General features: G+C 36.0%; 1 protein-coding gene and 1 long non-coding RNA gene across 2 annotated transcripts; both read right to left on the bottom strand.

Moving 5' to 3' along the window:
• Positions 1–31,837: 31,837 nt before the first annotated feature.
• Positions 31,838–33,799, bottom strand: LOC141481325 (uncharacterized). Its single transcript, XR_012464893.1, has 3 exons — positions 33,493–33,799; positions 33,302–33,404; positions 31,838–33,011 (listed from the first exon to the last, which is right to left on the bottom strand). It is a non-coding gene; the product is annotated as an uncharacterized lncRNA (long non-coding RNA).
• Positions 33,800–38,024: 4,225 nt separating this feature from the next.
• Positions 38,025–42,446, bottom strand: LOC141481324 (uncharacterized). Its single transcript, XM_074172722.1, has 3 exons — positions 41,165–42,446; positions 40,974–41,076; positions 38,025–40,683 (listed from the first exon to the last, which is right to left on the bottom strand). Exon 3 carries the CDS (start codon positions 39,372–39,374, stop codon positions 38,025–38,027), a length of 1,350 nt encoding a protein of 449 aa, XP_074028823.1. The 5' UTR covers positions 39,375–40,683; positions 40,974–41,076; positions 41,165–42,446.
• Positions 42,447–72,089: the final 29,643 nt, after the last annotated feature.

Below are 72,089 nucleotides of genomic sequence, written 5' to 3'. Positions count from 1 at the left end.
CAGGATTAATGATGACTTTCTGTGAAATTTGAAACCAAAGTGTTGGATGTAGTAATGATCATTCATTATAATATATAGCATCAGAATTAGATTGGTTTTCTTTATCGCAACTCCAGTCATGTGGAATAGGTGGATTGGTGAATATCACACTATACTGATTTTCTACCCATTGAGTAACATCGCTATTGAGATATTCAACCAAAGGCTCTCTGTTTTGTTTTTTTTTTTCGTCAGTCTGCAATTTTGGAGGTGTTATTTCCATCAAACTAAACATCTCTTGAACTAGGAGTAGATGAACAAGGCAGGAACGAGCGCAAAATCCCATGTATTTTTTTATGGAGCTGAACTTTTTGCAATTTTTGGTTCGAACAGGAGTGGGGGAAACGTGTGACGTCATCGACGCAGGATGGAAGAGCGATTCAAGCGTGGAACTCGGCCCCCTTGGTACTCCACCTAAAACCTATCAGCTCCCTTAGTACTCGGCCCCCTTGGGATTCCGCATCAGCGCTCAGGCCCCCTTGTCACGTGATTTTAATTAATAAAAGTTTATAGTAATGAGATTCAAACCTGGATCCTCCGTGCCGTAAACATTGTCCTTAGCCTCTACATCAACGTAAGATATTGAAGTTAACTGCCAATGTTGGGTATTTATAGCGTTAATTTTGTCGGGACCGAAATTGACTCATTCATTATACTTGACAGCATTTTTTTTTTATTTCCATAGAATGTAATCGTCATTATCATATTGAAGATAGGCAAATTTACTTAGATTTGGGAAATAATTAAAATTTCATATAAAGATCTGTATGTGTGTGTAAGAGAGAGACGCGAATGACGTAATCGATTCAAAAATTTACGTGGCTTTGCGTATAGGATATTGAGAGATTCATTTGAATAATTTATCATACAGAATTGTTTCATGTCCTGTTATCAGTAACCACACAAAGATAAGCGCTCGATTCATCGATACAAAAGTATATGAATGTTATATGCGAATTATCGTCTCACACGTATTAAATTACAAAGCGATAACAGCTTCCTGCTAAAAGCGCTTATTGTGCAGTATCAGCAAGATGAACACTTGTGCTCCAGATAAAGCAATTGCTGACACTGTTCAAATATTGTTTTTCATACCAAACGTATAAATAGACCCTGCGAGGTCAGAAAGTTGTTCATTAACGAGTTGTTCATTAACCAAGAAACCATTCTCCAGTACAGTTCATATACGATTCATATCAATTACTTATTCAGTTAATGTTCCAAGTTTTTCACGTTATATTCAAATTGTAATAAAGTGTTTATAAAGAAATAAACCAATTTTTAAAAAGTGAATTGTGAAAAACAAGATATAATAAATTGGCGCAGTCGTGCGGATTCCTGAACGTTGTTAGAACAAGAAAATTCTAACTGGCAGCGGTGGATTCCAATCCTTCAAGGAATCAAAGAACCAAGCCCTTCAAGGAAACAAAGGACCGAGCCCTTCGGGAAAGCGAGAACCAAGAGAACCAAGAGAACCCGAGGAGTCATCATTTGAAGAAAACCACGGAAGGAACACCTAGTGAAGCCCCTGGTGGAAAACTTCGAGAACAAGACGAATCACCCATGAAACAAATACTGTAAGTCAACAAAGATCCATCTCGTATATTGTATTGAATTTTATTTCATTGCAATAATCATACAGACTGATTATTGGCTTATTGTAAAACCAATTGTTGATAATTGCACAGATCAATTATCATCAAAATAATCGTACTGTTCGATTATCTCAGAGGTATTGAGTATTGCTATCATTGATTTATTATAGTCCAGTGAATCGATTATTTGAGCGATATGCCTGACAACGAAAATGCCCCTGAACCAATCCCTGAACCTATTCCCGAAATTGAACCATATAAATTGTCGGAAATATTTCCGATCGTCCCTGAGTTTGAAGGAGACCAAATATTTCTAACAACCTTTACAAATGCTTGCGATTGTGCATACCAAATGTCAACTCGCGACCAAAGAAATCTTTTGACGATACACATTAAAAACAAACTTCGCGGAAGAGCTGCCCAACTGATAAGCTCTCGAAACCCCAAAACAAATCAAGAGATCAGACACCTACTGAATTTAAACTTTGGTGATACCCGAGATCTCACCTCCTAAATACAAGACCTGCAAAGACTAAAATAGCTACCAAATGAAACCGCGTTGATATTTTTCAACAGATTACAAGTACATAACGTCAAAATGCACGCTTGTATTCAAAAATCTACACTCACTGCCGATCAAAAAAACAGCTCAATCGAGACTCATCGAAACCATGACACTGAATACACTACTTACCGGACTTGAACCCAGACTAGGACAAATCATACGCGCTGGAAACCCCAGAGACATGCTCGAAGCACATATGCGAATCAGGGGAGAACTCCAACTTTCGTATTTCGAAAATCAAAAGCATGACAAACACAACCAACCGAAAAACAACATTTCCAAAAGACCCCAACAACCTCAGTCTTCAAGAACGTGTAACTTTTGTGGACGCTTTGGTCATTTGTCGAACGAATGCCGCCAAAGACAACGACCACAACCAAATAACGCAAATTCCTTTCAAAACACGAACTTTCCAAAACCAAATTTTCTCCAACAAAACCGTCCTTAAACGAATTTTCGAAATAATCAACAAAGACCACAATTTCAAACCAATCAACAAAGGTTGCAATTCCAAAATACCCCACCTAGGCCAAATTTCCAAAACCAAAACCAGAATCGTCCCTCAGTAATTCAACGCAACCCCAACTCAAATCAACAAAGAACACATTGCGTTAAATATGAAGAATCACAACCTCTCCAAGATTATAACACAGAGTATGAGAACTACTATACAGCTAGTAGCCAAGAAAATGACTATTATACTGATAATGGTCAATGCCCGCAAGAACAACTTGAACGATACGATCAATACAACCAATATGATCAATACAACCAATACGATCAATATGACCAACACGACCAATATATAAACAATCCAAATATCTCAGAATACCAGGATTTTCTTTCACTTCGAACACAACATCAACCTCCAGATTTCAGTCAATCCCAAGACATAACATCGGACATTCAAACCCAAATCCAATCGATGAACCTAGAAGATTATCACCCCGATCTGAACTTCCCGGAACAACGCTTCATGTAAGTTCACTTCACTCCATGAATTCAAAAAACTTATACTATATCAAAGACCTTTCAAATACCTTCAAAATCTTAATAGATACTGGTGCAGGAATTTCGATATTCAAACAAAAAACTTGTGAAAAATACCTTCACCGATTCCCAGAAAATGTAATAGTCCAGGGAATCACGGACCAAAAAGTTTTAATCACTGAATCGACCCTGATCAATTTCAAAGATAATGATCCCCACAAAGTCTATGTTCACAACCTTGATATTGAATTCGATGGTTCATTAGGATCAGATTTTCTGGAACATTATAATTGTATTATTGATCTTAAAAACAAACAATTTATTACAAATTTCAAAACAGTTCCTTTGTTCAAAGTTATAGATAATGAAGTAACTGAGAATTCGAAACCAAATTAAATTTCAATTGAACCCAGAATAGAAACAATATTCAAACTCAAAAGTAACTTTGAAAATACCGACGCTATACTGTTAGCGCAAGAAAAAGAGAAAGTCAGAATACCAAACGCCCCAGTAAAAATTGACAAAAATGGTGAATTTATGACATCCATCATAAACGCCAACGCAATCCCCAAAACAATAGATTTTTCAGACCTTATTCTCGAACCAATAACAGACTTTGAATCAATTTTGAACTTTAACACCTCTCACGATGATTCAGAACAAATTGACAGAACTCAAGAGATAAAAAACCATCTCAGACTTGACCATTTAAACCATGAAGAAGAACAAATGATAACCGAATTATGCCTAGAATTTTCTGACATATTTTATCTTGAAGGCGACAATCTCACCTTCACCAATGAAATTAAACACACAATCGAAACTAACAATGCGAGACCCGTGTTTACAAAATCTTACAGATACCCTCATATTCACAAAAAAGAAGTCAAAACCCAAATCTCCAAAATGCTTAATCAAGGTATCATTCAACATTCGACACCCCCATGGTCATCCCCTGTTTGGGTACTACTGAAAAAGCTAGATGCTTCAGGAAAACCCAAATGGCGTGTTGTGATTGACTATCGAAAACTGAACGAACTGTCAGTAGCCGATAAATATCCGTTACCCAACATTTCCGACCTGCTAGATCAGCTTGGAAAATGTCAGTATTTTACCAACCTCGATCTTGCGTCAGGATTTCACCAGATCGAAATCGACCCAAAAGACGTTCCAAAAACAGCCTTCTCTGTTGAGAACGGTCACTATGAATTTGCCCGTTTGGATTAAAGAACGCACCATCCACATTCCAAAGAGTTATGGATAACATCCTCATTGGCATCCAAAACAGGCGCTGTCTTGTATATATGGATGATATCATTATATACTCACCAACGATCAACGAACATATTTCAAGACTGACAGAAGTGTTCAAAAGACCAAGGAAAGCCAACTTGAAAATTCAGCCTGACAAATGCGAATTTTTAAGGAAAGAAGTCGCCTATCTTGGACACGTCATCACGAAAAACGGCGTTAAACCAAACCCCTCTAAAGTTGAATGCATCCAAGAATTCCCCCAACCAAAAAACCCGAAAAAAATCATATCCTTTTTAGGTTTAGCTGGTTATTATCGACGCTTCATACCAAATTTTGCCAAAATTTCCATACCACTCACAAAATTACTACAAAAAGATACCCCATTTAAATTCGACTCAGAATGTTTGAAATCATTCAACGAATTAAAATTAGCCCTTACTTCTAGTCCAATTTTGATTTATCCCAACTTCGAAGAACCTTTTCTCTTAGCGACAGATGCTAGCGCATTTGCAATAGGAGCTGTTCTTTCACAAGGACCGATAGGAAAAGACCTTCCAATAGCATATGCCTCCAGAACACTATGCAACGCTGAATCAAAGTACTCCACGATTGACAGAGAACTTTTAGCGATTGTATGGGCTGTGAAACACTTTCGACCATACCTGTTCGGTAGAAAGTTCAAACTCATCACTGACCATAGACCCCTCACTTGGCTTTTTTCAATAAAAGACACAGGTAGTAGGCTAGCACGTTGGAGACTTAAATTAGAAGAGTACGACTACGAAATAGAGTATAAACCTGGTAAAATAAACAAAAATGCCGATGCCCTATCACGGATCAAAATTAATCACTTCAGAGAATGTGTAAATTTTCACGGAAAACTTACGATACTCGCTTCAAACGAAATTGATGAAACGAACAAACCAACAGACACAAAAACACAAGATACAGAAACACAAGACACAGAAACACGAGACACAGAAACACAAAACAAAGAAACACCAGAACACGAAGAAACCCCCTTCGAACAAATTTTACAAGAATACGAAAATTTCAGTCACTTATATGAAACTCGATCCCTGATCGACTACTCAAAAATCAAATTTGACAATTCGCAACTTTTAGACAAATCACATAAATACATCCTCACTTTTTTCTGCCAAAACAAATTAGAAGATCTTCATCATAAAATCGTAGATGACATATTCGAGGAAAATGCCGAATTTTACAACGATAGAATCAATATTCTTTCAAGTAAAACCGTCAAAGACAGAAAATATTTCATAATTGCTCTACCTTTCGATCATACCTCAGCAGTAGAAATTCAATTCTTTATCCTTTATAAATGGACAGATGAAATAGACGTTTCCAAAACGTACTTTGTCGAAAATAATTTGGATTTACCAATTTTGGAAATTCTTTCTTTCATTTTCGCTGAAAAAGAAATTAAGATAACAGTATGCCAAAATCTAACAAGAACTCCCGACGAAGACCAAATTCCCATCGTAATGGACCAATGCCATTCAGGAAAAAATAATTTACATCGAGGAATTAACGAAACGGTTAGACGCGTAAAAGAAAAATATAATTGGCCAAATTTAATCAAGGACGTAGAAAATTTTATAAAGAACTGCGAAACATGCAAAAAAGCAAAAATTTGCAGACAAAACCTTAAAAGCCCTTTAGTCATTACAGAAACTCCGAAAACACCATTCGAGAGAATAAACATTGACATTCTTGAAATTTACACAAAAAACTATATACTTACAATTCGAGACGAACTCACCAAATTTACCCAAGCTTACCCAATTGAAAATAAATCAGCAAAATCAGTAGTAAACACTTTACTGCTATACTTTCAGCACTACGGAACTCCACTCAGAATTCATTGTGACTTCGGTCGAGAATTCAACAACGCCCTACTGAAAAACCTTTGTACACTTTATGACATTAAACAATCATTTTCTAGTGTGGACCATCCGCAATCAAACGGTTCCTTAGAACGTTTTCACGCGACCCTTCTAGAAATGATAAATAAGAACAAATAAAATCGACAACCCTGATGAATACCCCTTAGGTATTTTACCATACGCAATAATTTGTTACAATAACACCAAAAACAAAACACACGGATTCACCCCTTACGAACTACTATTCGGACACACCTCTAGTAGACCACCCGAAACTCTTTACAACCAAAAAGAACTCATAACCAAGTACATACGAGATTTAAATAATAAAATCTCTTATTATTATAAAATTGCTCGTCAAAGGACACAAGACCAAAAAGAAAAATCTAAAATTCGATTCGATAGAAACGTTGCACAAAATATACCTGAGTATAAGGTAGGAGACAATGTTTACGTTAAAGAATCTCAAATTAAAAATAAACTAGAAAACAAATTTAATGGCCCATTTGAAATTATAGAAATCTACCAAAACTCAGCAATGCTAGTTAATTGGAAGACAAGACAAAAAACAAAAGTAAATTTTGACAGACTACGACCTTGTACTGAAAATTGATTTCATTTTCAGGATTCTCCTGCTGATTTCAGCAACACACACTACACATTCCCAATACTCCGTTCAACCCATTAATAACACAATAGGAATTTTTCTTCACGAAGAAAGCACTTTGAAAATTTCCAATGATAAATGGACTCTTCTTGTCTACAAAGACTTGGACTCCATAGAATTTGCCTTAAATAACAACAACAAAATTTTGGAAAACATGCTATATACTTTTGACCAATCAAACCCTAGAATGTTATCCTTCAAAACCGAAGTGAAAACACACATTAGTTTATTGACCCAAATATCTGACTCACTCGACTTGAAATATCGAGAAATATTTGCAGATACCCAAAATTATTATAAAAGATCCAAACGAGGATTCATTAATGGAATAGACCTTCTGGAAAGCCATTACTGGTAATCTAGACTCGTCAGATAGCGAATATTACACCAACTGTATTAATAAACTCACTCAAGACGAACACCAATTAGAAAACCTTTTGAAAAATCAAATATCGGTGACCACATCAGTAATTAGAAATTTCAACACAACTATTCAAAAACTTCAAATCGATGAAGAAACCTTCAATCGAGATATCAAGCAAATAGAACAATCAATCTATAATATTTCAGACGATCTTGCGTATTATGAAGCACAATTGAAAACATTGGAAATATGTGAAACATTAATGGAAAGTTATCTTTTCTTGGAATCAACTCTTGATGACATATTGAATTCAATAACATTCGCTAGATTGAAAATACTTCACAGTTCAATTATCACTCCTAATGACCTAATGAACTCACTTCAGTTAATTTCCCAATCACTCCATAAAAACAATCTACCTTTACCCACAATGCTCTCACATGTTGCTCAATATATCGAAATCATCGAACTTGAAGCATATCAAGTGGACAAAAGAATTGTTTTCATATTAAAAATTCCACTGGTCGAACCAGAAACATACACTCTCTTTTACCAATACCAATCCCAGATAACCGAACGGGACTTCATCACATATTATTAACTGTTCAAAAATATATTGCGAGAGATGACGAATCCTTGTTGTACATTTCAATTCAAAATTTAGAAAACTGTAAAACTCTGAATCATGGCGTAAGAATCTGTTCCGATCTACTACCCTACCCGATTGATAGCGAAGCTATATGCGAAGCCCAACTATTGAGAAGATTGACCGTCCTCCCGAAAACTTGCCAGTCTTCACTGATCTACGCTACGGAATACAATGTCCAGGAACTGAGTCTAAATTTGTGGCTCATAACAATATCTGAAGTCCTACCAATCACCATTAACTGCGAAAATATGGAACCAGTTACACGAGTGATCAAAACCAATTCCCTACTAAAACTCCAACCCGGATGCAGCTCATTCGTTGGAAGCACTAGAATTCACTCCAAATACTTCGTCGATAGATATAAGAACGTCACATACAAAAACCATGCCGTTCGAATACCATACAGCTGTTGCGATCATCTTCCTGAAAAACGACATCTCCCAGAACTGAAACCGCTGAAACTCAACAAAATCAACGTTGACGAGTTGAACATCGCTCAACATAAATTAAACCAATATTCCGAAGTATTGGATAAACTCATCAATGAGCCGTTTGTGAACAAGCACATATCATGGTTCACATATTGCACTATAACATTGATCATTGTATTAATCATACTTTACATCTTTTGCAAATGTAGACGAAAAGGACCAATACGAATCGGTATTACATCCACTTCGAATCAACCACCCCCGGATCATCCAAGATCAGACAGACAACCATCCCGTATCTTATCGAGATTCATCCCCAGGAGAAGACCAAGTATCAACCTCCAAGAACCTATAGAAGAGGAAATCCAACTCAACACCAGTTTTCACAAGGAAAATGTTTTGTGAAAAGTTGCAGCAAAAAGCAACAACTTTTTGTATAAAAGGGGAGTTGTTATATGCGAATTATCGTCTCACATATATTAAATTACAAAGCGATAACAGCTTCCTGCTAAAAGTGCTTATTGTGCAGTATCAGCAAGATGAACACTTGTGCTCCAGACAAAGCAATTGCTGACACTGTTCAAATATTGTTTTTCATACCAAACGTATAAATAGTCCCTGCGAGGTCAGAAAGTTGTTCATTAACGAGTTGTTCATTAACCAAGAAACCATTCTCTAGTACAGTTCATATATGATTCATATCAATTACTTATTCAGTTAATGTTCCAAGTTTTTCACGTTATATTCAAATTGTAATAAAGTGTTTATAAAGAAATAAACCAATTTTTAAAAAGTGAATTGTGAAAAACAAGATATAACATGAATACAACAAAAGTTATAGAACACACAGAGTCATCTATGAGTCACTAGCTGAACTATCTATTGGTTGAAGAAGGACACTGTAAACAATAGACTTATAAGACTGCATCTGTCAAATGTCAATACATGTCAGCATGGCAGGTTCGGCGTCGCCGGTTGTACAATAAATCGTTGTTTATGGGGCATTGTAGCGTTACCAGTTTTGAAATTATTCGTGAATGACTCGATGAAAATTGGTAGCGTGAAAGTTATATATTAGTAATGATGAATCCGATTTGAGAAAAAACATTACAGATTAATGAGGCTGTATCGTTTCAAAGTGCGATCTCTCAATGTTATAACAAACATGGCGTCGTACAGGGTGCGTCACAATACATCATTTGAGAAAAAACATAACAGTTCCACGAGGCTGTAAGTTTTCAACGTGCGATCCCTCATGTATACAAGGTATCTCAAAATACATCATTGAAAACCAAATATGACGTCGAAGTGTACAGGGTGCGTCAAAATATAAGAAAAAAACATGTCGATTTGAAATATGATATTATTGTGTATACAGGGCGTTTTAAAATACATCATTGAAAAAAAAAACATGTCGATTCAACAGAATTCCAGCGTTCCAACATGTCGGAAGTCTCGTATCTTTGTTAACCGAGTTAGCATCATCAGGAGAAGAAGGAAATGACACCAAGGGTGTCGTGCGTTTTCGACCGTTTTCCGTGCGTTTATTCGTTATCGTTTCATCGTTATTGTCGTAACGGTTCTTTGTGTTTCAATATGACAGTCATTTATCATTTAACGCGTTCCGCTAACCAAGTTAGCATCATCAGGAAATGACTAAAGTCCATGCTTTGTCATTTGAAGATTCATTTCGCGAATTCTCAGACTCTTCAACAGAAACTTGTGGAACATTCAACCTAACTTCTGTTAAAGAGTAGTGTCGGCCAGCTAATCACAATGGAGAAATCAAATATCGCTCGATTGATTGTGCTAGATGAAATTGAACTGGAGAATGTGGATCGAATAATAATAATAATAGTGATAAAACATTGAAACCTTGAAAGTGACGTAGTCACCGTGGGAGATGATGGCGTGTGTGATAATTTGTGGAAATTATTGAGTAATTACAAGAAATAATAGCACAACTGTCAGAAGGGCTCTAAGTTGTATATTCGCTAATAATGATCGGATCATCGCGTACAGCACGTCAAATGAAAGGATAAGAAATTCAGAAGTCAACGACGAATAGAAATCGAAGATGACGCAACATGTCATAAGGGTACTAAACCAAATATTTGTTAATGATAGTTGAATCTCAACGTGCAGTACATCAAATGGAAGGGAAACGAATACAGAGTGTACCGACAGAGAAAAAACAAAGATGGTGTAACGAATATAATATCCAACGCCCAATGTGAAATAGCATAGGAAAAATTGCAAATTCAACAAAAATCACTGAAAAAACTTGGAATTGAAAAATGTTGGGTTATGAACAACTATAAGTCTATTCCAATTGCAGACGCTTGATGCAAAACGCAGAATTTATTGACGAAGGAAATGAAAAAACCATTGTATACTGAAACATATGATATATTTGGATTCCTTAGGGTGAGAAGGATTCGAATCCATCAAAAAACGACCACTTTCGGTTTCCACTTCCGGTCGTCCGATTCCGATTATTTTGGCAGCATCCAAGGTGCATTTCAATTATTGCATATCATTAAAGAAAAAAAACTCTTTGTAATTCTGCGTGGATATTTTTAAAATTTTTTTGACAAAACATTTATCATACAATGTTGATAACGTGTTCTCCAGGAAGTTTGTAGATTCATCAGGATTGTTTATTTCGTGAAATATTTTCCAATTTACAGTATTCACGCATTCTATAAACTGTTGTTTACCATGTTCAGTCATATGTCTGCATGATATATACATATCTTTGAATGTGGAACGTGTTGCAATGGAGAATACAATTCCTTCATGGTCTGACATATATATCTATATATATATATATATATAATATATATATATATATATATATATATATATATATATATATATATATATATATATATATATATATATATATGTATATATATAACTCAGGTATTTCAGGTACTTAAGGTAAATTCGTCTGTATTTGTACTGCATCAGGTACTCTTCTTTGTGTTGGATCTTCTCTAGGAATCTGTATGGTTTTTTTCAATATATTGAATGCTAGGTCTTGTTGTGTTTTGATTTGTACTTGTTCCTTGATGAGTGATTTATGAATGTTAGATTTATGGACGTTCAAGTTTTCCCAAATGTCCATGCGGTTTCCCTAGTTGACTTGTTTTATGAGTTTTATGTTCTCTGGTGGGGGGAAATTATGTTCGTTTTGTATGGCGTGTGTTGCGAGGTTTGATTCATATACTATTGGATTTATGTATGCCTTTTTGTGCTCATTGTATCTTTGGATTAGTTTTTTCTTGGTTTGGCCGATATAGAATTTGTTGCAGTCCGAGCATTGTATACTGTATATACCGTTTTGGTCTTTGTCATCTTCTTTTTCATAGTTGTTTATTTTTTGTGTTATCTTCGTGTTCGGCTTGTATGTGATGTTGATGTTCAGTGATTTGAAGATGTTTATTAGTTTTTTGGTTTGGTGTCCTACGTACGTAAATGCTGTCCATCGTTGTGTTGTTCTGTCTGTTGGGGTGGCTTGATCCTTGTTCTGTATTTTTTGTTTGATTCTGTTTTCTAGTTTATAATAATAATAATAATATTTATTCGTAGTTCCATATAAATACAATAAATATACAATCTATAAAAATGATTAAAAAAATACAAATAAGGCTAGAAACAACATGTACCGGAAGGGTACTGTTGATCTTAGTTCTAGCCTTGAAAGAAAGAAAACTAAACGAGAGAAAAAACAATGAAACAGAGAAAGAAAAAAAAAGAGGAAGGAGAGAGAGGGAAGAGAGAGAGAGAGAAAACATGTCAAATTTATTACTGAAAATTTTTCAGAAGTATAAAATCTATGAAATCAATGGCTTTATAATTGAGCAGCGATGAGATATTTTTTGTAACAGCACTTAAATGAGAAAACTCTACTAACTTTATATTTTTGTGAAATATTTTTGTACAAACTATATATATTATAACTGAAGGATCGTCGATATAGAGTGGTTCGATGGGGCGGCGGAGAAAGTAACCCTTTAAACCTCAAATTTAGAGTGTGTACATCGCAACGAAATCTTATTTTGTTATAAAAATATGATGGACATTTGTTAATCAATATTTTATAAAAGAGGGTAGCCGAGTGTAAAACACGTGAATTTTCCATTGTCAACCAATTGGTTTCTTTAAGTTTATATGAAATTTTGTCATATTTTCTGATACCATATATATACCTAAGACATGATTTTTGAACTCTCTCAATTCTCAAAATATCTTTTTCATCCAGGCATGAACCATACACAACATCACAATATGCAAAATGACTCAACACAAGAGCAATTGTTGATTTTATTTTCAAACTTATTGATAATAAATGACGATGAGGATAAAGCATTCTCAAACTCATGTAACTTCTTTGAACACATTTTGTGACATGTTTTGTAAACCTTAAATTCACGTCCATTTCGATACCTTAATTTTTTTTCCACGTTCGTGGGGCATATTACTGTATCACCAATAAAAATATTAATATGTCTCTCCACCAAGCTACGATTAGTACCAAAAACAAGCAGATTAGTTTTGTTTGAAATGATTTTAAGTGTTTTTTGTTTTGTATTGTGTACAAAACGCAATAGATAAGCAACCACACATTTAAGTTCACGAAAAGAACTGAAACATTCAACTAATGGAAACCCTTTCAATGAAACGTAACAAGTAACGAGATTATTTGCTACGGCTTTAAGTTCAGGGATAGTAATTTCAGATAATGCGCCTTTTGGCCATTCGCCTTTGTCCTGTGATAACCAAGAGGGGCCGTTAGGCCATATAGAACTAGTAATAAATCCAGAAGGTAATTTTCCGCGTGACACTAGATCTGCGGGATTGTCTTTAGAGAATAGATGTTGCCAATGACAGATTTTTGTATATCAGCTATTATATTGGCTATGAAGGTTTCAAGCGATACGGAGCAGTTTGCACCCAATGTATTGCGATCGTGGAGTCGGACCACAAATAAATGTCAGTGACGTCTAATAGAAGAGATTTCTTGACCATGATAAGTGAATTGGAAAGTAATACTGCACTGCATAGCTCTAAGCGAGGCAAGCTAACTGGGCTCACAGGAGCCACTCTTGATTTGGAGCATATTAGTTGTGTGTGCACAACTCCGTTTGAATCTGTTGAGCGTAAGTATAGGCAAGCTCCATAGGCCTTGGTTTATAATTTAGTTATTGTAGATGATTCAAATGCTGGAGATTGGCATATTAGGGATATAAAACCCTATTTTGATTCTAACTCTGAAGAATCAGTAGGGTAATATTTTGTTACTGATCTCCTATTTCAACCTATGTTGGATTTGTTAGGTTTCCTACAGATATATTACTGTATTTTTCATTCTTGATGAAGGAACTTAGTGCACGATGTTCCTTATTCTGAGAGTACTATCAGTTTTTGTTTCTGATTGGTTTGTATGTGTTTTTGATATAATGGTTCTCTTGGAGAAAATTGTATCTAGTTTTTGTGTAGTCATTTCAAGTTGAGGCAGACATATTTGATTGTAACTTTTTCCCGACTCATGACAAATCCTGATTTAGACTTCCCGATATTACTTATTCTTACAGGATGTGTGGTACGCAGAGCTACCGTAGCCGAAACTTCAATGAATAGCACTTCGTGTTGTATAAAATATCCCTTTGGTGGTCTATTTTATTTTTTTGGGAGAGGGGTTGTGTAGCGTTTATAAAAACCTACTGTTCTCTTCATTTAATTTTTATTTCGCCGAAGGTAATTATAATTGATTTTAAAAAAAATTTCCTGAGGTGTAAGCAATCCAATTCACACCCATTTGCCTCGCAAAGATTTTCACTTCTCAATACACATATGATAATCAGTTTCTGGTACAGATTGATAAGTTTTTTTTTCCAATAGGACCGATTCACTCGGATCCCTTCGAAGTAGATTTTCTATTTTCATCAAACCGAAAGTCAGGAATGAGGTGTTGCCAAAATTATTTGGGTGAATTCCTCATAATAGATTTGCGCTGTAGGTGATCCTTGATCATGAGAACGGCAAAAAGTTGTGCCATTTTTTGAGAAAGGGAGTGATGAACGAGAATCTCAAGAAGGGATTTGTTCAGTGGTGAGCCGTGTGGTCAATTTTCAAGAATTGAACGATATCGTTTCGGATATAGTTTCATATATAGATTTTGAGAGTTCCACAAAAGGTTGCACTTCCTGAGGATTCTACTGGGTCACAACCACTTTTCCAGAACGAGCGACGCCATTTCCTTGAAAACGTTATTCGTGATTTTTTTGGTTAACGGACCCTTCGATTAAGGAAGTATGAAAATTCATTTCGATCCATTCATTTTCATATGAGATTCACCTTTTAGTGATTCGAACTTTTGAATGAATTTTCATTATGAAAATTGTTTTTTCAGGGTTTTAGTATTGGAGACTTTTTAGAATAGAGTTTCTGGAATCATTAAAGAGGGAAGAACAAGGACTTCTATCTCTGATTGCCTCACGGAATATATTTTCAGTCAATTCACCAAATGATGGAATTTTCATTCATCAAGTACGATAAATGTGATTATCCATGTCCCCACGATAGTCAAAGTCCATTTTGGAATTAGAAAAGTACGTGCTCCAAGTCTGTCCCGTTTCTGGTCGAAGAAAACTGCAGCTACAGCTCGACGATAATCTAACAGGCAAATATTATACTTACACTTGACTAATTTTTCCGAAAATAACTACTTTTTGCATTAGAAATACTGTTTTATTAACATGATACAATTATTGAATTTTGAGTTGATCCATTCATAATGTAAACCTGAACTGGGTATATTCTGGTGAGGTAATTTTCAACACCATTCCTATTGATTATTTTTTTATGACATGAATCTTATAAGTAATACTTTTCCTGACATTTTTACCTGGACTATCCTTAGGTAAATGAAAGCGTACTTTCACCTACGATCATTATTGAGTTATTACAATGTGTTTCACATATGATTAAATGGCAAACTTGGAGCTCATTCAGATTTTGATTTCTACCCTTATTCAATTCACCGGCCAGTATTTTGTGAATGTCAAGTATCTTCAGAATATCTGATTTATTATAGTTTCATTTCATTCCCGTGGCTTAAAGAACTGAATTTGATTAGATTTGGTTTCACAGTCGACCATATCAATGATCATTCATTTTATTGACTGTGAGGCGCTCAACTTAGATATCTATAAAACAAAATATTCAGTTGCTGAGATTTGAGAATACAAAAAAGTTTTTTTGAACGAAATCCATATAATTTTTGTATTACATGAAAGATAGGGTCACAATATTTGAATCAATCAAAGAATTTTTGTTGATTATCCCAAAATTCGAAAAAATGTTTCGTGTGGAGAATTTGAAGACGATTCGAACGGATTTCATAACAAATTTCGAAATTTTAATTTTTTCTTAAATAGACATCATTCAACTATTTCAACAATTATTAGAGAAATATACGAAATTTTTCATCAATATCAATTCTATTCAATAGATATTCTAATCAATTATGTTATTACTTTCTTATATGTCCTTTCGGCAACATTACTTTGCGACAGAATGATGGCTTTAGCAATAGTAGAATTCTGAATGTTTATCTTACTGGCAGTTGCTTTCTCATAAATTTTCATGGCCATTTCAAATGTGAACATTTTCACTCTGTATGTCTCAGGAAATTGAATACCTATTGCAGAAAGCTCTCTCAATAAACTATTATTGTGACACATTCAGAATTAGAAATATTGAAGCCAGAACCCCAATATATGCTTTGACATTTTCAACGATAGGTGACTTTTCAATTATAAAATTATTTTTAACTTTCCATCACAAAAGAAAATATAATTAACTCCAGATATATTTCAGATAATAATGTATTTTTGACAACCTCAAAATAATTTATATTGTATAGATTTCGTCGTATTTGTAGCCTATATCCGATATGCCATATAGATACATAACTTACCTATTAAAACTAGATAAAATAAAACATCATATAATGTCCTTGTATATGAGTTATATAATTATTCTGATGATATCAAATGAACATTGTCATTTCTAGAACTGGTCAAATGAGAAATCTTTACATTCTGTAAGTAAATTTTAAATTTCATGTACCTGCTTTCTGATCTCAATTACCAAGATATCATTATATTTACATGGTTCAATTAAAATGTTACCTATCTTATTAACGACATACAATGAATTCGATATGCGGAAGGACGACTATTTCAGAAAATGGGTATTTAAATTCTATGATATCCATCTGAGCATATCACATAGTTGGTGCTTAGCGACAGTTATGCTTTGAATAGCATAAAAACGTTTCTGTTCAGTATATCTAATAACAAATGACTACGAGAAACACCATACATTTTTGAACTGCTTGTGGACTAGTTTCTAGTATTTGATATAGTTTTCATTCTGAAAATCGCACAATCTTTCAATGGAGAATAACAATGAAAACATTCTAGATAATTTGGAAAATTACGTTTTCTTTGAGAATGGGTTCGCAACAAGTCCGGATGCAGTTGCATTTCTGAACAGTGATCCTTCTACTGGTTCTTTACTTTCTGAAGACAGGCAATCAGCAGCAGTAGAAAACAGTATGTCGGCGAAGGAACCAGAACAGTATGTGGAACAGGGAGCGAAATATACTGAAGGAGCGATATCAACGTTGGAGACGGTATTTGAAGAAACTCAAGTGAGTTATCAACCGAGGATCAATTCCCGTATCATGCAACCACCATCACAAATGCTACGTCTAGCGCCTTCGAGTGATTTCAGTGCTTTCTCTCCTATGATACCGCGAGAAAATACCGGCATATCCAGTACTATGGAGGGGCAGAATTTCTATAATTGCCATACTTCTCCTTATCCTTTCCTTTCTAACGTCTCGAACCTGTCAAACCAAGACAGGCAATCAGCAGCAGTAAAAAACGATATTTCACCGAAGGAACTCGAACAGTAAATGGAACAGGGAGCGAAATATACTGATGAAGCGACGTCAACGTCGGAGATTGTGTTTGAAAAAACCCAAGGGAATCATCAACCGGGGATCGATTTCCGTATAAGCCGAACACCATCACAATTGCTACATCTGGAGCCTTCAAATGATTTCAATGCTTCATCTCCTATGACATTGCGAAAATTCACCAGCATATCCATTACTATGGAGGGACAGATATCCTATAATTGTCTTGATTGTAAAAGGCATTTTGCCTATCTAGGCTTTTTGAAACGGCATTATAATTCTGCAATTCATAAAAATATGGTTTTGAAGAATAGTGCCAACTCACATCAGACGACAAATAGCAACGGAGCAACAAAGCACTCACATCTTAATGGAGATATGTGGGGAATATCATCTTCCATTGGAGATTCAGGTGGATCGCAGAGAGATATGCAGCTGACTCACCAGCGAGGCTTCGGCCTTGAAACAACTGGAAATAGACTCGAAGGAGACAGCGGTTCTGGAACGTGTAAACATGAATGCGATCAATGTAACATGTATTTCTCTAAGCAATGTTACCTCAGACAGCATAGAAAATCGATACATGATGGTGACAAACCCTTCAGGTGTGTTAAGTGCGGCAAAAGATTCAGCAGTGAGGAGGTCTTGCAGAAACATGTCGAAAGGCACTGGAGAGACAAACCCTTCACATGTGTGCATTGTTTTAAAACGTTCAATTACAAATGGGATCTTACCCGGCACATGTATCATCATACAGACCAAACCGCACTATTGCCCCATTTGCGGTAAAGGTTACAGTAGAGGGGACCATATGAGAAGACATACTTTGACGCATGGAAAATAATTTCAAGATATCGCACCCTGAGAATGAAAGTGATTGATTTCGAAAGATTCAGTTTGTGGTAACCGGGCAAGAAAGTCTTCAAAAAATTGTAGTATTGAATACATCTCAATATAACTCTTCTGTGTTCCGACGCATCAGATCAATTCTTAACAGATTTATAGATTAGCCTTTTGAGTGCACCGTGACCAAGTAACTTTGTATTTATAATATTTTCAATATATGTTGATATTAAATGTTGAGTAGTTTCAAATTAAGTCACTATTGCAAAATTATTTTTGAACTTTTCCAAATTTTCCATGAGTTACGTCTGTTTATGACGCAAAAGATTCAGCAGTGAGGGGGTCTTGCAGAAACATTTCGAAAGGCACTCGGGAGACAAACCCTTCAAATGTGTGCATTGTTATGGAACGTTCAATTACAAATGCGATGTCACCCGGCACATGTATCATCATACAGATACCAAACCGCACTATTGCCCCATTTGCGGTAAAGGTTACAGTAGAAGGGACCATGTGAGAAGACATACTTTGACGCATGGAAAATAATTTCAAGAAATCGCACCCTAAGAATGAAAGTGATTGATTTCAAAAAATACAGTTTGTGGTAAATGAGCAAGAAAGTCTTCAAAAAATTATAGTATTGAATACATCTCAATATAACTCTTCTGTGTTCCGACGCATTATATCGATTCTTAGCAGATTCATAGGTTAGCCTTTTGAGTACACCGTGACCAAGTAACGGCTGAATTGAATAAGGTTTGCAGCTCACGGTCAGCGCCGACAAAGTTAGTGCCGTTGTCAGAAAATAATTCAAGAGACTTTCCTTTCCTAGCAAAAAAGCGCTCAATACTAGTTTCAAATTAAGTCATCATTGCAAAATTATGTTATAAGTCTATTTATGACGCATATTGGAGAGCATTCTGTTGACATAATAAATAATAAGTCATTTTTGTACTGGAAGTTTTGTGAATGCGAGGTAGTAAATTAAAATGCAAAGTTTTAAAAATGTATCTATTTATTTTGAGTCTTTGCAACAGTCTCAATAGAGTTTCATCCAAGTGTTATCATTGATGAGGATGTAGTAACTAATTGCCACTTTTGACTAGCAAATAATAAATTATTTCAGAAACGTAGTCTTAGGTTACCCGTAATTCACATTACGCTTACAAACTGAAAAGTCTGATGTTTATTCAATTCAGCAAACAATCTTTGGATATCTAAGTAGAAAAATCAATATATTATAATAGTAACTAATTCCTCAGCCTAGACCATTTTACAAAATTCTCAATATTACGCTATTTTTTCGACTTTGAAAAGTTGGGAAATTTCGGGTCGTAAAGATAGAAAAAATAATAGTAGAAAACAATAAACATAATATAATTTGGGTGTTGTTTCCTTTCATTTGTATTGAATATTCCTATACATGGTGGATATGGTGGAATACCAACGACCTTGGTCCAAAATAGAATAATTCCCATTATTATTTTCATATTTACTAAAATTTATTTTTGTTTGTGCATAATGCATAAGCATTCAGCCAATCTTTGGATAGCTAAGTAAGAAAATTATTATATTATAGTAGTAACTTAACCCCTGGCATTCATTTTTTCGAAAGTTGGGAAATTTTGCTGATGAGGTTGGGAAAATATGGATTCCCTTCCCTCTGGTATTTCTTTTCGCTACGGCCCTGGTGACATGTTATTTTTAACAGAATTAATGATGGCTTTCTGTGAAATTTGAAACCGAAGTGTTGGATGTAGTAATGAGCATTCATTTTAATATATAGCATCAGAATTAGATTGGTTTTCTTTATCGCAACTCCAGCCATTTGGAATAGGTGAATTGGTGATTGTCACACGATACTGATTTTCTATCCATTGAGTAACATCGCTATTGAGGTATTCAACCAAAGGCTCCCTGTCTTGTTTTTTTTTTCGTCAGTCTGCAATTTTGGAGGTGTTATTTCCATCAAACTAAACATCTCTTGAACTAGGAGTAGATGAACATGGCGGGAACGAGCGCAAAATCGCATGTATTTTTTTATGGAGCTGAACTTTTTGCAATTTTTGGTTCGAACAGGAGTTGGGGAAACGTGAGACGACATCGACGCAGGATGGAACGAGCGATTCAAGCGTGGAACTCTGCCCCTCGGCCCCCTTGGTACTCCACCTAAAACCTATCAGCTCCCCTAGTACTCCGCCCTCGGCCCCCTTGGGATTCCGCATCAGCGCTCAGGCCCCCTTGTCACGTGATTTTAATTAAAAAAAGTTTATAGTTATGAGATTCGAACCTGGATCCTCCGTGCCGTAAACATTGTCCTTAGCCTCTACACCAACGTAAGATATTGAAGTTAACTGCGAATGTTGGGTATTATTCGTGAATGACTCGATGAAAATTGGAAGCGTGAAAGTTATATATTAGTAATGATGAATCCGATTTGAGAAAAAACATTACAGATTGATGAGGCTGTATCATTTCAAAGTGCGATCTCTCAATGTTGTTACAAACATGGCGTATGCACACAATGGAATTATTATCAAATTGAAAGTATAAATTAATACACTAATATATGCATATCATAGTGTTTGAAATTAAGAATGAATTAGAATTGAATACAGTAACAATAGAAACTGATTATTAGTTATTGACAAGATATCAATTGATTTTAATTTATAAAAATGAGTTTTCAATATTTTTTGGCCGTAAGCTACAATGTATTAAAAATATGGAAGTATTTTGCAAGAGTGTTACCTCATATTACTGGAGATTTCTCCCAACACTAAACCGTTCTAGACCCACTGTTAAGGTTTCCGACCGTATATTTTTTAATAGACGGATTTTCTGAAATAACTGAAACAAAACCAAACTAATCCAAACCAACCATTATCCCTTCTTTTACTAAACAGAAAATTATAAAAAAATATTTGTTACAAATAGAGTATTCGAACCCACCCCAAAACTTAATCATACGTCAATTAGTCAACATCCCAACATCAAAGCCACTTACACTAACGAATACTTATGGATACGAACACTGTTACGAATTAATTATATAAAGCGGATAGCGAACCTATACAATTGAATTTGAACGCGAACGCATACGCTCAAATCACAAAATTATCGGAAACCTAGATACTCCCAAATAAAGTAAATGCCGTGAATCACCTTGTATGGTTCAGCTGCTGAAACTGAACTCCCATCCAACCCTAACAAATCATTTCTATATGAAATATTTTTTCGAAACACAACTAAGCATCCAGTGGGTTTATAATGATGTATAAACTAAAACAAAGTCATTCGATAGTCATTGTTGTACTGGAAGTTTCGTGTATACAATGTAATAAATTGAAATGCAAAGTTTTAAAAATCAAATGTATCTATTTATTTGAAGTCTTTACACCAGTCTCAGTAACGTTTTTCTACCCATTGAACAACATGGCTTTTGAGATATTCAACCAAATGCTTGTTTTTTCTTCATCATTCTGCAATTTTGAAGGTGTTATTCCCATCAAACTGAACATTTCTTGAACTAGGCTTGTGAAGTAAACCTTTGGTGTAGTAATGAATATTACTGAGTTTTTTCTCAACATCAAATCATTATTTTCAACACCTCGACACGTGTTTCAATCACCAAGTGATCATCTTCAAAGAGGAAGATTAAAAAAACAGTTATTGAAAACGATTTGATGTTGGGAAAAAAATTCCAGTAATATTCGGTACATAACGTACAAAACTTTTATATTCAGGGGACGTATTCCAAGAAATAGCCAACTGATCCTCCTTATTTTTACTACTGATGGCTCAATATTCAGAATAACAAAAATAATCAGTCGGTATAATTTTAGTCAAAAATAGACCTATTCGCATAAGTGCCGTTCATTTTTAATTATAATTTTTTACCTCATAGACCTAATCTGTAAATGGTCAATGAACACTATTACATATTTTGTTCTATACAGACCTATTTCACAAATGGTCACTTTATTACAAAAAAATAGTTGTTACTTACCTTCACAGTATTTGCAATAAACAGACACACTTCGAGATCCGCCGATATTTTACACGTCCACTCGAAAGCACGTCTGACGTAATACTAGTTCTGCCTCTTTCACACAACATGCATAAATGAATAGCGGGAACAGTAAAACAGATCGAAACATGCGCTGTCCCTATTATACTTAACGTGTTTTGACCCATGATTGATTAATCGTGAGTATGAATGCTCAATGCACATAAGAATTACAATAACTCTTGTGAAAAGATAGGATGAGAAATTAATTATGGTTCCATTGCGTATGCATCTGCCTCAAAATCAGTCTTGAGACCGCTTGACACTATTCATAATACTGCTCTCAGAATCGCTATGGGTGCTTTTCGCACTACTCCGATAGATAGTATTTATTTTGAAACTGGTGAACCCGCCTTGCAACGGCGACGAATGTATTTAACCTTGTCACATGCCACATCCATAGCAGCAAATGAAAATAAGCCTTTGTACAATAATACGTTTACCAATAAATACCGGCACTATTTCAATGGGAAGACACGCACACCTAAGCCATACTATGAAAGAATTCGAACGTATCTTCAGCACCTAAACATTGAATTCCCGGATGTCTATCCATTAGATTTCGACCATCCACCTTCTTGGACTATAGCAATTCCTGAAATTAACACCAATTTACATTTCTATAATAAACACGATACAAACCCTTCTATTATCAGAACTGCCTTGGCCTCTATTTTGAATCAGCGTTACCATAGTTTCACGAAAGTATATACCGATGCCTCAAAAACCGACAATGGTGTTGGTGCAGCGGCGGTAACTCCTAACGACGATTTCAAATATAAACTGCCCTTTGACACTACCGTCTTTTCCGCAGAATTGTATACATTATACAAGGCAATCCAGTACATTAATCACTCCAATTCTTCGTTAGGCCTAATCCTCACAGACTCCTTCAGTTCAGAAGAAATATCACAACAAATATATCCTATCAATCCTATTGCCAAAATGATGAAATCAGAACTGTTGGAAGCAAAAAAGAACTCTCGGAAGATCAGCATTATGTAGATCCCTTTTTACAACGAGATAGACGGAAATGAAAAAGCAGACCAATGTGCGCGAAACGCAATAGTAAATGCTGAATCAGAAGTAGTATCTCGCAGTGTACAGAGTGATTTGAAAGTCTTTTTCAAAAATAAATTGTCATGTTTGTGGTATCAAGAGTAGTTAAATTCGCGATAAAAATTGCGTAACATTAAAAACAATATCTTGGGTTGGCAACCAACTTGTAAGAGCAGAATAGCACAAGTGACTCTCACGCGCCCCCGTCTTGGTCACACAAGATTTACACATGGCTACCTTCTGACGAATAGTGATCCACCTAGATGCGACGATTGTGATGCAGTTCAGAGTGTAAATAACATTTTAATTGAATGCCCTGAATAAAATATTCAACTATCTCTTCATCAGTTTCCGAATGACATTGGAGTTCTCCTCGGAACAGAATTCACCTCAAGAAATCTGATTGGTTATCTCAATGACATAGACTTATTGAACAAAATTCAAATATGTGTACACATTTACTGTTTCAGTATTTATTATTTGAGAGTATTGTACCTACTGATCCGTCAAAGAAAGACAAGACAAGATTTAATTTTAACCGTACTGTCACGAAGTTTGAAACGTAATGAAATGAATTTTACACAAATGCAATGTTTCATATCGGTAGGTATTTAAGAGAAGGGGTCAGATTGGTCTTTGGAGGGATAAACAAAGGTTTGGATTACCATAGGTAGGAGAGATCATAATGGCGGGTTATTCCCAAGATAAGGGATACAAGGAATAATTAAGTAATTATAAATGTACGGGTTGCTTGAGAAAAGATATTTGGGAATATTTAATTTTATGAGCATAAGTGGATTAGAAAGACCCGTTAATTTAAGATCAACTGGGAAACCCAGATTATGAATAATGAAAACTTAAATAACTTATACAAGATTAGTTAACAATACATCAAATAAAAATAATGCCATAATACATTCTGTTTTGTTGTACAAATTTTAGAGCTGGCAAATCTAGGCTAAATACTAAAAAATTAGGATTCACTTGAAAAACATAATAATTTCGATAGTAAAATTTTGAGACCGAACAAGCCGCCACGCTTGAACTGTCCAAGTTGAATAAAATGAAATAGAGCAGTTGATTGAAGGGTGGAGGGCAGAGTTTCTTAGTACAGCGTTTGTACTCACCACTTTTGGTTTTTAGAGTCACTACACGCACAATGCCGTCTTCTCCTGGATGGATTGCGGTGATTCTTTTCATGGACCAAACAAGTGGGGGTATATTGTCTTCATGGATCAGAACTATATCTTCAACTTGAATCCTGCTAGTTGATCAACAACGTTGATGCGAGCTAATAAGGTTATTTAGATATTTCTTATGCTAGCGATCCCAAAAGTGCTGCTTTAATTTCTGCGCATGTTGCCAGGCAGACAATCGGTTACATGGAGTGTTAGTGAAGTCAACCTCTGGACAGCTTGTCAATGGAGCACCAGTGGGAAAATGGTAGGCAGTCAAAGGCAAAAGGTCATTTGGATCCGAGGATGAAGGAGATAAAGGACGAGAGTTCAATAGTGTTGCGATCTCAATTATATATGTTTCTAATTGTTTATATGTAAGCAACGTATGTATGTGAATGTTTTTCAAATAATATGACTGCAGCTTACCAAAGTCCTTCAAAATGTGGAGCTCGGGGTGATATGAAATAGCAAGTGATTCTTTCATTATCAAAATGTTGTTTTATAGCGGTTTGATAATTAGCTGAATTGAATAAGGCTTGCAGCTCATGGTCAGCGCCGACAAAGTTAGTCCCGTTGTCAGAAAATGATTCAAGTGACTTTCCTCTCATAGAAAAAAAGCGCTCAATACTAGTTGAGAAAGCTTCCGTAGTAAGATCGGAAACAAGATCTAAATGGATAACTTTAGTGACCATGCAAGTATAAACTGCAACGTAGACCTTGAATTTATTCAGATTACGGAATCGCTTTTCTTTGATGTATAGTGGGCCACAGTAGCCGATACCCGTTTTCAAAAGAAGTCGCGAAGGCACAACGCGGTAATCAGGTAGAGGACCTGGCTCATGATCAGCTAGACGAGGTTTAGCACGAAAACAGGGAAGGCAACCGTGAATAACCTTTCTTACGCCATTTCGCCCGTCAAGCGGCCAATAATTTTGGCGAACTGAATACAAGGTTGTCTGAACCCCAGTATGCATGAGTCGCATATGTCCCTCGCGGATGATAAGCCGAGTGATATGGTGATTAGCAGGCAAAACTATGAAGTGAAACTGATCAAAAGGTTAGAAGGACCGATGAAGTCTACCGCTTACACTCAATATTCCTTGATCATCCAAATATGGACTTGAAGGGATTGATTTGCTAAAGTTCGGTAGAGATTCATTTTTCTTCAGGCAATTGATTTCTTTCAGAAAGAGTGACGATTGTGTGAGTCGCATAATGACGTTGTGAGCTGCAGAAATCTCTGTTGGACTCAAAGCTCCTGAGTATTTGAGGGTTTTATGTTTTGTATTGTGTACAAAACGCAATAGATAAGCAACCACACATTTAAGTTCACGAAAAGAACTGAAACATTCTACTAATGGAAACCCTTTCAATGAAACGTAACAAGTAACGGGATTATTTGCTACGGCTTTAAATTCAGGGATAGTAATTTCAGATAATGCGCCTTTTGGCCATTCGTCTTTGTCCTGTGATAACCAAGAGGTGCCGTTAGGACATATAGAACTAGTAATAAATCCAGAAGGTAATTTTCCGCGTGATACTAGATCTGCGGGATTGTCTTTACAGAAAAGATGTCGCCAATGTTATTGTTGCCAAAATTATTTGAGTGAATTCTTCATAATAGATTTGCGCTGTAGGTGATCCTTGATCATGAGAACGGCAAAGAGTTGTGGCATTTTTTGGAAAAGGGAGTGATGAACGAGAATCTCAAAAAGGGATTTGTGATCAATTTTCAAGAATTGAACGATATCGTTTCGGATATAGTTTCATATATAGATTTTGAGAGTTCCACAAAAGGTTGCACTTCCTGAGGATTCTACTGGGTCACAACCACTTTTCCAGAATGAGCGACGCCATTTCCTTGAAAACGTTATTCGTGATTTTTTTGGTTAACGGACCCTTCGATTAAGGAGGTATGAAAATTCATGTCGATCCTTTCATTTGCATATGAGATTCACCTTTTAGTGATTCGAACTTTTGAATGAATTTTCATTATGGAAATTGTTTTTTCAGGGTTTTAGTATTGGAGACTTTTTAGAATAGTGTTTCTGCAGAAGAGCTTCTACAGAATTTGTTTGGAATCATTAAAGAGGGAAGAACAAGGACTTCTATCTCTGATTGCCTCACGAAATATATTTTCAGTCAATTCACCAAATGATGGAATTTTCATTCATCAAGTTCGATGAATGTGATTATCCATATCCCCATGATAGTCAAAGTCCATTTTGAAATTAGAAAAGTACGTGCTCCAAGTCTGTCCCGTTTCTGGTCGAAGAAAACTGCAGCTACAGCTCGATGATAAACTAACAGGCAAATATTATACTTACACTTGACTAATTTTTCCGAAAATAACTACTGTTTGCATTAGAAATACTGTTTTATTAACATGATACAATTATTGAATTTTGAGTTGATCCATTCATAATGTGAACCTGAACTGGGTATATTCTGGTGAGGTAATTTTCAACACCATTCCTATTGATTATTATTTTATGACATGAATCTTATAAGTAATACTTTTCCTGATATTTTTACCTGGACTATCCATAGGTAAATGAAAGTGTACTTTCACCTACGATCATTATTGAGTTATTACAATGTGTTTCACATATGATTAAATGGCAAACTTGGAGCTCATTCAGATTTCGATTTCTACCCTTATTCAATTCATCGGCCAGTATTTTGTGAATGTCAAGTAGCTTCAGAATATCTGATTTTTTATAGTTTCATTTCATTCCCGTGGCTTAAAGAACTGAATTTGATTAGATTTGGTTTCACAGTCGACCATATCAATGATCATTCATTTTATGGACTGTGTGGCGCTCAAGTTAGATATCTATAAAACAAAATATTCACTTGCTGAGATTTGAGAATACAAAAAAGGTTTTTTTGAACGAAATCCATAGTGCATACCTACGAAGAGCTGCCGTACGCATTGTCCCTATCTTCCTACTGAATCTATTATAATTTTTGTATTACATGAAAGATAGGTTCACAAATTTGAATCAATCAAAGAATTTTTGTTGACTATCCCAAAATTCAAAAAAATGTTTCGTGTGGAGAATTTGAAGACGATTCGAACGGATTTCATAACAAATTTCGAAATTTTAATCTTTTCGCAAATAGACATTCAACTATTTCAACAATTATTAGAGAAATATACGAAATTTTTCATCAATATCAATTCAATAGATATTCTAATCAATTATGTTATTACTTTCTTATATGTCCTTTCGGCAACATTACTTTGCGACAGAAAGATGGCTTTAGCAATAGTCAAATTCTGAATGTTTAATTTACTGGCAGTTGCTTTCTCATGAATTTTCATTTCCATTTCATCTCGGAATTCTAACCATCATTGATATTTACATGTGTGAAACGATGACACAATTCAGTACCTCTCTGAGGTAGTAAATTAAAAGGATTATCTGAAAGTTCTCTCAGGGATTAGCTAAATGAAAGTTATCTTTGTTCACCATTATATTGAGCAATGTGAACATTTTCACTCTGTATGTCTCAGGAAATTGAATACCTATTGCAGAAAGCTCTCTCAATAAAATATTATTGTGACACATTCAGAATTAGAAATATTGAAGCCAGAACCCCAATATTAGCTTTGACATTTTCAACGATAGGTGACTTTTCAATTATAAAATTATTTTTAACTTTCCATCACAAAAGAAAATATAAATAACTTCAGATATATTTAAGATAATAATGTATTTTTGACAACCTCAAAATAATTTATATTGTATAGATATCGTCGTATTTGTAGCCTATATCCGATATGCCATATAGATACATAACTTACCTATTAAAACTAGATAAAATAAAACATATAATGTCATTGTATATGAGTTATATAATTATTCTGATAATATCAAATAAACATTGTCATTTCTAGAACTGGCCAAATGAGAAATCTTTACATTCTGTAAGTAAATTTTAAATTTCATGTACCTGCTTTCTGATCTGAATTACCAAGTTATCATTATATTTACATTATCATTATCTTATTAACGACATACAATGAATTCGATATGCGGACGGACGACTATTTCAGAAAATGGGTATTAAAATTCTATGATATCCATCTGAGCATATCACATAGTTGGTGCTTAGCGACAGTTATGCTTTGAATAGCATAAAAACGTTTCTATTCAGTATATCTAATAACGAATGACTACGAGAAACACCTTTCATTTTTGAACTGCTTGTGGACTAGTTTCTAGTATTTGATATAGTTTTCATTCTGAAAATCGCACAATCTTTCAATGGAGAATAACAATGAAAACATTCTAGATAATTTGGAAAATTACGTTTTCTTTGAGAATGGGTTCGCAACAAGTTCGGATGCAGTTGCATTTCTGAACAGTGATCCTTCTACTGGTTCTTTACTTTCTGAAGACTTGAACCTGTCAAACCAAGACAGGCAATCAGCAGCAGTAGAAAACGGTATTTCGGCGAAGGAACCAGAACAGTATGTGGAACAGGGAGCGAAATATACTGATGAAGCGATGTCAACGTCGGAGATTGTGTTTGAAAAAACCCAAGGGAGTCATCAACCGGGGATCGATTTCCGTATAAGCCAAACACCATCACAATCGCTACATCTGGAGCCTTCAAATGATTTCAATGCTTCATATCCTATGACATTGCGAGAATTTACCAACATATCCATTACTATGGAGGGACAGATATCCTATAATTGTCTTGATTGTAAAAGACATTTTGCCTCTCTAGGCTTTTTGAAACGGCATTATAATTCTGCAATTCATAAAAATATGGTTTTGAAGAATAGTACCAACTCACATCAGACGACAAATAGCAACGGAGCAGCAAAGCACTCACATCTTAATGGAGATATGCGGGGAATGTCATCTTCCATTGGAGATTCAGGTGGATCGCAGAGGGATATGCAGCTGACTCACCAGCGAGGCTTCGGCCTTGAAACAACTGGAAACAGACTCGAAGGGGACAGCGGTTCTGGAACGTGTAAACATGAATGCGATCAATGTAACATGTATTTCTCTTAGCAATGTTACCTCAGACAGCATAGATAATCGATACATGATGGTGTCAAACCCTTCAGGTGTGTTAAGTGCGGCAAAAGATTCAGCAGTGAGGAGGTCTTGCAGAAACATGTCGAAAGGCATTGGAGAAACAAACCCTTCAAATGTGTGCATTGTTTTAAAATTTTCAATTACAAATGGGATCTCACCCGGCACATGTATCATCATACGGATACCAAACCGCACTATTGCCCCATTTGCGGTAAAGGTTACAGTAGAGGGGACCATATGAGAAGACATACTTTGACGCATGGAAAATAATTTCAAGATATCGCACCCTGAGAATGGAAGTGATTGATTTCGAAAGATTCAATTTGTAGTAACCGGGCAAGAAAGTCTTCAAAAAATTGTAGTATTGAATACATCTCAATATAACTCTTCTGTGTTCTGACGCATTAGATCAATTCTTAGCAGATTTATAGATTAGCCTTCTGAGTGACCAAGTAACTTTGTATTTATAATATTTTCAATATATATTGATATTAAATGTAAAGTAGTTTCAAATTAAGTCACTATGCCAAAATTATTTTTGAACTTCTCTAAATGTTTCATGAGTTACGTCTGTTTATGACGCAAAAGATTCAGCAGTGAGGAGGTCTTGCAGAAACATTTCGAAAGGCACTGGGGAGACAAACCCTTCAAATGTGTGCATTGTTATGAAACGATTAATTACAAATGCGATGTCACCGGGCACTTGTATCATCATACAGATACCAAACCGCACTATTGCCCCATTTGCGGTAAAGGTTACAGCAGAAGGGACCATGTGAGAAGACATACTTTGACGCATGGAAAATAATTTCAAGAAATCGCACCCTAAGAATGGAAGTGATTGATTTCAAAAAATACAGTTTGTGGTAAATGAGCAAGAAAGTCTTCAAAAAATTATAGTATTGAATACATCTCAATATAACTCTTCTGTGTTCCGACACCATTATATCGAATTTTAGCAGATTTATAGGTTAGCCTTTTGAGTACACTGTGACCAAGTAACAGCTGAATTGAATAAGGTTTGCAGCTCACAGTCAGCGCCGACAAAATTAGTGCCGTTGTCAGAAAATAATTCAAGAGACTTTCCTCTCCTAGCAAAAAAGCGCTCAATACTAGTTTCAAATTAAGTCACTATTGCAAAATTATATTATAATTCTATTCATGACGCATATTGGAGAGCATTCTATTGACATAATAAATAATAAGTCATTTTTGTACTGGAAGTTCTGTGAATGCGAGGTAGTAAATTAAAATGCAAAGTTTTAAAAATTGAGTCTTCGCAACAGTCTCAATAACGTTTCATTTAAGTGTTATCATTAATGAGGTTGTAGTAACTAATTGCCACTTTTGACTAGCAAATAATAAATTATTTCAGAAACGTAGTCTTAGGTTACCCGTAATTCACATTACGCTTACAAACTGAAAAGTCTGATGTTTATTCAATTCAGCAAACAATCTTTGGATATCTGAGAAAAAAAAATCAATATATTATAGTAGTAACTATATATATTCCGCTCAATGTCTGCTACCATGTTTTTTTGTTAAATGATGTATTTTGAGATACCCTGTACACACATCAAGGGATCGCGCGTTGAAGTATAACATTCCCGTTAAAATGTCATGTTCCTTCAATTATATATATTCACGCACCCCTGTATACTCCACTCAACGCCCGTTACATTGCCGCCATGTTTTTTTCTTTAACGCTGGCAACCATGTTTTGTTTTCTTCAATACCTTGTATTTGTTCTCATTCCAAATGCACTCGAATCGTTATCTTCCAAATCGCGATAACGCTGGTCGATTCTCTGCCGTACGCGTGACCTTGAAAGGAACCAAAAACGCCAGAATGGACCTTAGCCGTTTTCCCATGTTAATCTCCATAAGAACACTTTTAGAAATCCTGCAGCCTATTTACTATTATAGTAGTAACTTATTCCCGGCCTCGATCATTTTACAAAATTCTCAATATTACGCTATATTTTCGACTTTGAAAAGTAGAAAACAATAAACATAATATGATTTGGGTGTTGTTTCCTTTCATTTGTATTGAATATACCTATACATGGTGGATATGGTGGAATACCAACGACCTTGGTCCAAAATAGAATAATTCCCATTATTATTTTCATATTTACCAACATTTATTTTTGTTTGTGCATAATGCTGTCACCTCACAAACCACAAGAGGGGACTAAATCATCTGTCGGTAACAAATAAGACAGATGGGTATCCGCGGCTAAGCTAAACAGTGGAGACGGGAGTGGGTTAAACAACTTAGCAAATTTCAAATAGATCTTAATGGGCGCCAGGTAAATTTAATCCTCCAGATACCCTAAGTAACTCACAATATCAATAACTTACCAATTAATATTGGAAATAAAAGATAAAAATCCCCAATATGATTTATTCAGTAATCCTAACTTACATGGATTAACCAACAACGCTTCTAAGACAACAATGCAATATTCACACTACTACGCGATGTTCAAATGTCCATACAAGAGCGCGGTGTATCTAACCACGAATTCAATCAGCCATAAATTACGGTAGTAACGACGCTCAAAAAAAAAAAACTACAATACGTCGAGTAAAACTACCACGAAAATTGAGTAGGTGAAATCGTAAATACTAGTATCGGATGGTGAGACAAACTCGTTTGCGTCGCGTGAGCTCAGGCGTAGGCGCATCGGTGTCAATCAGCAATCGTGAAAGGAAGAATATACCTCAATTTCCGTTTCACAAATATCTATGTCAATCAGGTATCAATAACAAACTCTTAATCAATAAACGATAAACAAACACTATATCAACAGGTATCAATAAACATAAGGGCAACAATTATTCAAATATCTCAGTATATCACAAATATTCAATTAAATCAATTATAACTTGCGTGCTCCTTTTGGGCCACCCGGTATATGGTGTTAGGCTACCCTGTAGTATGGCGGAGATGGATCACCCTGTAGCACCGGAGATGGATCACCCTGTAGCACCACCAAGATAGATCACCCTGTAGCACCGGTGGATCACCCTGTAGTACGGCGGAGATGGATCACCCTGTAGCACCACCAAGATAGATCACCCTGTAGGGCACGACAAGCTGGACCAGTAATGGATCACCAAATAAGATCCAGAAAGAAAATAAAGGAAAACAGGAACCCTTGACGAAGACAAAAAAAAAACAGGAAGAAAAGCAGGAAGAAAAAAGCAGGAAGAAAAAGCAGGAAGAAAAAGCAGGAAGAAAAAGCAGGAAGAAAAAGCAGGAAGAAAAAGCAGGAAGAAAAAGCAGGAAGAAAAAGCAGGAAGAAAAAGCAGGAAGAAAAACAGGAAGAAAAACCCTACGGAAGAAAATTCTCAATCAGAATCAGATGAAACAAGGTGAGATTCAACCCCCATTCAATAGGACTATTTGACTAATCAATACCCCTGGTATATTTTCATCAAGCAAAGTAGCAAGATAACAAGGGTATATTTTTGGGTGCCCTGTATAACCATATGATCCGTAAAAATCAAGAAAATTGAATGAGTGTTGAAACCTCTCTTCAATACTAATATTCAGTTGAGATATAACGATGGAACCAGAAATTACTAAAATCATTTAAAACACATTTAATGGTAAAATTCTTACCCTGGCCAAGGGGTTTTCTATACGATTCTTCGTGTGCGGTGTTCTGCACGGAAGTCCTGCTGGGACTTGATGAGTGACTGAGGGCCTTCTGTTTCTTATGAATCTAGAGACGAGAAACGAAGGTTGTAGAATTGAAGAAGTGATATCATAGCTAAGATCACATGAGAGATGCGACAGTGATTCAGACATACCTAATTTCGGAAATCCTTCCACCTGGCACGAGTTCGGTATCCACCACAAATCCTCAAAAGAGCTTAAGTTTCCGACTGCAAATATCCACACCAAAATGACCAATCAGTCTTCCACTATACAATCCTGACTTGTAGAAATAATCCCCGTGAAGGATGGCACAAATACAACCAAATATATCCTACAATCAGTCTGATGATACCCTTTGAACTCCGAACCAAGCTCACCGAAGGCTAACTTCCAAATACTAAGAGAATGCCACATCTGACAGCTAACCAGTTGTTGCCACAGTGCATCCAATCTACACTACAAGCTCACCGAAGGCTAACTTCCAAATACTAAGAGAATGCCACATCTGACAGCTAACCAGTTGTTGCCACAGTGCATCCAATCTACACTACAAGCACCAAGGGGGCGCTGTGCACAACATCATAAATCTAACAATTCCTCCACAGCCACTTGATACATCATCAACAAGTCCATGACCCATCAAAACTCCTTCTCAAAGCAATGCAACCCTAAAACAACCCTTGACAACTTGAGTAACCGATCAATCCCTCACCCGTGAACAACTGTAGAACTAGTTCGGTGTAAGTCGACGGAACGACACTACGAAAGTTCGGCAGATGTCAACCAACAGCTGTCTCTTAACCTTGTTTACGAATATTTACAAAATATATTGTTCCAACCTATTTTCAACTATTTACCAATCCTTATTCATGCGATGGAATAGAAACATACAAGGTAAGTCGCCACATCCTTCCCTTTCAGTACAAATATTAGAGCATTCGTATTATTCAGATTATTTACCGAAAATATCAAACAGTATTCAGAAACCCAGAGGTAACTAATATTGTTTTTCAGGCGATATGGCTCTAATATGTCAGTAAACCTTCTGGAAGTGATGAATAACAATCTATGCAAGAAATATTCTCGGAAAGGTATAGGGAATAAGGCAGACAACGGCTGAAAAAAATGATAGGTGAAGAAAACTGAGAAACAAACAATAACAACTATTTCAACCTAGCGAGGAATTTCGGATCTCCAACGTCGATTGGCAATAGGAGAATGCGTAAGTACTGGTCAAGCAGTTAGTCAGGGAGCATACATTTATTCTTATACATTTCAGGTATGGTTTTCTATGGAACGGAAGATTCCCATTACTATGATGTTAAATGAATAAAATGAACTTGTAACTGAATTACATTGTTAATATCCTCTGAATAAAGATCTTAAAAGGTAAGGTAGTGTTTTTGAAAGGTCACATAAGAGCAGTCTGTGACGAAAAGTTCGTCATCAATAAATGACAATTCTGTCGATTCCATAGTAAATAAACGAACAATATCTACAATATTTACAAGTAAATTTAGACCGTTACAATTCCCCCCTTGCCTCAAGAAAATTTACTAGCGTAAATTTTCATCAGCGCTAGCTGACTTTAGGTCTTTCGCATTCCATATTCCCTTATAATTACCGTCTTCATCTCTTAATTCATATGTCCACGGGGATACCCTTTTTTTAATATAAAAAGGCCCGACAAATCTTGGCGCTAGCTTAGCACTAAAATATTTGTCCGCCTCTGATACCACAAAATTCTTCCTCCAAACGGGTTGATTTGGCCAAAATTCTTCACTCCTTCTTCGAAGGTTATAAGTTTTTTCATTCTTTCGAGCAGCCACATCTAACCTTTTCCTTATCTCCTCAAAGAGTTTTCTGAATCCTTCAGGCCTCGAATCTTCAGCAGGTTCACTATCAACCAATAGATTTTTCCTCCGAGAGATCTCCTCTCCGCACAAAACCATTGAGCGGCCGAAATTCACGAAATATGGAGTGTGGTTAGTCGTCTCATGTCGAGCCGTTCTCAAGGCGCATGATAGCTTGGGTAAGTTGAAATCCCAGGTCCTGTGATTATCGGACACATACATAGCCAACATTGACTTCAATGTTCTGTTCACTCGTTCAGTCGGGTTTGCCTGAGGATGATAATGGGCATTATACCTAATTTTCACCTTATATTCTTCCACGAGTTTTCTCATCTGTCGAGATCGGTATTGCGGCCCATTATCGCACAAAAGAATTCGGGGAACTCCATATACCAGAAAAACTTCCTCTTCGATCTTCCTTACGATGATTTCTGCTGTTGACGATCTTAGCGGAAAGACTAATGAAAACTTGCTAAAGTAATCTGTTACGACTAAGATAAATTTATTGCCTTTTGTAGATCTAGGTAAGGGTCCCATGATATCACTGGCGATCATTTCCCATGGCCGGGTCACTTTCGGTTGTGGAGTCATTAGTCCATTTGGTCCTCTGAGGTCGGGTTTATAGGCGGAACAAGTGGAACAATTTCGAACAAACTTCGACACGTCAGATTTCATCTTTGGCCAATAATGCCTTTCCCTGATACGATGGTAGGTTTTGAATATTCCTTGATGTCCTGAGGTCGGGTCTGCATGAGCTTCAATAAGAATTTTCTTCCGATCCGCTTTTGGTACAACTAACTTCCAAACGTCGGTTTGGTCTTCTAATTCCACGTAACACGGTTTGACGTACTTGTAGAGTGATCCCTGAGAGAATCTCCAATTGGGGTATTTTTCGGGTTGTAAACTCACTCGATCTTTCACGCGCAGGTACCACTTGTCCAAAATCTCTTCTTTCATCTGCTGGTTGATGGCATCAATGACTGGGACCGATCGAGAAAGGGTGTCAGGAACGATGTGATCCTTCCCTTTCCTGTGAACAATTTTGAAGTCATATTGCTGCATGCGGACTGCCCATCTTGCCAGTCGTCCTGATGGATCTTTCAAATTCTGTAACCAGACCAAGGAATAGTGATCGGTTATTACGGTGAACGGAATAGCTTCTAAATAAGGTCGCAGTTTTTCAATCGCCCACAGCACGGCCAAGCATTCCCTTTCTGTAGTAGAAAAATTGCGCTCTTGTTTCGTCAATGATCTACTCAAATAGCAAATTACTACGTCCTCATCCTCGCGAGTCTGAGTGAGAACAGCGCCAATTCCAAATGCCGAGGCGTCTGTTTGCAGAACAAATGGGAGGGAATAATCCGGACAGCTCAAGACTGGTGCTGATATAAGACGTTCCTTCATCTTCTGAAAAGCGATATCGCAAGTTTCGGTCCAATCAAACTTTCTACCCTTTTTCAGCAGCGATGTGAGTGGAGAAACGATGGATGCAAACTCAGGTATGAATCTCCTGTACCAGGAAAAAGTACCCACCAGTCTCCTGACATCTTTTACCGATTCTGGTCTAGGAAGCTGCAACATAGCCTTGACTTTATCGGGGTCGACATGCAATCCATTTCTATCTACAACGTATCCCAAATACTTCATTTCTGGCCTACAAAATTGACACTTTTCGAAGCTAACAGTGAGATTTGCTTCTCTCAATCTGCGGAAAACTTCATCAAGAATTGTCAGATGTTTCTCCAGAGTTTGGGTAACGATCACTACATCATCCAAATAGACGAAGACGTGTGGTTCTAGTTCAGGTCCTAGGACGGTATCGATCAACCTCTGCCACGTTGCTGGTGAATTATGTAATCCGAACGGCATCCTTTTAAATTGGAACAAACCACGCCCAGGAACGGTAAACGCTGTATACGGTCTCGACTTTTCCGCCACAGGAACTTGCCAATACGCAGACTTGATATCAAGAGAGGATAAATAATGTGCATTTTTCAATTTATCGAGCGTGTGGGAAACATATGGGAGAGGGTAGCTGTCTCGTTCCGTTACCGAATTTAGTTTTCTGTAATCAACGCAAAAGCGGTAGCTCCCATCTTTCTTCTTAACGAGAAGAACCGGTGACGACCAGCCACTATTCGACTTCTCGATAATATCGTTCTTCAACATCTCTGTTAGTTCTCGATCAATATGTTGTTGAATAATAGGCGACACTGGATAATAACGCTGCTTGATGGGTGGTGAGTTGGTCACGATGACATGTTCAGCTAGATTCGTACAGCCTAAATTATTCCCCATGAGCTCCTTGTTCTTCTCTACTACAGCGTTTAGCCGGGCCTCTTCCAATGGTGATAAAACTGTTTGTCCTCGAAGATGGTCCAATGCGTTCAGATAGCAAATTTCCTCAGAAAATTTCCACTCGTTGTGCCTCAGATTCGGAACCACTCCCATTGCTCTCCAGAAATTCGTTCCCAAAATTAAGTGATGAGGGACATCAGGAACCACTAAAACTCGAATTAATTTCAGCTTGCCTCTTAAACAAAATGGCACTTCACATTCTCCTATACTTTCACATACTTGACCATTGGCAACAGTGCAACTAATTCTCTTTGCTGAATTCAAATGTACCAAATCTTTTACGATTTGCCAACCTGGGTGTCCCAAGATAGTGGCTGAGGCACCTGAGTCTAATAACCCCAGTAAACTACGCCCCAAGACTTCAACTTTAAGGTAGGGTCTCTCATCGTTTTCGGCGTGATCCAGAATATAATCAAGGATTGGTTGAATAGCAGTCGCCGAGTGCAATTCGCGAGCGCCTTCCCCTCGACGATTCAAAGGCGTCGCTTGTCGTTTCCCGACACGGAGCAGTTTGGACAATTACGAACGGTATACCCTTTTCTCTTACATCTGTAGCATTCCAGTTGCTTCGGTAGAGCACATCCTATAGCACGATGTCCGGGTTGATCGCATCGGAAACATACTATCTCCTTCGACTGATTGTTCGACGGAATTCGTGCCGTTGCTATCTCTAAGGCATTCGATTCCTTGGTGACCTCTACGAAAGCCAAATCCTTCTCTATCACGTTGCCACGACGTGCTGATGGTTCTACGTAGCTATTGATTATGTCCCTTCTGGCTTCCATTCTTCGACATACCGAGCGAAGTTCTGAAATGGTTGTGGGTAAGGGTTCACGTAATCTGTCTTGGTAAAAGGGATGTAAATTCTTCATAACTATGTTCAGCTTAGCTTCCTCTGTCATTGGGCAACCTAGGCGGCTGAAGTAGCTTGACATCACTGCAAGATAAACTCCGATGGTTTCTGAGTGGTGTTGAGTCCTTTTCTGCAATTCTTCGAACAATGCGTCAGAATGATTGGCAGAGAGATATTCTTCTCGAAACTCTTCCACTAGTTCTTCCCAGGTCGATACTCGATTCCGACAATCTTTATAAAATTGATACGCCTTGTCAGCAAAAAGGTCCACACCTGAGTCCAACAAAACAGCGTTGGGGACATGTCGCGCCAGTCTCAACTCCTCTATTCCCTCGAAAAATGCTGTCACCGACATTCCTTTATCATCTCCAGAAAACTTCTTCAGATTCCATTTATAAGGCGGAATCATTTTACTGGTTGAGTATGGGTCAAAGACTGGATCTTCCGTCAGAGACGATCGAGCAACTGCTCCTAAGTTAGCATGGAATGATTGCGCTCCCAATCTGCTTTCTAATTGATTTAGTGCAACCGGCACACGCTTCGTATCACTTCTCTTGCTGCTGTCAACTTTATGTGAAAATTCGTCCATCAACGACAGAGCCAAACCCAGGAGTTCGGATTTCCGGGTTTCTTTGTCCTTATCCTTATCTGGGTCCATATTGTCTATACGATTCAACACATGTGCTAGCTTGGTCTGAAGTTTCATTGCCCCGCTACTCGTTCCAGAATCGGTTATGTCATCAATCAGCCTTCTGATATCATCTAGTTTCCCTCTGATTGCAGCCTCATCTTCCTCGAAAGTGAATGGATATGAAGGATATCGAAGACTCTCGCCGTACCTTTCCATCTGCATTACTTGAACCAAACGATGTCTCATTTCCTCACAAGTGCCAGTTGCTACGCCCCGATATGCTAATTCATAGGTCAGTTCGTCTTTATCAAGACGATTTATTACCAGTCTCCTTGCCATAACGCTATTCTACTAGAGTGGTATCAATTAAAAAAAAATATTTATATTTTTCCAAAGTTTCCAAAAGTCACCTACTAAAGCCAAAACGCAAAAAAAAAAAACCTTCTTTTAAGGGCCCCACGTTGGGCGCCAAAATGTCACCTCACAAACCACAAGAGGGGACTAAATCATCTGTCGGTAACAAATAAGACAGATGGGTATCCGCGGCTAAGCTAAACAGTGGAGACGGGAGTGGGTTAAACAACTTAGCAAATTTCAAATAGATCTTAATGGGCGCCAGGTAAATTTAATCCTCCAGATACCCTAAGTAACTCACAATATCAATAACTTACCAATTAATATTGGAAATAAAAGATAAAAATCCCCAATATGATTTATTCAGTAATCCTAACTTACATGGATTAACCAACAACGCTTCTAAGACAACAATGCAATATTCACACTACTACGCGATGTTCAAATGTCCATACAAGAGCGCGGTGTATCTAACCACGAATTCAATCAGCCATAAATTACGGTAGTAACGACGCTCAAAAAAAAAAAACTACAATACGTCGAGTAAAACTACCACGAAAATTGAGTAGGTGAAATCGTAAATACTAGTATCGGATGGTAAGACAAACTCGTTTGCGTCGCGTGAGCTCAGGCGTAGGCGCATCGGTGTCAATCAGCAATCGTGAAAGGAAGAATATACCTCAATTTCCGTTTCACAAATATCTATGTCAATCAGGTATCAATAACAAACTCTTAATCAATAAACGATAAACAAACACTATATCAACAGGTATCAATAAACATAAGGGCAACAATTATTCAAATATCTCAGTATATCACAAATATTCAATTAAATCAATTATAACTTGCGTGCTCCTTTTGGGCCACCCGGTATATGGTGTTAGGCTACCCTGTAGTATGGCGGAGATGGATCACCCTGTAGCACCGGAGATGGATCACCCTGTAGCACCACCAAGATAGATCACCCTGTAGCACCGGTGGATCACCCTGTAGTACGGCGGAGATGGATCACCCTGTAGCACCACCAAGATAGATCACCCTGTAGGGCACGACAAGCTGGACCAGTAATGGATCACCAAATAAGATCCAGAAAGAAAATAAAGGAAAACAGGAACCCTTGACGAAGACAAAAAAAAAACAGGAAGAAAAGCAGGAAGAAAAAAGCAGGAAGAAAAAGCAGGAAGAAAAAGCAGGAAGAAAAAGCAGGAAGAAAAAGCAGGAAGAAAAAGCAGGAAGAAAAAGCAGGAAGAAAAAGCAGGAAGAAAAAGCAGGAAGAAAAACAGGAAGAAAAACCCTACGGAAGAAAATTCTCAATCAGAATCAGATGAAACAAGGTGAGATTCAACCCCCATTCAATAGGACTATTTGACTAATCAATACCCCTGGTATATTTTCATCAAGCAAAGTAGCAAGATAACAAGGGTATATTTTTGGGTGCCCTGTATAACCATATGATCCGTAAAAATCAAGAAAATTGAATGAGTGTTGAAACCTCTCTTCAATACTAATATTCAGTTGAGATATAACGATGGAACCAGAAATTACTAAAATCATTTAAAACACATTTAATGGTAAAATTCTTACCCTGGCCAAGGGGTTTTCTATACGATTCTTCGTGTGCGGTGTTCTGCACGGAAGTCCTGCTGGGACTTGATGAGTGACTGAGGGCCTTCTGTTTCTTATGAATCTAGAGACGAGAAACGAAGGTTGTAGAATTGAAGAAGTGATATCATAGCTAAGATCACATGAGAGATGCGACAGTGATTCAGACATACCTAATTTCGGAAATCCTTCCACCTGGCACGAGTTCGGTATCCACCACAAATCCTCAAAAGAGCTTAAGTTTCCGACTGCAAATATCCACACCAAAATGACCAATCAGTCTTCCACTATACAATCCTGACTTGTAGAAATAATCCCCGTGAAGGATGGCACAAATACAACCAAATATATCCTACAATCAGTCTGATGATACCCTTTGAACTCCGAACCAAGCTCACCGAAGGCTAACTTCCAAATACTAAGAGAATGCCACATCTGACAGCTAACCAGTTGTTGCCACAGTGCATCCAATCTACACTACAAGCACCAAGGGGGCGCTGTGCACAACATCATAAATCTAACAATTCCTCCACAGCCACTTGATACATCATCAACAAGTCCATGACCCATCAAAACTCCTTCTCAAAGCAATGCAACCCTAAAACAACCCTTGACAACTTGAGTAACTGATCAATCCCTCACCCGTGAACAACTGTAGAACTAGTTCGGTGTAAGTCGACGGAACGACACTACGAAAGTTCGGCAGATGTCAACCAACAGCTGTCTCTTAACCTTGTTTACGAATATTTACAAAATATATTGTTCCAACCTATTTTCAACTATTTACCAATCCTTATTCATGCGATGGAATAGAAACATACAAGGTAAGTCGCCACATCCTTCCCTTTCAGTACAAATATTAGAGCATTCGTATTATTCAGATTATTTACCGAAAATATCAAACAGTATTCAGAAACCCAGAGGTAACTAATATTGTTTTTCAGGCGATATGGCTCTAATATGTCAGTTAACCTTCTGGAAGTGATGAATAACAATCTATGCAAGAAATATTCTCGGAAAGGTATAGGGAATAAGGCAGACAACGGCTGAAAAAAATGATAGGTGAAGAAAACTGAGAAACAAACAATAACAACTATTTCAACCTAGCGAGGAATTTCGGATCTCCAACGTCGATTGGCAATAGGAGAATGCGTAAGTACTGGTCAAGCAGTTAGTCAGGGAGCATACATTTATTCTTATACATTTCAGGTATGGTTTTCTATGGAACGGAAGATTCCCATTACTATGATGTTAAATGAATAAAATGAACTTGTAACTGAATTACATTGTTAATATCCTCTGAATAAAGATCTTAAAAGGTAAGGTAGTGTTTTTGAAAGGTCACATAAGAGCAGTCTGTGACGAAAAGTTCGTCATCAATAAATGACAATTCTGTCGATTCCATAGTAAATAAACGAACAATATCTACAATATTTACAAGTAAATTTAGACCGTTACAATGCATAAGCATTCAGCCAATCTTTGGATACCTAAGTAAGAAAATTATTATATTATAGTAGTAACTCAATCCTTGGCATTCATTTTTTCGAAAGTTGGGAAATTTTGCTGATGAGGTTGGGAAAATGTGTATTCCCTCCCTCCTGGTATTTCTTTTCGCTACGGCCCTGGTGACATGTTATTTTTAACAGGATTAATGATGGCTTTCTGTGAAATTTGAAACCGAAGTGTTGGATGTAGTAATGAGTCATTATAATATATAGCGTCAGAATTAGATTGGTTTTCTTTATCGCAACTCTAGTCATTTGGAATAGGTGGATTGGTGATTGTCACACGATACTGATTTTCTACCCATTGAGTAACATCGCTATTGAGATATTCAACCAAAGGCTCCCTGTCTTGTTTTTTTTTCGTCAGTCTGCAATTTTGCAGGTGTTATTTCCATCAAACTAAACATCTCTTGAACTAGGAGTAGATGAACAAGGCGGGAACGAGCGCAAAATCCCATGTTTTTTTATGGAGCTGTACTTATTGCAACTTTTGGTTCGAACTGGAATGATGGAAACGTGTGACGTCATCGACGCAGGATGGAACGAGCGATTCAAGCGTGGAACTCTGCACCTCGGCCCCCTTGGTACTCCACCAAAAACCTATCAGCTCCCTTAGTACTCGGCCCCCTTGGGATTCCGCATCAGCGCTCAGGCCCCCTTGTCACGTGATTTTAATTAAAAAAAGTTTATTGTTATGAGATTCGAACCTGGATTCTCCGTGCCGTAAACATTGTCCTTAGCCTCTACACCAACGTAAGATATTGAAGTTAACTGCGAATGTTGGGTATTTATAGCGTTAGTTTTATCGGGACCGAAATTGACTCATTCATTATACTTGACAGCATTTTTTTTTATTCCTATAGAATGAAATCGTCATTATCATATTGAAGATAGGAAAATATACTTAGATTTGGGAAATAATTAAAATTTCATATTAAGATCTGTATGTGTGTGTAGGAGAGAGAGACGCGTGTGACGTAATCGATTCAAAAATTTACGTGGCTTTGCGTATAGGATATTGAGAGATTCATTTGAATAATTTATCGTACAGAATTGTTTCATGTCCTGTTATCAGTAACCACACAAAGATAAGCGCTCGATTCATCGATACAAAAGTATATGAATACTTCAAAAGTTATAGAACACACATAGCCATCTATGAGTCACTAGCTGAACTATCTATTGGTTGAAGAAGGACACTGTAAACACTGGACTCATAAGACTGCATCTGTCAAATGTCAATACATGTCAGCATGACAGGTTTGGCATCGCCGGTTGTACAAAAATCGTTGTTTATGGGGCAATGTAGCGTTACCGGTTTTGAAATTATTCGTGAATGACTCGATGAAAATTGAAAACGTGAAAGTTATATATTAGTAATGATGAATCCGATTTGAGAAAAAACATTACAGATTGATGAGGCTGTATCGTTCCAATGTGCGATCTCTCAATGTTATAACAAACATGGCGTCGAAGTGTACAGGGTGCGTCAAAATACATCATTTGAGAAAAAGCATAACAATTCCACGAGGCTGTAAATTTCAACGTGCGATCCCTCAATATGTACAAGGTATCTCAAAATACATCATTGAAAAACTAATATGACGTCGAAGTGTACAGGGTGCGTCAAAATATAGGAAAAACCATGTCGATTTGAAATATGATATTATTCTGTATACAGGGCGTTTCAAAATACATCATTGAAGAAAAAAACATGTCGATTCAACAGAATTCCAGCGTTATAACATGTCGGAAGTCTCGTATCTTTGTTAATCAAGTTAGCATCATCAGGAGAAGGAGGAAATGACACCAAGGGTGTCGAGGAGTTATTGTTTTGCGTGCGACCGTTTTACGTGCGTTTTCGATCGTTTTTCGTGCGTTTTTGATCGTTTTCGATTGTTTTTCGTGCGTTTTCGACCGTTTTCCGTGCGTTTATTCGTTATCGTTTCATCGTTATTGTCGTAACGGTTCTTTGTGTTTCAATATGACAGTCATTTATCATTTACTGCGTTCCGCTAACCAAGTTAGCATCATCAGGAAATGACTAAAGTCCATGCTTTGTCATATGTAGATTCATTTTGCGAATTCTCAGACTCTTGAACGGAGCCTTGTGGAACACTCAACCTAACTTCTGTTAAAGAGTAGTGTCGGCCAGCTAATCAGATTGGAGAAATCAAATATCGCTCGATTGATTGTGCTAAATGAAAGTGAACTGGAGAATGTGGATCGAATAATAATAATAATAGTGATAAAACATTAAAATTTCGAAAGTGACGTAGTCACCGTGGGAGGTGATGGCGTGTGTGATAATTCGTGAAAATTAATGAGTAATTACAAGAAATAATAGCACAACTGTCAGAAGGGCTCTAAGTTGTATATTCGCTAATAATTATCGGATCGTCGCGTACAACACGTGAAATGAAAGGATAAGAAATGCAGAAGTCAACGACGAAGAGAAATCGAAGATGACGCAACATGTCATAAGGGTACTAAACCGAATATTTGTTAATGATAGTTGAATCTCAACGTGCAGTACATCAAATGGAAGGGAAACGAATACAGAGTGTACCGAGAGAGAATAAACAAAGATGGTGTAACGAATATAATATCCAACGCCCAATGTGAAATAGCATAGGAAAAATTGCAAATTCAACAAAAATCACTGAAAAAACTTGGAATTGAAAAATGTTGGGTTATGAACAACTATAAGTCTATTCCAATTACAGAAGCTTGATGCAAAACGCAGAATCTATCGACAAAGGAAATGAAAAAACCATTGTATACTGAAACATATGATATATTTGGATTCCTTAGGGTGAGAAGAATTCGAATCCATCAAAAAACGACCACTTCCGATGATTTTGACAGCATCCAAGGTGCATTTCAATTATTGCATATCATTAAAGAAAACAAAGTCTTTGTAATTCTGCGTGGATATTTTTATAATTTTTTTGACAAAACATTTATTATACAATGTTAATAACGTGTTCACCAGGAAGTTTGTAGATTCATCAGGATTGTTTATTTCGTAGAATATTTTCCAATTTACAGTATTCACGCATTCTATAAACTGTTATTTACCATGTTCAGTCATATGTCTGCATAAAATATACTTATCTTTGAATGTGGAACGTGTTACAATGGAGAATACAATTCCTTCATGGTCTGACATATATATATATATATATATATATATATATATATATATATATATATATATATATATATATATATATACACATCCCGATATCAATATGGCATCCATACATTGAATGCGCTGATAGGGCGTCCATCATAATTTGAAGAATTTACCGAATATATTTCATGGTAAGTACTAGAAAACTGATTTCTGTAGGCTGGCATGACATTTTTACCACCATAAAAAAATTGAGTTCACTATTGATTCGATAGTAGAGCGTCCGTCCGTCAAACATTCATAAGAACTCCTCAGTATACACCATCATCAGACATCTGATTGATAATAGGGAGTCCAATAAGTATATTTTCATACATGAAATAGATTATTGGGAATCCTTACAACGTTGCCAATATTTACCGCATTAAATGTAGGCAGCAAGTGGGTTTTAATTTCTTCACATCTGTTTTTCAACAAGCGTTGTGCCAACGACAAATTGCGTATGGATTTCAGGTAGCCGGTATGTATTTCATTTTTACATAGGTACCAAGTGATATTGACTGATCATGAAAAGTTTATTCCATAACGAAATTTTCAATATCATTCGATAATTTTTGTCTTGGTTGGCATATTTCCATTTTAACACTGTATGATATTTAAGCGAGCCGAATATAATGATAGGAGAAGTGAAACCGACACATGCATGGTGTGATTATTGAAAGTTCAACTTTAATTACAAAAAGTTCATTGTATATTTCCATTAGAAAACAGCAAGAATTCAAAGTATTCAAACTAGTTGAAGACGCCAAAATGACAGACGATAGGATAAATAATATGAATTACCAAAGAATGTAAATATTCACGGCCGTAGATGACAGTGTAAAATCTGTTTTCAGCGTTTGCGTGGTTTGCAGGTTTTTATGCCTGACGTTTCGTCTACTACTGCGGTATACATTATCAGAGGCGATGTGGTAACGGTTGCAAAGCCCGAGTTCGTGGTCGAGTTGTTGTTCCCGTTAACTGAGTTATTGAGCATTGAAAAATTTGGTTGTTGAAAATTGGACGTGCCTGAGTGTTTTGTTGAGCACAGTCATATTTACTCAGTGTCATATTTATTCCATTTGGCTGATACACACTACACAGGATAGCCATCTAGAAGGCATCAAGACCTGTCAAGATTCATTTCCGTGTATGGTATACGATTTTTCGAGTCATGCATTTTTCAATATTTCTTTAAGGACTGACCTAAATATTTTTTAATTTTTTCTAGAGTTTTTCGTTTTTAATACGCTTTTATTAGGTCGACCTGTATGTATGTATGTAACTATGTAGTCAAATCTAAGAAAACTAATTTAACCATCTTTTAAAGATCGTAGCGTTATGAAAATTGGCAGTTTTATGTGATTTTGATGACAATATGGTAGGTACTCTGGAGCTGATCTGATGATGGAGCCGGAAGATAGGCACTAGGATTCCATGATGAAATATCGTATCATAGTCGTGTTTGGTCTTGTAATGAACGTGAATCTCTTTTTATCAATGTGCTCCACAAGATCACATTATAAAAGTTCAAAAACATTATATTTTGTTCATTATGATTTTTTTTAGTAACATAACATATTGTTTTAATTTTTCTATATATTTATCATTATATCCTGTTTCTGTATCAAATAAAGACATTCGGTAAGTTGAACAAACTGTTTTAGCGCAATTTGTTTATAAATTGTGTATGACCGTATGGGAATTCAAAAAATTTTTATCTTCATAATATGATATTCAGAAAAAAATACGATTTTTAATTGTTTATGAACGTTTTTTTATATATCTCGAATGTTCAAATGATTATTCGGAGAATGTTTTCTATTTTGAAAATCATAATTGACATTTCTCTACAAATTGACAGAAACATTTTTCATAATTAATTTTATCATTTATTACCAAAACAATTTATTATTAACGCATTCTTAACCGTCAGAGTTAGTATCTGAGTTTGATACGTAGAATGCCTGAATCAGTTTTCGATATACTGGATGGTTAGTATTTTGTTGATCAACAATCATGCCGTACTCGAAGTTGAAATTGTCATCATCCCAACAACATCGGATGCACTCATCACTGTTTTTCTACTGCTTTAAGTTTTACTGCAGTTAGATACCTACTATGCAACTACAATGAACTAGTTTCAGTAATTCTAAACCTGCCAATGATTATGGTGTTTTCATGGGCAAAAACAGAGTCTCTGTTTTTTCTCATCCCCAATCTGTAGCTGTTGAAAGATTGTTAAGCTATGTTTGAACTTGACTAATCTGATCAAGAAGTGCTTTTTTCCGAACTTTCTTCAGCAGTCTCCGAAAATTATGGTTGAGGTGTCATTCGATTCGGAATAGCGTCTAGAAAGTTTTTGAAAACGGACGACTTCCGAAAATGAAAATAGCAAAAGTTATAAACAATTTAGAGAATAATAAAGAATGGATTTAATTTTTTGAAAATATTTCTAAAACTAATTGAGATTTTCAAAATCGAAAATAGGAAGAAATTTCCTATAAAAAAGTTTCAACTCCCGGAACTGTAGGACCAATATATATAATTTTCCCGAAGCCCTGAAAATGAGCTCGAAATCGGCTGTCTGGCCGCGCGTGAGCCGTGCCTGTTTGGGCCATTTTTACTAAAAAAAATTTCAGCATTTAAAATATATAAATTAAGGAATGAAAGAATTCAGGCATATACTCAAATGATAAATGAACAATAATCTGTCGGTAAAAAATGTTTATTGCAGTTATTCGATTTATTACGCTATTGTTAATTAACAATTTTCTATCGCTCGATCATCAACAAATCAGAAGTTAGATGAACATATTTCTTTAAAATTTTTATCACTCATTGTTTAAAAATTTATTATAAACAAATGCATTGTTTATAACATGATTGAATTTTTTTTGGATCTTAATTTTTGATAAAAATCATGATTTTTTTCAATTGTCTCTTGAAGAAATTTTTACAATGCAAAAAAACGCATTTGTTGAGTAACAATTTTTTTACCACCAATTAATAATATTAAGAAACCAATTTTTTAAAATAATTATTCATCTTGTTTTTAATTCGGAACAAAAACAATTTAATTTTTAAAATTCTCCATTGTGTATTGAATAAACAATTTGTTATGAACAAATGAATGTTTTCATTTCATTTTTGTTCCAGTTGCAATTGATGAATGGAAAAAACCATGCATTTTTTTATTCACTCCATTTTTTATCGAATTTATAACAAAGTTTTAAACAATAAGTGATGAAATAAAAAAAATATTTTTATGTAGCTTCTGATTTGAAAAAAAAAATATACTAATAATAATAATCAAAAAAAAATTGTTCTTCGATTATTTAATGAACTTTTTAATTCAAAAATGCAGTAAATGGTTAATAAATAACTGAAAAATAATAATTTTTCAATATTTTGGAAGTAAATCAATTCCTAACCGTTATAATCATAACTCTATGGAAGGAAAAAAATTCCACACTTTTAGTTTGAAAAATATCACACTTGCAATAATGATAATCGAGTGATAAAAAATTGTTAATTAACAATAGCATAATAAATCTAATAATTGCATTAAAAATTTTTTACCGACAGATTACTGTTAATTTATCTTTTGAGTATATGACTGAATTTTTTCATTCCTCAATTTATATATTTTATATGCTATAAATTTTTTTTTGTAAAATTAACCTAAACACGCACGGCCTACACGCGGCTAAACACCCGATTTAGAGCTCTATTTCAGAGCTCCGGGAAAATTATAAATATTGGTCCTACAGTTCCGGTAGTCAGGACTTTTCGATAGGAAATTTCTTCCTCTTTTCGAATTTTTTTTTTTCGATTTTGAAAATTCCAATTAGTTTTTGAGATATTTCCAAAAAACTGGACCCATTTTTTATTTTTCACTAAATTGTTTATAACTTTCGCAATTTTCATTTCCGAAAGTCATTCCGAAACATTGGCAAATGTTTCTCTGAAAATAGCTCAGCATTCTTGGATTATTCTTTCCTTCAGTGGCTTTATTGAATCAGATTGCGTCGTCTTTAAAACAACCTATTTTAAGTAAGTGGCCCAGAGGAAAAAATCTAGAGGAGATAGGTCCAGGGATGTGAGAGGCCATTCAGTAGAATCTCTTCTTCCAATACATTGATCAGCATAATTATTATCTAACCATTGAATAACTGGAACTACAAAATAATAAGGTTCCCCATTCTGTTGAAAATGTAATACATTTTCTTTCAAAGATAAATTGCCGTGTATGTCTCTGTGATTCTCTAATTCATGAACTATCCGAGGTTCGATAGATCTTTCTAGCATGTGATCATACATTTCGCCATTTACATTTTCTTCTATATACAGTGTGTAACAACGAAAACCTAACAGAGCCGTTTTTGAATATAAAAAGTAAGATTTTCAAAAAAGCTCGGACACGTCGATTTCTAATTGAAGGGGGACACCTTTCAGACTAATCAGATTTTTTGTAGTACGCACCCCCTCAGAGAGGTGCGTCCGACGACCTTTATTTAGATGGGGAAAGTAGGTCGAGTGGCACCTTGTTTTAAAGGTCTTTCGAATACCTTCACAACTCTGTTAAAAGAAAATTTTTGTAACGATTAGTTTTCGAGATAATTTGAAGTTAAAATTGCCATGCTGATAATACATTAGACAGACCACTCGGTAACTTGTATGCCTAAATAAAAAAAATTTTAAGCAGTTCTTCTTATCAATTTTTTGTTAAATAACAACGTTCGATTGTTTTGTTGAAACGGGTCGTGTATTGTTATTTGTTTAAACATTTCTTTCACTACTGCCGAAAGGGTTTCAGTTATTGCTTCATTTTTTGGCAACGACCAAAATGCTAATAAAACATCAATTTTATTTAACGAGCAAAAACCTGGTAAACACCTAAGCAGAAATCACGTTCTGGATTTGGTCACAAAATTCAGGGAGACAGGTTCGGTTTTGAATGAAAAAAGTGATGTTCAGAGAAGGGTAGTGAATGACGATAATGCGATTGTAGTGTTTGGTCAAGTCATCGCCAATCCCAGGTTAAGTACCAGAGGTTTATCCGCAATGGCAGGAATAAGCCATATGATCGCATGGAGAATCCTTAAAAACTACAAATACCATCCTTACAAAATTAAACTTGTTCGTGAACTCAATGAGGATGATTTTGACCGAAGACAGGAGTTTTGTGAGGGCATGAGTGAAATATTAATGCAAAATCCCGAACTGCTTTATAACATCTGTTATTCGGACGAAAGCTCATTTTATTCAAATGGTTGCGTGAACCGTTACAATTGCCGTTATTGGTCGGATGAAAACCCAAGACAATACGCAGAAATACATACCCAACATCCCCAAAAGTTGAATATCTGGGCCGGAATATTAGGCAATCATATTATAGGTTCATTTTTCATTGATGGAAATTCAACCCGGTGATTCTTATTAACAACTTCTTGAAGAGGCAATTCAACCTTCATAAGTAGGTGCCACTCAATTTACCTAAAATGTAATGGTGGTAACCAACCCCATCCCCCGGAGAAATCTCCTCGTAATAAACAAATAATTCGACATCAAATGGACACGTATTAGCAGGTTGTCATAAAAAGCAAAAATTTATTTTTTTTATGAGAGTTCTGAACGTAACTTGCACCTTAAAAACAATTTGATTTATTTTAAAAAGAGTTGAACTCAATGCAAATACCTTTAAAACTTCAAATTATCTCGAAAACTAATCGTCACAAAAATTTTCTGTTGACAGAGTAGTAAAGGTATTCGAAAGACCTCTAAAACAAGGTGCCACTCTCCTTCCCTATCTATCCCTATCTATTATCGAGACGAATAAAAAAAATAGAAGAGGCGTAAAATATTCAAGTCTTAATATTAATGCTACGATGGTAAAAATCATGTTTTTGAAAATTTACTAAATTAATAATAGAAAATAAAATTTATTCTGAATGAATTCTTTTATTTGATGAACCAAAACTTACTGCATCGAATGTAGCTTTGAAGAGTACCATTGAAGAGCATATCTTAAGAGCTTTCAGATAATGTATCACAAGTAGGTGGTTGCCTTTCAAAAATATGAAGTTGTGGTGGCTGGGAGCAAGGGTGTGAGAGAAAAAACAAGTTAGTCATCACATCATTTGTTTCTCCCTTTGTATTATGAAAGTTGTTTTCAGCGATTTCTTATATTTTATTTGGTTGCTCAGAGATAGACCTTGTAAGTTTTCAAATTGTCACCCTGTGTATGAAACCGGCGCCGACCTACAAACATACCAAATCAACGATATTTCTAACAAATCATTGAGACTTCCCTCTCGCAAAAACTATTGCATTGTTGTCAGTTATATGGACGCCTCATAATCGCTCACATGTATGAAAAATATACGGCACAAGTATACGCGTACCTCCCGAGCGCCACCAAAATAAAAAAGACTCAACTAGAATATACGCCAATACATATAATTTTGACAATGAAATTGATAAATAGGCGCCCATCTGAAATTTTGTCAGATGGAAGATAGGGAACCTCTGAACTGCCTGGCATGGTGAAACAATTCGGCGTCCATATATGGACGCCTCATTGAAACCGGACGCCCGATTGATAGAAAATTGTAAATGTACGGAAGCTCTATTGATAGTTGGATATATATATATATATATATATATATGTCAGACCATGTCAGACCATATATATATATATATATATATATATATATGGACCATGTCAGACCATATATATATATATATATATATATATATATATATATATATATATTTGTACTGCATCAGGTACTCTTCTTTGTGTTAGATCTTCTCTAGGAATGTGTATGGTTTTGTTTAATATTATGAATGCTAGGTCTTGTTGTGTTTTGATTTGTACTTGTTCCTTGATGAGTGATTTATGACTGTTAAATTTATGGATGTTCAAGTTTTCCCAAATGTCCATGCGGTTTCCTTTGTTGACTTGTTTTATGAGTTTTATGTTCTCTGATGTGGGATTATTTTTTTCTTGGTTTGGCCGATATAGAATTTGTTGCAGTCCGAGAATTGTTTACTGTATATCCCGTTTTGGTCTTTGTCATCTTCTTTTTCATAGTTGCTTATTTTTTGTGTTATCTTCGTGTTCGGCTTGTATGTGATGTTGATGTTCAGTGATTTGAATATGTTTGTTAGTTTTTTGGTTTGGTGTCCTACGTACGTAAATGCTGTCCATCGTTGTGTTGTTCTGTCTGTTGGGGTGGCTTGATCCTTTTTCTGTATTTTTTGTTTTATTCTGTTTTCTAATTCATAATAATAATAATTATTCATAGTTCCATATGAATACAATAAATATACAATTTATAAAAATGATAAAAAAAAAGGCTAGAAACAATATGTACCGAAAGGGTACTGTTGATCTTAGTTCTAGCCTTGAAGGAAAGAAAAGTAAACGAGAGAAAAAACAATTGAATAGAAAGAGAAAAAAAAATAGGAAGGAGAGAGAGGGAAGAGAGAGAGAGAGAAAACATGTCAAATTTATTACTGAAAATTTTTCAGAAGTATAAAACCAGTGGAATCAATGGCTTTATAATTGAGCAGCGATGAGATATTTTTTGTAACAGCACTCAAATGAAAAAACTCTACTAACTTTATATTTTTGTGGAATATTTTTGTACAAACTATATATATAATAACTGAAGGATCGTCGATATAGAGTGGTTCGATGGGGCGGCGGAGAAAGTAACCCTTTAAACCTCAAATTTAGAGGGTGTACATCGCTACGAAATCTTATTTTGTTATACAAATATGATGGACATTTGTTAATCAATATTTTATAAAAGAGGGTAGCCGAGTGTAGAACACGTGTATTTTCCATAGTCAACCAATTGGTTTCTTTAAGATTATATGAAATTTTGTCATATTTTCTGATACTATACAGGGTGTCCCTGGACTTTCTCTTTTCCTCTCGGGAATGTATAGATGGGTTCAAAATATCACCAGTACTTCATATAACTTATTTTCCTAAAATCCTTCGTTACCAAGTAACGGGCCTTCGAAGTTACAAAATGAAAAATGTTTTTCTTTGATAACTTTTCAAGTGAATATTCAAAATCATCCAAATTTTGGTAATTGACTAAACAAATGAATTCCTTCGATGAGCTTCAATGCAGGAGTCAGTTGTTTTGCTACAAAGTCAGGAACGGACTACCCCCGATGGTCCACACCCCAAAACTTTGAAATGACAGATATTTTTCAATATTTTTCAACGAATTAAGGTTACTTGGACAATTTTATGAATGAAAGTACTCGTGTGGAAAGTCGATAAAAATGTAGTCTTGATAAAAATGTAGTTTCACTCGACGACATCAAACCCGCTCGTCTACCATTATTTGAAATGAATAATTATCAAAGCAGAAATAATAATGATAACGTTAATTCAACAACATTTATAACAGGAATAATACAAAGTATGCTAAAATGAAGTCGTAAACAAAAAGTACAGTACCTATATGGAAGTTTAAGTCACAATTGTGATAGCAGATATTTTTTCAAAAGAAATATCAAGTTCTGTAGATTCGTGGTGTTTTTAAACTAACGAGCTACTCTACTATGAAATATCGAATTCATTCCATATTTTGTATGTACATAATACGTGTGGAATAGTCACGTTTCGTGTTGATCAGTTATCTGAATCTCATGAAACTCAACATTCGAATGTTTCAAATTCTTCTTCACAGCTAAACTGTTGAGGAGTTTCACTGATAATTATAATTTTATGGGAGAAATTCTTTAACACGAATCTGAATTTAGCTGAAAAAACGCACATCGGAAAAAATATTTACTATACTAATAAAAAGCAAACGAATGAACTACAAAAACGGCTGCACATGATTAGGTGAAAAATATCCAGGGAATAATATTTCTTTCACAGATTTTGACAAAAAAACCTTTCAGAAAGTTTTGATAAAAAATGAGAAACTGGAATGCGATTTTGTTTTGTTGAGTGGTGCGTTGTCATATGACTATCATTGTATTGTCAATATTCTATAGAATATTTTGAATTTTTTTGATATGGCCGAACAGTTTACATTCAATGAATATGCAGATATGCATGTATTTTATGGACGAGCATTTTGTAATGCTGCAGAAGCTCGTCGTCTGTATTCCGAGCATTTTCCCAATCGAACGGTACCGTCAAGAGAAACGTTCGAGCGTGTCGATCGCAGCTTGAGGAAGACAGGTATGTAATAATTATAATTGATAATTAATTTGAGCACGTTGTTTTATTTCGATATTATTGTAGGTACAGTTTTGCCAATACGAGGTGGTGAGGGCGCTCCTAGGACTGTACGTACCGTTGTATTGGAGGAAAATATTTTGGAAGCCGTCGCTGATGATCCTTTAATGAGCATCAGAAATCTATCAGAACAGTTCCATACATCCAAGTCCACTATTCATAGAATAATTAGGAAACAACTGCTCCACCCATTTCACATCTAGAAGGTACATGCCATGACACCTCAAGTTTTTCCAGCACGACTGGAATATGCTAATTGGTTCATGGATAGCAAAGAGAGGATATGACTTTTATTAATCGAGTTTTATTCACTGATGAAGCAGGTTTTAGTAGAGATGGAGTTATCAACTATCATAATCTCCATATATGGGCCGAAGAAAATCCCCATGGGATATTGCAAACCAAACACCAACGGAAATTCAACGTGAATGTTTGGGCTGGTATCATAGGAAACCATCTTAAAGGACCATTCGTTCTACAGGACCGATTGAATGGAGAACGTTATTTGGAGTTCATTCAGAACGATTTGAATGGACTTTTGGAACATGTTCCATTGCAAACCCGAAGAGATATGTGGTTCATGCATGATGGCGCTCCTCCTCATTTTAGTTTGATTGTGCGTGACCATCTGAACCATATTCCCCACAATAGATGGATTGGTAGAGGTGGGCCATATTCATGGCCATCGCGGTCTCCGGATTTAAATCCATTGGATTTCTTTCTGTGGGGGCATCTAAAAAGCCTTGTTTACGCTACACCTATTCACACAAGAGATGCATTGTTGAATAGAATAACATTACATTGTGAAGCCATACGAAACGACCCTGGAATGCTATTTCAAGTACAGAGAGTGTGTCTTCGCAGACTAAGAAAATGTATAGAGAGAGGAGGTGGTCATATCGAGCAGTTTCTGTAGCGGATTTTTCATTTCTGTTTGCTCTTGAGGCTCTTGAGTTTCGTTAGTTAAACGTGTTTGCATTATAAAAATTCGTTATGAACATTTTACCTATCATTTCCATTTTCCTTAAAAACTAATATTTTCGAATAATGGTAGACATCTCAGGATAAATGTTGTTGAAATAACGTTATCATTATCATTTCTGCTTTGATAATTATTCATTTCAAATAATGGTGAACGAGCGGGTTTGATGTCGTCGAGTGAAACTACATTTTTATCAAGACTCGTTGCTCCGATCGACTTTCCACACGAGTAATTTTATTCATAAAATTGTCCAAGTAACCTTAATTTGTTGAAAAATATTGAAAAATATCTGTCATTTCAAAGTTTTGGGGTGTGGACCATCGGGAGTAGTCCGTTCCTGACTTTGTGGCAAAACAACTGACTCCTGCATGAAAGCTCATCGAAGGAATTCATTTGTTTAGTCAATTACCAAAATTTGGATGATTTTGAATATTCACTTGAAAAGTTATCAAAGAAAAACATTTTTCATTTTGTAACTTCGAAGGCCCGTTACTTGGTAACGAAGGATTTTAGGAAAATAAGTTATATGAAGTACTGGTGATATTTTGACCCCATCAATACATTTCCGAGAGGAAAAGAGGAAGTCCAGGGACACCCTGTATATATGGTATCATCAGGAAAAGACTAAAGTCCATGCTTTGTCACATGAAGATTCATTTTGCGAATTCTCAGACTCTTGAACGGAACCTTGTGGAACACTCAACCTTACTTCTGTTAAAGAGTAGTGTCGGCCAGCTAAACAGAATGGAGAAATCAAATATCGCTCGATTGATTCTGCTAGATGAAATTGAACTGGAGAATGTGGATCGAATAATAATAATAATAGTGATGAAACATTAAAACCTTGAAAGTGACGTAGTCACCGTGGGAGGTGATGGCGTGTGTGATAATTCGTGGAAATTAATGAGTAATTACAAGAAATAATAGCACAACTGTCAGAAGGGCTCTAAGTTGTATATTCGCTAATAATGATCGGATCGTCGCGTACAACACGTCAAATGAAAGGAAAAGAAATGAAGAAGTCAACGACGAAGAGAAATCGAAGATGACGCAACATGTCACTAAACCAAATATTTGTTAATGATTGTTGAATTTCAACGTGCAGTACATCAAATGGAAGGGAAACAAATACAGAGTGTACCGACAGAGAAAAAACAAAGATGGTGTAACGAATATAATATCCAACGCCCAATGTAAAATAGCATAGGAAAAATTGCAAATTCAACAAAAATCACTGAAAAAACTTGGAATTGAAAAATGTTGGGTTATGAACAACTATAAATCTATTCCTATTGCAGAAGCTTGATGCAAAACGCAGAATTTATTGACAAAGGAAATGAAAAAACCATTGTAAGTAGATGAACAACGTATGTTCTGGACCAAAATCCCATGTATTTTCTTATGGAGCTGAACTTTCTGCAATTTTTGGTTCAAACAGGAGTGGGAGAAACGTGTGACGTCATCGACGCAGGATGGAACGAGTTTCGTAGCGATTCAAGCATACACGGCCCCCTTAGTACTCCACATCACCGCTCAGGCCCTCTTGCGACTCTTCCTCACCCCTCGGCCCCCTTGGGATTCCGCATCACCGCTCAGACCTCCTTGTCACGTGAATTTAATATAAAAAAAGTTTATAGTTATGAGATTCGAACCTGGGTCGTCCGTGCCGTAGACATTGTCCTTAGCCTCTACACCACCGTAAGATATTGAAGTTAACTGCGAATGTTGGGTATTTATAGCGTTAGTTTTGTCGGGACCGATATTGACTCATTCATTATACTTGACAGCATTTTTATTTTTATTTCCATGGAACGTAATCATCATTATCATATTGAAGATAGGAAAATATACTTAGATTTGGGAAATGATTATTATTTCATGTAAAGATGTGTATGTAGGTGTAGGAGCGAGAGACGCGTGTGACGTAATCGATGCAAAGAGAGATGGAGATCGAGGTTTTACGGTTGCTAGTGCAAGCAGGTGTTGCCAGTTGTACAATAAATCAATGTTTATGTAGTAATGTAGCGTTGCCAGTTTGAAAATTAAGTTATAGAACACACAGAGTCATCTATGAGTCACTAGCTGAACTATCTTTTGGTTGAAGAAGAACACTGTAAACACTAGACTCATAAGACTGCATCTGTCAAATGTCAAAACATGCCAGCATGGCAGGTTCGGCGTTGCCAGTTGTACAATAAATCAATGTGTATGGAGTAATGTAGCGTTGCCGGTTTTGGAATTAATCGTGAACTACTCGACGGAAATTGGAATCGCGAAAGTGATATATTTTATAATAATGAATCAGATTTAAGAAAAAATATGACAACCTGCTATCCGTCATTGTATACGGGGTGTCTCAAAATACATCAGTGAAAACAAACATGACGTCGAAGTGTACAGGGTGCGTCAAAATATACCATTTAAAAAAAAATATGTCGGTTCAACAGAAGTCTAGCATTCCAACATGCCAAAAGGGCACTACATTTCGTATCTTTGTTGACCAAGTTAGCATCATCAGGAGAAAGCGGAGCGAGAGGTTAAGCGTTGTGGACTCAACGTGAGGGCAATGGAAGAGCGAAGTATTCGACAATGACATTTCAAAATACGTTGTTTTCCGTGCGTTTTCGATCGTTTTTTGTGCGTTTACAATCGTTTTTCGTGCGTTATCGACCGTTTTACGTGCGTTTACGGTCGTTTTTCGTGCGATTTCGATCGTTTTTCGTGCGCTTTCGACCGTTTTGCATACGTTTTCTATTTTTTGTTGAGGATATCATAAGGCGGTGAGGTTAGATAAAAAAGAGAAAATGATTTGGAAATTTATCATACATTTTTATTTCGGTAATATATCACAAAGCCATTTATATAAAATATCTACGTTTTGGAGACTGCAATTGTAGTTGGTTCGCTTGCGAATGTGATGCATACAGGGTGAGACACCCTCGTTGTTGTCGAATGTGGGAACCATCCATGTTGTATTGTCATAGCCCTCCAAATTCACAACGCGTGTCGGTATATTCAACTCGTGAAATTTTTCAGTTAGAAAGTCATGTTTTTGATGTCCTCGCACATAAATGACATCGACACCTTGTAGATTTTTCATGAGGATGGCATCCAATTGATTATATTCCACAAAGCCAAAGGAATACCTCAATACGTGAATGTTTCGCTCCAAGTAACAGGCGGTACGACGATCTTCTTTACTCAAACTGGAAAATGGTGTGTTTGGCAGCAATAAGAAGTTGCTACATTAAATTCCAATCCTAATGGCTATTTCTTTAGGATGGAATTTTTGCTCGACGGTGAAGCCTTGAATATCTACAACAGCTATTCTCATGTTGACTCTTCGATTGATACTGAAGCAAAATCACATATTCAGCTCCATTTTTTAATAATTTCGCTGAGTGGGAGGTGTTCTATGACAGTGTCGTGCACAATGATACAATAAGCTTGTGTATTTTGTGGAAATCTCTCAGATGCTTCGATTTCAAGTTCTACATCAACACTGGAACTTTTGATGCTCTCATCCCTTCTGGAACAATCGATGACATAGAAAGCTTTGTCCGTAAAGACGGTGGAAGTGAGAAGAGGATTATGTTGATTGGTTATTTTGTAGCTGAGACCAAATTGTGAGTAGTTGAAATAAGCTTGCGAAAAATTTCCCTTTGCGAAATTCAAATGCATATTTTCCTTGGGGTAATTCTCACCGTTAAGAGTGAGCGTTATATTGGTAATATTCAAATGATTGAATATTGTTGGATCATTGTTGACTTTAGTGTAGTCACGATTTTTTTGGAAACATACAATTACATAGCGAGGGCTTTCGAGGAACGAAGAAGTCTTGACGGCCCATATTTCATTTTTTGCACCTTGTGTGAGAGCAGGCAGCATATGAAGTTCCCATTTTCTGAACGGTATGAGAATAGTAGTGTCTGCTTGGATAGCTTTCAAAAGTTGCAATTTAATTTGATCACGCGGAAAGAGTCGTTTAACTTTCAGTTCGATATTTTCAATTTCCAATTTAACTTCCGTTTTCGGTGTTAGTGCAGCAGGAGTCTCTTCTATTTTGAAACAGTTGCTATCATCTCCAGCTCGTACTAATCGAATGGTATGTTTACCGTAGGAAACACACTGATAATCGTTGAAGATATTCAAAAAATGCTTGATGGGTATGAGTATGTTGAATGTTAGATGAGTTGTGTTGATGACGCCTGTATTGTTGGGAATAGTCCAACCGGAGGTGGTCAAGTGTTTGATATTTTCGTCGGTGTAGCCTCTTACAGTACTAACAATTCCAAGTTCACGAACTGCTTCCAATTCCTTACCACTCTGCTCATAACTAGCAGATTGAAACATGAAAGCACCAGCATTGTTTACGAATGACACCTTACCGTCTCCTTTAGTCTTCTTAACTTTTCCACTAATGAACAGCAGACTATCGTACAAAGCATCGTAGGCATCAGATTGATTGATTTTGATTTCAATAACATCATTGTTGCGAAAAGATTTGACATATGGATAGTAGGTCCGCCATTCTATCTTTTGTATGGACTCATCGATTTGCGGTTTTCGGAAAATGTTGAACACTTGATTGGACAACATGATAACCAAGAGATTTCAGAAAAAATTCATTTTCCGTTGTCAATAATTGTCGACTAGTGGAGTTCTTGGTGAAGACTGACTTGGGGTATGGAGGTGTATTATTTTTATAGATAGTCAGCACCATGCTTCCGCTTCAATTCCAAACGAATCATTATTTCTTCGTTTCGGAAATCAATGAGCCTAGAATGTTGGTCGAGAACTCGCAGCGTGATATTGTTTATTTCATCTCTATGTGCAATAGGTAGGTAAATGGGGTTATTAAGTATTTCGTCAATCGCATACCCCGGATCAACACCAACAGCAAATTCGTATATCGTATGAGTCGGTGTGTCGTTGTAGAAGGCTCCAAACGTAGTGTTGCTATCTATGTGTATGGTGCGTACTTTAATGATATCCACAGTTAGATCGGATTCGTGATGTGAGTTTGGTTTGAGAAGAGTAGATGAAAAGCCCAGTATGTGAGCCAAGCTATTTGCAGGTCGGAAATCAATCGAGTGCTTCAGACAGAATATTTCACTTTTCAGCGTATTATTATTCGGTTTCAGATAGAAAAAATCCTCAGGGTTTTCCTTGAACGTTTTGGGCGTGATGTATTTGTTTATTATTTCTTCAATGTCACCAATTTCATAAGATCCAACAGGTATATCGATGCTTTTCTGTTTAGTTTTGTCAGCGTTTTCATAGTAGTAGAATTTCGTACCTTCTTCAATGTTGGGTATACTGTTGTACGAATGGAAACTGAGCAAAGCCAAAGTATATTCAGAATCAGAATGTAATCGAATGGGTGGACTGAAATCAATGGAGATCGTCGAAGAACGACTCGTTAGCGTTAATATCATAGACATGACTGATATAATGTCAGTATGACATCTCCTCAAATAATGATTTAAACAACAACACCATTTCACATAAAAATCATTTATTTCTACAATAATAACATTCTATTTGCGAACTCACAGGACCATAATACATTGCTTTTTGTAGCGATGACGCAGCTGATGTGGGTGGTGGTACTTCATGTCGGTAATGGATGAAACATGGTAAACGAATCTGCAAAGCAAATCGATGTTGGTAGTCCTCTGGTAATCTATGCCAAACATCCAATAATTCCCAAGGTTTAGCATTCTCAATCAAATAGTCGATCGATAAAGTTTTCAATCCAGCATCGATTAAATCTCGCGAAGATTTATCTCCAACCATTTTTGCAGACACTATGGAGCAGAAACTGTAGGCACAGATGTCCGCAATTACTCTGGTCAAAATTTTGATACTGATCATTGTTATATGTAATCGTTATACCCCCTCCAAAATATCTGACCAATTCCATTGGAGGTTTGAGATTACCGAAACTATCAAAATATTGTACAGCATTGCCGTTTTTAATGTAAGCTACTCAATGTGTGCCTGTATTCAATCGAGAATCCAAGTTCAATACAGCACATTCTCGTAGTCGAGGACCACGAGTTGGCAACGTGTCGCGCATAAAGACTCCACGAAAATGTGGAATTCTCATTTGACGGGCACATTTTTGAATTTCCGAATCGTATAATGCTCTATGGGGTAGCTTCAGTAGGAGTTTCTTTTGCTTTTTCAAGTAAAGACCTCGCCCTTTGCGTTGCTGTTGTTTCTTTAGGAACAGACCAAATCCTCGAGGTGTTTTGCGTAGGTACAAACCGGAACCTAAATGTTCCATAGCTTTATTGTGGCGTTGATCTTCTTCAAGTTTCTTTTTGGCATTTTTAGCATCTATTACGGTTTTTGCGATAGAGCCTGCTCCATCTGCCAATGAACCCAAAGCTGAAAGGGCACCGAATATAGGTATGAGGGGAAGGATTCCTCCAGATTTTGCTTCGAATGGTATTATCCTAAGTATCCGTATATTCTTACGTACTCCAGCTTGACTCAATGCCATTTCAGCAGCTCGCAAAGCCGAAGCACTAGATTTCTTAATATTGGTAGGATGTGGCTTCCAATTCTTAGTAATTTTTTGAAGCATATTACGTCGAAAGGACAACCACATGCCGAGCTTACGTTTCGCTTTCATTGTTGTAGTTACGAGCCAAGCTGCAGCTTTTTCACCAAATCTAGCATCTTTCGATTTAACGCGTTCCCAAGCTCTATTTTCCAACACTTGATCTGCTTTATGACGGTCTTCTAATGAGTCGCTTTGAGAGTACACGATATCGTGATCTTTACAGTATTCGTCCAAAGGATTTACACCGGTGTCACCGCGTTCCAATCTCTTTTTCAATTTGGTGCCTGGTCCGCAAAACTGATAACCAGGTAGATGTAATTCGAACGGGAGCTTATTGATGATCGAATTGACGACACCTGCACCGGAGTAAGTCAACATTGAGAATGATTGGGTGATGACTGTGATGTTTTCATTTATAACCGTAGCGCACTCATTATCCATCATCACATCATGAAAGTCGTTCAACAAGACAAGACATTACCTATTGAAAATTTAGACTTTTTGAATGAAGCCAACAATAGTAGTGTAGTTGGGAAGCATTCGTTTCGTGCAATAATTTGTGGGCCGAGTTGTGGAAAGACAAACGCTATCTTAACATTGCTAATGAACCCAAATGGCGCCAAATTTGAAAATATCTACGTATATTCAAAATCATTGTATCAACCTAAATATCAAGTGGTTCAAGAAATTTTCAGTAAAGTCAAGGGGTTGGGATATTATCCGTTCAGGGAAAATGAGGATATCATAAGCCCTCACGAAGCTAAATCAAATTCCATATTCATTTTCGATGATGTCGCATGTGATGGCCAACAGAAAATTCGCGAATTTTATTCTGTATGTAGGCATAAGAACATTGACGCCGCCTATCTTTGTCAGACATATTCAAAAATCCCCAAACAATTGATACGAGACAATAGCAATATGATTGTACTTTCCAAACAGGATGAAATGAATTTGAAACATGTATTCGATGAACACGTCTCTCCCGACATGTCTTTCGATGAATTCAAGAGAATGTGTGCCGAATGTTGGCAACATCGATATGGAACCGTTGTAATAATGAAAGATTTCGATAAGAATGGTGGACGTTATCGTCAAGGATTCGACAAATATATAAGTATACACAGTGCGTGATGTAGTATCATTCACCATCATGAAACCGTTGAGCAAAGAAGTTGATGTTATTCGAAAGAATAAAATCAACGAAATTGCACGCATCATTCGAAAAAAATATTTGGCTCTGAAATTGGGCAAATGCGAAGAAGATGAGTCATTGCAAAGATTTTTCAAACCTTTGTCTATTCCATTGAGGAAAATAGCTAATTAAACAGCAACACAGTCAGCTAGTACCCCATTGAAAACTGAGGCAAAAACCGAAGTCAAACAAGAGACAGTGGAAGAGCCTGAAACGACTCCATTCCAATCCCTCGTACATATTGCAGGTACAGATGAGGATGACGATGGTGATGAAAACGTCTTTAGTGGGAATGCAGAAGACGAACAAGACGACAACGTTGCGTCAGGCATAAATGAACAAGTTTCAGAAGAATATATCGATCAATATCCGATAATGTCTCAACCGTACATTAAAAAACATTGGGGAAATGACAAGGAAATCGACAAAGTATACGGTCCCATATATGATGGGGTATCTTCAAAATGGTTCCTAGGTCAGAAGGAAATCGATTTTGACAAGCGTAGCGGATACATAAAATTGGCTGGGTATCACTGGAAAGGAACACCCGGTATATATGAACTGTTATTTCTCGACATGCCAGAAAATTATAACACTAAGGATTTGAATGTATATAAAAAGATTCTGAATTTATCGAGCGCTCACAAGAATTCGGCTGGGCATCTAAAAGGCACACAGAGATACAAGTACTCCAACATAATCAAACCGTTGTTTCCTGCAGCAGGAAATCGTCGTTAAACTGGTACTGGGTTTTTTCAACCTAAAACACCTCTTACTACTACTACTGCGATGACATCATGTCTACCCAAAACGTCACCTCCTGCAATGACATTCAATACGAAACCCATTGAATACATTCATTGGGACGATCCAACGAGCTATGCGAACGTCTCAAATCATTGCTAGCCTCTCGAGATGCGGGAAATTCTCCACCCAACAATGAAATCATTGCCATTTTGAATGAACTCAAAGAGGCAAAATTAATTCTATAAGATACACTACGTTTCCCAATACATTATCATTTTCAAAATGGTTATCGATAAGTTTGGACGTAGCGACAGCAACAGAAAGCAAAAATTGCCAACGCCCTCTGGAGGATGTTTGTTGCATTATACCTCAGATGGTAATATTCATTGTGGTGATGTGAAATTGTGTCATGTGAAGAGCCCCACCACTGATTACGATGTTGCTAATAAAAAGTATGTGGATGGAACCGATAATGAACTTGCTTCATTTATATATCAACTAGCTAAGAAACTCGAAAAACAAATGATTCAAGTAAATGAAAAACTAACCAAATTTCAAGGTGACATCTCCAAACAAATTACCGAAATAAATTCTACTATCAAGGAAATCAAAAAGATACAAAATAAAGTTCAAGCAAAACCATAATAAAAGAGCAGGGTTCACACATCTTCACCATCAGTCGTCATGACTTCCAAAGACAAGATTCAACTTGTCAACGAACTACATAAACCAATTAGAAAAAATTATCCTCGACGTCGTACAGTTATCAAAAGAATAGATGACTTATGGCAGATGGACTTGGCTGAGATGAGATCGTTCGCTCAGCAAAATCGAAATTTTAAACTGATTCTAGTCGTCATAGATTGTTTTTCGAAATTTGTGTGGACTCGACCACTGAAATCAAAAACGGGAGAAGAAATTACGAAAACGTTTGCAGATATCTTGACACATACGAAACGTTGTCCAAAAAATTTACAAACCGATCAAGGTAAAGAATTTTACAACAATAAGTTTCAAACTTTGATGAAAAAACATGGAATAAATTACTACAATACGTACAGTATCACGAAGGCTTCTATGGCTGAACGTATCATTGGAACGTTAAAAGAAAGACTTTTCAAATATTTCAGTCTGAATGGCACCTACAAATGGTTGAATGTCTTGCCTGAAATCACAAAATCCTACAATGATACGCGACACTCGAAGACGGGCATACAACCTTCGAAAATTACCAAAACTAACGAAAAACAAATTCTCAAATCAACACACACCCATGTGAAAATAGCTGGACCGAGAAAATTCAAAGTCGGTGATGTTGTACGAATCAGTAAGGCGAAACACGTTTTTGAAAAAGGCTATACGCCCAATTGGACTACGGAAGTATTCAAAATTATCAAAGTCAATATAACCAACCTCGCCACCTTCATGCTAGAAGATATGCAGGGTGCACCTATTAGAGGTGCTTTTTATGAAGAAGAATTACAAAAAACTGCAAATCCTGATATATATCTCGTTGAAAAAGTCTTGAGGAAGAAAGATAAAAAATGTATGTAAAATGGCTGGGTTTGGATAACAAACACAACAGTTGGATCGAAAATGTCGATTTTGTATAGAATCTTATGGAAAACAAGCACACTGACAATGTATTGGGAGGGCCTTTTGTGAAGAAATATTTGTGTGTTTAACAAACGCACAATATCTGAAGTAATGTTCGACAGTGATGGAACTCTAAGTGCAATAGACAGAGCGTTGGAGCAATATGAAATGGCTGCTCGAAACAGAGACTTCAGCCCATGCATAATTTTGAAGCAGCAGTTCTCCATTCGTTCCATCAATTCAACAAGTTATGAATGGGCGACCCTCATTGACATCCTGCAGCAAATAAAGGAAAATTTCTTTGAACCACAAATCGATGGATATGTAGACGAATATGATCCAATTACAACACGTTGCGGGGATTACATTTACGTCACTCAGTACATCGAAAGTAATACTAAACAAGTTTCCATTTCCAAGGACACCACGAACATGGAGCTGTTTCAACGAGATGTAAACGATATCCTGAATACTCACCTTGGTGTAATCTCTGACCGTATCGCTATGCTGGATGCTTTGAACTTTTGTGATTATTATCGAGGTATTTTCAATATCATAAAATCATGGATACGTGAGAATTAAACTTATTTAACTTTGGAAGACATCATAGAAGGTTTCTGACAAGCCTCAGCTCTAGATAGTCTGTATGCTAATGCTTTACGTGAATATTTATTTTATTATAAACAGAAAACAACAGCTCTAAAAAGTTATACAATTGAATAAAACACCAAAATTTCAATATATATTTTATTCAAATTTTATCAACGTGTGTGTACAACAATAAATAAGTATACAAAATTTCAATATATTTCATTCAAATTATATCAACGTGTACATGTACAATAATAAATAGTATGCAAAAACTGAAATACTCAAACATATTTCTGTTTGCAGTCAATTCTTGAAAAGTTGGTGGTCTCCTGCCGCTGTTGAAAATTCTCAGAGTAACACACACCTATCAGTCATATTCGAACGAGGACAAAATATATCAATTGATCACATCAATAGAAATAAAATCCAAATGATAACCTCATTTCAAGCTATAGTGCCCCCAAGGTGAAGTGTCGGATGATTTGGGGATTGATTTTCGTTTATCGTCGTGTGGACTCAAGCCTATTTTCACCTGCTTTATACTGAAAACGTTGTGAGCGTATGATCGAATAGTGAACTGCTCACATATTTCTTCTTTAAAATTTCTGAGACAATCGATATAATCTTTGAAATCAATTTTATTTCTGACTACATTATATCGAATTCCCTTTGATTTTTTGATAACTTTTCCACCCTGCACTTTGTAGGAGTACATTTTGGAACGTAACCCCGCAAAGTGCGTGATGATTTTACCATTTGCTTCATCTTTCATTAACCCAGGAATTTTTTTATTCACAAGTGGAATTTGAAACTTATTATCGGGCGAATAATCGGAAGTATCAAATTGTGATAGGTTATTTTTGATGAGTTCTGAATAGACATCTTCACACGTTATTTCGTAGATGAAGCTATCTGTATCTGTATACATTAACTTGCAATTTTCTATACCTAGAGTGGGCACCATGAAATCGTAATGGAAATCAAACATGCATGTTTTTGAAATATCTTAAATTGCCATTCCGATGTACATAGGTTTATTGAAAACAAGTTCAGCCTTTTTCAATTCAATAGCCACCAAGTCTGTATCGAAAACGGTTCGACTCTGAAATCGAGGGCTCGCAATTGAATTTTTGGCGACATAACGACCGTTCCAGGAATTCACAAGTTTGACCACCCTGTGTAATCGAATGTTTTCCATCGTTTTCCCAAAAATAGCATTTACCATTAGTTCATATAGATTTTTGCCAAAAGAACTGGTGGCTGCAGCCCTTAGACGAATATTCAACTCGATGTAGGGACGCAGCCATGCAGATTGTTTGAATTTCACAACCCGATGAATTTTGGTTAGAATCAAACTGTTTTTCAATGCTTGTTTCAAGTTGCGATAATGCAAAATATATTTGTCTTTATGATACAGGGTACCCATTAATTTTTTTTGTTTGGAATTTGGTGGTGCTTGATGCTCTGGACAAAACGGAAAATCTTTATGTGAATCATGTAATCTCTCAGGGTATTCCAAATCATCTTCCAATATGTAGCCTTCTGAAACATTGTCAGGAATTTCAGTTACATCTTTGTAAAAATTTTCCACCTACTGAAAACCATCGTAAGGTAAAAATTCTGACATTCCCACCCATATAAATTATTGACGTCTAAATATAAAAGATATTTTGAAGGTTTTTCGGGATTGTATGCTTCCATATATTTAATATTTGCTTCAGAATATCTATTTGAACAAACCGATATTCCGCCCCTTATCCCCTTTTCTACAAACATAATCATGTCAATGTCATTCAAAATTTGTAATTTACACTTCGTATACTTCAACATGGTATCCCACGTGTACCCAGGCATAGTATAATACCATGCGGGGTCCAACCCATAATTTGCCATGCTTTTTTGACGAAAATTTTCAAAAACGTCTGCCAGTAAAAAAATATCTGTTTTTAAATATAGGTCCGCATACGATCCCAAATTTGTAATTTTGAATGATTCCCAAACATTTTGTGCGTGAGGATATTTCTCTTCTGTTATGTTTTCATCATTTAATTTATTATAGAATTCTTCTCGTGATGGTAACTCGGTGATGTTCAATTTTTCCATGCTATCTATATAATCATACGGAAATACTCCCTTCCTGTTGAGAAGAGCGAATTCCTCCTCATCTAAATGACTTAATTCTTTTTTTAAAATTTCCAAATCATTTTGATCCAATGTGGATACTAATTCATCCAACGATGTTCCCATGAATCGAAAAGAATCTATAAATCGAAATTTAATTTCAGTTTCAGCATCCTTCTGTGTAAAGGAAATGTATTTTTCTTTATTTGAGGGAAGTATGCTCATTATGCACAGTATGATCATTTATAATAACCGGGACATGTCTTAAATCCAACAATAATGGAATTTAATTTCAGTCTCATCATCGTCATTAATGGGTGGAGCCTCATAATCGTTCAATTTTGGAAAATATTTGTCTTGAATCAATAACAAATTAACATGTCTGTGTCGTTTTGTTGTCGTGAGTCTGGCAGGTACTACTACAAAAAATGATTTTTCCTTTGCTTGATTCAATTCCAAAGTGTACACATTAACAGAAATATTATTAAGTTTTTCAAATTTGGAAATTTGATGTAAGTCCATTGGAGTATTTAGTCCTATAGTATTCAGAACTGTAGAATAGTGTGGATAGTTTGACACTCTATTAGGATGTATTGCTATAGGATACAAGGCGCTAATAATACTCTAAAAGAAGCATATTTCGTCATTGTTTTGTACATTAATGCATGCCTTCTTCCTTGCGATTTCTTGTGGCAATGGAATAAAAGAAGAACCGTTACCAATGATATATTTATTAATTGCTACTTCCAACAAAAGAATTTTACTCAAAGCCCACCCCGACAATTATTCTTCAAATTCGCCTAATTTATTCAATATAACATCCACAGCGTTTTCTTTGTACCAAGCAGCCAAGTCCGTACTTGAATCGATAACTTTATTTGGCGTACTGAAATATTTGCGATCAACAATTTCCCCATCATTTGATTTTTTAATAAAATCCCCTGATAAAGTAAAATTAACTTTGAGGCATGATATTTGTTTCAAAATTTTGGAAATCTCACGTTTGAATAATGGAAAAGCATCGTCTAGAAACTTTTTAGGATCTTTATGAGTTAAATTGATGATTACCCCCGTTGTTACTCTACTATTGAAAACATTGTTAACATATTGCCACTTCACCCTGGAGCTTCGTCGCTTCAAACCCGAGCCTGTATGTTTATTATTCATCATTTTTATAATCACTTTGAAGCGTTTCAATTCCCCAACTTGTGTAATTATTTTCTTTTTTTCCCCAACCGAAAATTTAATTTTTTTCATAGCTAAAACGCATTTCCTTATATGTTTATTAATAAATTGTATAGCTTGTTTGACAATATGATCCGAATGATCATCTCTGATGTGTGAAATGTATTTATCAATTACCGACTTGATTTTTGAAAAATCGACTATTTGGATTTTATTTATTGACATGACTCACCGATATTTTGTTCATAAATGAAATTCTAGGTGTGATGAGTCGGTTTTGGAAGCTGCAGAGAATTGAATTTCGTTCTGTGGACACTGTTGAGATGGTTCTGGAAGCTGCTGTAATTTGAAACTCGTTCTGGAAATTTTGCTAAGTTGGATTTGGATGTGGTTGTTGAGATAACTCTGAAGTTATACTGCACACGTTGATGTAGTGTTCTGAAATAAATTTGATTTTCAATGCAAATATACACCAGAGAAAAATAAAATTCAAGAGTGGAGGTAATGTGTTTCATGGAGTGATTGTGAAAAATGAACGAGCTACAGTTATAATTGAAAAAATCAACTGTCATTCAAAACAACGAATTTAAAACACATATTCTGCAAGTACTAAACACATAAAAAATATTGAAAACACTTCTTTATGCGGATCATATCTATGAATGAAAAACTTTTTGAGTCGAACAAAAAATATAGTATACAACCACAAACTCTATACATCTATTGAACAAAAAAAAAAGCAGTACTAACCTTAATTTCGTACAATTTCAAATGAAACAACACAACAGCGTACTTTCCTGATACAAAATTCTTCTAAATGGGGGTGATACTCCTCCGTCACTCGGTGTGGTAACAAATTGTTGTTGTTGTTAATTGGTTCCCTCTTCACGACTGAATTTGAATTTTAGGAAATCCACCTGCGAGAAACCAAAAATTAAAAAAAAATGTTTCAAATTATACGAACACTCTCTCAATTAACGACAACATGGATGAAAGTTATTCGTAACTCACTATGCGTTTTATCCAACTAGAAAGCTGCTCACAAAATGAGCTTCTGTTTACTACATTATAAATGTGTATATAGACAAACTATGGCATTGTCAAAGGCAAATAGATAAAATACGAGAAAACCTCTTATTCAGCTTGGATGATTCTCGAGTAAAATTCATAATCACGTTTTTCGGTTATGAGGCTGCCATCTAACATCAAAACAAATTGTGCGATACAATAATTACTGTAAGAGATAGTATTCGAGAAAAATGAATGTCAGCAATTACCGGTTCTTATCTTTTATTCATTAATGAAGATTGAGAAATATCAGTAATTGTTATTCCTTATCTTCTGATGTATGTGTGATAAAAATAGTTGCCCAGGGTTGGCTTAAGGAATACGTAAATACCGCTGAACCGTTTTGCATTACAAAATAATTGAAAAAACCGTTAACCGTCAAAAAGTATGTTTAGAAAAACACTCAAGTATATTAATCTGAGAAAAATTTTGGCAAATTGATGATAATTCAACAACAACTCTCACCACTTTTGAATTACATTGAATTTTAATAATTTTTTTTGAAAAAGTCAAAGACGTTTAAAAAATCTTGCAATAAAAATTCATGAAGTGAACATGAAAAACACTGATTCGGCATTGACAGTGATCAATGTCACCTTGGATAAGAATAGGAAAATATTATGCAATCAAACAAAGAGTCTTTGTTTCGTCACTTTGAGCCACGTGTCTGGCTTTATCGATAAGTGATAGCGATAATTCTGCATACCTATATTATATATACTTACCAACTTGAAATGAAATAACATTTACTCAATAAAAATATTCATTTTTTCAATTAAATTTCATAATTGTTGTACTACTCTAATCTTGTTGCGTATTCTGGAACAAATTCAACAGTTTTTTTCAAATGACGAAGATCTTGAAATATCTTTTTCAATTCACATTTGAATGGTGTATTCTTTGGAATTGCGCCTGCGCAAATACTGCTAACTGACCCTCATTGACTGATGTCGAACGAATCAATTTCCATTGTTTACACTAGCCTTCACGCATATTTCTTTGGAATTTCACCCACATTCGGTACGTTCTCTTAAATGGTATATTTTGACGCACCCTGTACACTTCGACGTCATGTT

The sequence above is a fragment of the Leptinotarsa decemlineata genome, unplaced genomic scaffold, assembly GCF_025532065.1.
Source record: "Leptinotarsa decemlineata unplaced genomic scaffold, Ldec_3_MD MMD2_tig00000157_RagTag_RagTag, whole genome shotgun sequence".
In the NCBI taxonomy this organism is placed as follows: Eukaryota; Metazoa; Arthropoda; class Insecta; order Coleoptera; family Chrysomelidae; genus Leptinotarsa; species Leptinotarsa decemlineata.
The sequence above is the reverse complement of the archived record's forward strand: the minus strand, read 5'-3'. Positions and strand labels throughout refer to the sequence as shown.

Excerpts from the sequence above, each read along its gene's own strand:
- LOC141481324 (XM_074172722.1), bottom strand. The coding sequence starts at position 39,374 with ATGGCAAGGAGACTGGTAATAAATCGTCTTGATAAAGACGAACTGACC.